Below are 61798 nucleotides of genomic sequence, written 5' to 3' on the forward strand. Positions count from 1 at the left end.
ATGACTGTTATAATTTTATATATATATGTATAACAAAGTGATTTTATATGTATATATATATATATATATATATATATATATACATACATATAAAATTACTTTGTTTAGAGTCCTCAGCTTCTCGCCAAGGAGACTTTAATCCTTCCTTTATTTCCTTATTCTTGTACATTATACCTTACATTTTTAACTTAACCTATAGTACATAACCTATAGTACATAATTTATAGTACATAATACCTACAACGTCATTGGGGTTCGAGCCTGCGTTCCACCATACTAGTCATTTTTAACCGAGCTTCGGCGACGCAGCGCGCACAGCCATCGACGATTTACAATTATTCTTAATCGTACTGAGGTCTAGGTGGACTCGAAACTGCGTTACACCTATTCTTCGCCTCAGGCAAGTTTCGGTGACGCAGCGTGCACGGGCACCTGCCGCCCTAATATATATATATAAACCCCGCCATGCAGGCGGTGATCGACAAGGAAGTCGAAGAAATGGAGGCGGCGGGCGTGATCGAACCGTCGCGGAGTGCTTGGAGCTCCCCGGTCGTGGTCGTAAAGAAGCGAGATGGGAAGTTTCGGTTTTGTATAGATTTTCGGAAGGTGAACGATGTCATTGACAAAGACGCGTACCCCCTACCTCAGGTGACCGCCACCTTTGCTCCGGGGAGCAAAGTATCTCACGACCTTAGATTTAAAGAACGGCTACTGGCCGGTCCCGCTGGCTCTCGAAAGTCGACCGATCACCGCCTTCACGATTCCGGGACGGGGCCTGTATCAGTTCACCGTCATGCCGTTCGACCTACACTTTGCGCCGGCTAACCTTTTAACGCTTTCTAGATTCCGTTATCGGGCCGACCCTCGAGCCAAACGTATTCATCTACCTCGACGACATCATTGTCATTAGCCGGACATTCGAAGAACACCTTAACCTGCTCACCGACGTGTTTCGCCGACTACGCGAAGCAAAGCTCCGTTTAAACGCGAAAAAATGCCGGTTTTGCGTAAGCGAACTAAAATATCTCGGACACGTAATCGACCACCGCGGAATACAAACCGACCCCGATAAGGTCAAGGCCGTCGCCAAGTGGCCAGTACTGACAACCGTCAAACAAGTCCGGCAGTTCCTGGGAATGGCGTCCTGGTATCGCTGTTTTATCGCGAACTTCTCCTCTCTCGCCGCCCTTCTCACCCAATTAACGCGGAAAAACGCCTGATGGTCTTGGGAAACTAAAGCGGAGGCTGTATTCCACGCGCTGAAAAATACACTAATCATGGCAGCTGTGCTGACGTGTCCGGATTTCAACCGCCGTTTCATATTGCAAACCGACGCTAGCACCAGCGGTCTTGAAGCGGTCCTCACTCAATACTTTGACGAAGGAGAGCGCGTGATCTCTTACGCGAGTCGCACGTTAAACCCCGTCGAACGGAATTACAGCGCGACTGAATTAGAGTGCCTAGCTGTTGTATATGGAATTCGCTGTATGAAGTTATCTAGAAGGATACGCGTCTACCGTAATTACCGACTATCAATCCCTCAAGTGGTTGCAGCATTTAGAGATGCCATCCGGCCGTTTAGCTCGATGGCTATTTGAACTGTAACAGTACGACTTCGAGGTGAAGTACCGGCGCGGCACTCTGAATCGCGTCGCCGATGCCCTGTCGCGACAACCAATTACTTGCGTCGTCGTGCCGCCCCGATGCCCGTGGTATCGCCGCTTATACAATACCGTCTCCCGAGACCCGGACACCCGCCCCGACTATCGAATCGAAAACGAGAAATTATGGCGCCACGTCCTGTACAGCCTGAACTTCAAGGACATCCCGGCCGATACGCTATGGAAGGAATGCATACCCAAGGAACACCGCCTGGAGATCCTGCAACGTCATGACGCCCCGACAGCCGAGCACCTGGGCATCGCCAAAACAATTGCCCGGGTAGCCGAGAGATACTACTGGTCAGGAATGTTTCGTGACATTGCCGCCTATGTACAAAACTGCGCAAACTGTCAAGCACACAAAGTTGCCCAAAGAGCCCCGGCTGGCATATTACACGCCACCGCTGTAGAGTGGCCCTGGGCTCAGGCTACCATCGATCTTGTCGAACCATTACCCCGATCGTGTCGGGGGCACACTTGGCTTTTCGTAGCGCAAAATCGGTTCTCAAAGTGGGCAGAAATGGCGCCCCTTTGCAAGGCCACCGGTGGCGTCATCACCGAGGCCACCACTGAACGAATGATTCTGCGTCACGGATGCCCGGAGTTCATGTTATCAGATAACGAGACGCAGTTCACGTCAAGAAAAGATTGGCGGCGTTCAATATCAAACACCGGACTACACCAGCCTACACTCCGCACTGCAATCCGACCGAGCGATCGAATCGTACGCTGAAGATAATGATAAGCCAGTACGTTGACCGCGATCACCGTACGTGGGACGAAAATCCACCGGCGCTGCAATTCGCCTACAACACCGCGATTCACGACGCCACCGGATACACGCCCGCGTTCTTTAATCATGGCCGAGAATTAGCACCGCTAACTACCGCGCCGCCGGAACAATCACTATCCGATCCGGACAGTATAAAAGCCAGCCTGGACACAGCCTACGAACTCGTCCGCATCAATCTGGTTCGCGCATTTCAAAGACAAACAAAATACTACAACTTGAGAAAGTGCCCCTGGAAACCGGAAGTTAGAGAATGGGTGTGGAAACGCGACTACCCTTTATCAAATCGAGTGAACCAATTTAATGCAAAACTCGTGCCTAGTCGGCCCGCTCGAGGTACGCCAAATCATTTCTCCGGTAATCGTAGATTTACGCAGCCGACGAGGAAAGATGCTCCGCTCGATACGGAATCAGAGAACGAGGGAAAAAATAACAATAACACCGAAATCGAGGAAGAAAATCCGGACGACACCGAAAACAATAACGACCTATAACTGTCAAGCGGAAAACAATAACGATCTATAACTGCCAAATCCAAGCAGTAAAGAGGCATTAGTTATCGAGATGGCAACCGAGTCAGACGCGATTCTCCGAGAGATCGAGAAAATCCTGACGGAGGCCGATCAGCCGTTGGTCTCTGTTCCGGCCCCGGAACCGCCGGCCCGACCAACGCGACCGCCACGGCCTCCGAGAATCGGAACAATGATACAGCGTTCCGATCACATTAACCGCCGGAAGCTCGAGGGGCTCATGATGACACCACCACCACCATCGCCACGCCGAAAGCCGCCGCCGACGCCTTGAGAGGAGACTCCAGAGTCCGAGAAGCCGCAGCTGCTAATGCCTTCCGGCCCCTTGCCACCTCCCCCCCCCCCCCACAGTTCGGGTCTGCGTCGCACCGGGCATCATATTCGACGTGCCGCATTTTGCCGTGCATGTGTCACGGAAATATAAAAACCGCTTTCCGCAGGATCGATGGGTGGTGCGATTTAGCACGACGGGCGCATTGGCATACCGACAACGTATCTAGTAAAAGGTATCGTGAAATTTGTTTGTTCGAATAGGCCTCAAAATTCAGGCCTACTTAACTAGGGGGGTGATATAACGATACGGCCCGCGCTGCGAAGTCTGCGTTCAGAATACATCGAGATAGAAAAATTAATGTACAATACAAATATATATATATATATATGTGTGTGTGTGTGTGTGTGACATTCCACGTCAAGTGGCCCGCCCCTCTGTCCAAAAATTGAAGCGACTTTAAATATTGAGTTTGGGCTTAAAATGTTCGTGTAAGCGAGGGTTTTTGAAATTTGAATGGCTTTTTTGAAAAACTCCATAACCCCATGACCCCATAAACAATTACAATATTGAAAAACATTATTAAGAATATGACATATTATTTTATATTATTACATCCATCACATCTCCAAATTCAAATACTTTTTTTTGTTTCTGGCGTAGGTGCCTCTAATCTAATGGACCAATCACGTCTCTCATTCAACTAGTTTTTTTTGTTATAAGATCAAGGGGTCATGGGATAATAGTTTATGAAGGTTTTAGAGCCAAACGGCTTAATTAAAGCGACTATTGAGATGAGACAAGTCGTATAAATCATATTGTAAGATCACTTCATTACGTTTTTGGGTTATTTTGCTTATGGGGTTATGAAGTTTTTTTAAAAAGGCCATTCAAATTTCGAAAGCTCTTGCTTATACAAACATTTTAAGCCCAAACTCAATATTTAAAGTCGCTTCAATTTTTGGACAGAGGGGCGGGCCACTTGACGTGGAATGTCACATATATATATATATATATATATATATATACATTTGTACGGTTATCCGTATATACGCCGCGCTAAAAAGTACCGTTATAATTATCACTTCCCCCACGCACCGCGTAATTAGAACAAAGATCCCCAAAACCGATCGGAAAACGACGGGACCGTATAAAAAGCTCGTGGAAAACCGAGAAGAGACATTCCGCTCCGTACTGTCTTACAACAGCTACCGATCCGGAAAACGCAAAAAAAACAGGCTACGAGTGAAGAGATCGGGGATACCCTGTCTCCTGTGGGTGAGTTCTCACTTGTAAGGCCGCTCCAAGCGTTTCCTAAACTGATCCTTTCCAGATTCTATCCTCCACAGACATCGGCTGTAAAAATCCAGAGATTGGGAATTCTCCGCCTCTGTCAGGGGTTCCCGCAGCCGATTCCAAATTCCTCGGGAAAATTAAACGAAATCCCCGCGACACGAATACCAGAAAATAAACCCTCGTTTTCGAAGACCGCACGCTTTCTCTCGCTCCCTCGCTCCCTCGCTCTCTCGCTCCCTTGAGAAAGAGAAAGCTTCGCACACGGCAATAATACGTAGACCGCACCGCGCCCCATACCGCGCCGCGCCGGGGAAACGACAATAAACACGGCCGTACGGATTTAAAGGCCCGGCCCTTTAAATCTTACATTCCGATCACCGAGATACTTTGATGAGCCGTCGTTACGCGCTACCGATTACATCTTACGCAATTAATAAGTAACTTTGCGCATTATTTTACAGAGCACATAACCGCCGCTGCACTGGCCCGCACACCGCCGTACACGCACACGAAAGTATATACACGCGGCCTACAGTTATATGTACACATTCGCTCTCATACATTTGGCATACATTTATACTTGCATTTACACACGCATCTGCATTTATTTATACGCACACAGTCATACGCATACACATACCCGATTACACATACACTCGCGTGCAGTTGCACCAGCACGCTCGCGTGCGCACACATACTTGCATATCAATATTATACACACTTGCGATACACACACACACACACCACATACATGTACACTTGTATATAGTACACAATAAACATTTGTTAAGTTGCACTGTTTAAACCAAGTCGTACTTTTCTTGGATCGCTTTTTCCCAAATCTTGTGATCCCGACTTAGCGATCCGGCCGTACCAGGAAAGCGGTACGTTATATTAGCCCGTATCGAGGAGTATCTATCAGGTCCGTACGTTATATTACTCTACTGCAACTGTTCTTAAAAATTTTAAGTTTTCCATAGATAGGTTAAGCCTGTCCATCTGTTAATGCTGTTACAGAACTTCTTGAAGCAATCTCTTTTCTTCTTTTTAACCATTTTCTTGGTTAAAGCACAACTCTTCTTACACTCAATGTATAGTAAAGGGACCGGGTTCTTCAGATAAGCTTTTAGTTTTACTTTTTTTTCATTAATGATTCCACATCCCACCATTTGACCGGATTTCTTCTGTAGGTGATTTCTTTGTTATTTGTCTTTTTCAGGTAATTTTCCTTCCTACCTAAGAAGCAATATTCTTTGCTTTGTACATAATGTCTGTAAGATCATTGTATACTAACTGTCTGCCTTCGTTAATACATTGCAACCGCCTTTTTCCTTGGAAATGGGAAAGACGCGCAACTTCGTCGTGTCACCTTCGTGCTAGGCACGCTCCTCACTCTTGATATCTAAAGTTTGGGCGCCGGGTACGGTCAGGTCGCATCACTCGGAAAAAATCACGAAATTCTCGTAATACATGATGACTCAACCTCGGCAGCTCGGTATCTGTATCTTGGTAGAGTGGCGTAGTTCTTTTGTAAAAAGTATTTCAATTTTAAGTCCCGGAAAGAGAGGGGAAATAGGAATATAATCAACACATTAAGATATTAAATAAAAGAGTATAATATATTTCTGAGAAGTGTGTACAAGATCTCGGTACAATAGAATCGAGGAATTAGTCGGAGATCGTCGTTCCTTCCGATGTCATTTCACGATTTTACAAATTATATCGTATTAGCTTGATACTCTCGATATTCTGTTATTTTCATATATTCTCCATAACTTCTTGCAATGGATATTATTTTGCAACTCGATATTATTACTTACAAAGACTCGATATTACTACTTACGAAGACTCGATAAGGGGAAAGGGAACTGATTGTCTCAAACCATAAGACTCAGTTCCCAAGTAATATCCTGAAAATCTGTCAAGTTTCAAAAAATCGACGAAAAGATATTTAATTTTCGTGTGTTTGGCTCTGTGGCCGATTCAGTTATATTATATTTCTATTTTTATGTTTCGTTTACCTTTCATAAATTGACACCGGCGTATACGTACATTTTAATTTAAGTCAGTCAACAGTACAGTTCGTTGTTTTTATATAAATAATACTTTTATGCAAGGACTGAATATAAGAGTTATTTTTAAAACAAATTTATTAGAATTATCAAATCTTAGACCAACTGACAATTTAAACTTTAATTTCGCGGAAAATCTTTATTTTTTCGAGTCAATAAATAAGTTATTTTGTATTAATATTTTTAAAAATCATAGATGATTTTTATTTAAAAGTAAAAATAAATAAAAAAATTATTATAACAACCCAACTGGTTTCAATGCTCTTTATTAATTAACAATTTATAAAAATTATAACTAGACTACGTTTTGACCTTTGGTTTAGGTCCTTTTCAAGTCTAAAATTACAAATTAAATACAAAAATTAAAATTAAAGTTCATGTACAAAAACTTATACCATACAAATTACATCTCTACAGAACAAACATAAAATACAAAATTAAAATTAAAATTAAAATTTATATAAAAAACTTATACTAAAAAAAATATAACTTTATGGAAACATGGCGTAAACCAAGTTAGAGAACAAAAATTATTATAAAATATTACATCTAAAACGCACCTCAAATTCAATAAACTAAAACTTCCACATATAATAATTCTTTGTATACAAAGAAAGTCAACTAACTTTTCGTAAGGGGGGTAAAGAACGAACTAAGTTAAACAACCTTTATTATTCTATTATAAATAGGATTTAAATTCTCAGTGTCTTTCTGTAAGTTAATTGTGTTGTTATATTTTTAAATATAAAACATTTCAGCTATCTCTCTTTTTCTCTCGTGTGTTTCGCGATGTATTCAAGGTTGTCCATTTAAAGTCATGTAAAAATTTATTCCTATGTTTGCTTATAACATTCTGATTACTAGTATGTAATTTTATGTTATTTCTATGTTTTTTTATCCGAGTATTAAAATGTCTCTTAGTCTGCATTATGTATGTGGCGTCACATTCATTACAGTCAATCTTATATACGATCTCATTCATATAATATCAGTCTTGAATAGTTTGTCTTTTCCGCGTTTTATAACTTTATCTAACTTTTTCGGAATATTATAAAGAACAATATAAAATGTGTTAATAAACCGACCACAACTGGCAATGTTATTCTTTAGTTATTTATTCAAAATTCAGAGGTTTCGACTTTAGTTCAGGTCCTTATCAAGTCTACAATCAAAAAGTAATAATTATAAATGTTGATAAATTATTAATAAAAAGCACATTTAAAAAAAAATGATAAATAGCGTAAACCAATGTATATAAATTAATTAAATAAAAATCATATTTGCTAAGAAATAAATTGACACACTTCTACATAATAAAATTCATACTAAAATTCGTCCTACGTTTGTTGAACATTAACGTCGTGATATTAGAAAACGAACTAACTAAGCAGCCTTAATAACCAAATCATATATAGAATTTAAATTCTCTGTGTCTTTCTGAAGGTTGATCGTTGTTCAGAATTAAGGTGACCCCATGTCAAGAACTTTATTACCCGTTCAAAGAGAATGAAGAAATAGGTCGATAATTTCGAGCTTCTATAATTATTGATTTAATCCGGCACGGGGCAGCACGCACTGAACATGCACGCCGCGCTTCAAGCGTTCGATTAGCGAATCGATCGGCGGGCAGAACTGCTTCATCATCGAGCATGTGCGCACGCACTCTCTCTCGGCACGACTTCTCGAGTAGTTACATGTGGCTCTTCCCGTCGCGATTTTAATTGTTTGTAATTCGTACGATTAGTAAAAGGCAATTAAAATGACATCCTGCTGTGAATCAGTGACATATGTGAGATGTGAAATACGTTCACTTTGACATTCATTAATTAACGGTAGTAACAAGGTGCGCCGTTATTCACGCGACATAGAATTCGCGATCAAGACATTATCGACGGCTCGATATTCAGTGATTTTGTGGGAACAGAATTCGCGCGACGGTGAAATATCAAGGTGCCGAAATCCGATCATTTAAACAAATGTAATATTTGTATTAATTCAAAGTACTTGCCCGATGTGGCTCGCGCGTGTTCGCTTGGCACGCGCAGATCACGTGATTTGGCGCGCGCAGATCACGTGATAAGTCACCTGTGACTGATACGTGATGTCATGATTGTGTTTGTTTTTCTTTCTTTCATCCCTTCGAGCCCGTGGTGCTCAACACACTGTAACGTTTTATGTGATCAGTGACTATTTACCAATGTTAATTGAGACAATTCGGTTTGCGACTTAATATCGCATTTGCCGCAAACGGCAACGTGTACGAAATCTTAGTGTGAGATTTCGATAGATTCGATATACAGTCAGTCAAGTAAGAGCGTGGTCGATTTTATTGACAGGTAATAAAAGATTTCGCTCTAAATCCTTCGTGAGACTATAAAGGGAAGTTTTGCCCTTGATGCATTGTCAAAAAATATTCAGTTGTCTTTGATTCTTTGAAAGAGAAACACGATAAGCGTCATGAGTGCTAAGTACGCGTCGCGCTACGAGGCTGTGTTCCTGTGTACCCATCCGAAAGGTCCAAAAATGTCACAATCAGCGGCTGCTAAATACATGAGAAAGTCGAAAACATTTGTACAGAAGTGGATACAGCGATATAAAGTGGCAAAAAATGTCGATGATTTACCAGAACGTGGCTCAATAGGCAAAGTGGACAAAAAAGACGAAAAAAAATAGTGAATCTGTTTTTGCGAAATCCTTCTTTAACACTGCGACAAGGACAGGCAAAATTAAAGTCGAAAGGTTTAGATATATCGCACGAAACTGTCCGAACTCATCTCCGTGCTCATAACCTGAAATTTCGCCCCACAATGAAGAAGCCTTTGTTGACTGAAAAACATGTTACGAATCGACTCGCTTGGGCGCATGAGAATATCGATAGAGATTTTGATAATGTAATTTTTACCGATGAATGTTCTATATGTGTGGGCATATATTAAGCATAAGCTTCGTAGTAAACGTACATACACTTCCAAGCAGTTATCTTGCGAAATTCGTCGTATCTGGAGATCGTTGCCACTAGAATATGCAATTAAATTAGTCGAAAGCATGCCTCGGAGATGCCAGGCAATTATCGACGCCGATGGTGACTGGACACATTATTAATATAATTGCATCATTGTTTATATTCAGTACAATATATATATAAATATAAAAATACCATTTAATAAGTTTTTCCATAAATTTACCCGACCACGCTCTTACTTGACTGACTGTATGAATTTCGAGCGTGTTCATCGTGAACAGCAATTGTCCTTCTACAGACATTCTCTCGGTGGTGTCCATGCAACACATGCTAGATACCATACAGTGACATACTCCGGACTGCTTAGCAAACACGTCGTACGTGTTTTCGCGGTGAATATTTTGGGTTCTAAAAAACAGAGATTTTATGTAGGCTCTCAAGGTCAAGCTGCGTATATGTATATTGTGATTCCCGGACAAATTGAGTTTAATTAATAAATGGATTGTTTTGTGTAATCTGTGCATATAGTTAATTACTCTGTTTCTCGATTCGGCACGCGGCTTAAACCGTTACTTCTCCCGCGCACCAATCGGAGCGCGTCCACCCTCCTTAAGATACAGTCCACTCTGAATTTTCCTTTGCAACCTATACACGAGACGGAGTCAGACGATCGGATTTACAATCCGACTGTCAAGATCCGTAGCTTCGCGCGCGAGCGTTCGACGTCAGCAATCGGGCGCACGCGCAAACAATCGTGTTGTTAAATTTTTTAATGTAGAACATTTCTGCTAACTCTCTTTTTCTCGTATGTATTTCCCGATGTAAATACAAGTTATTAAAGATTGTCCATTTAAAGTCGTATTATAAATAACATTCAAGCCTATTTTCTTAATAGATCTTGCCATAACTTCACTCCAATTTTTATACACGGCATTAAAATGCAGGAAAATATATCAAATTATTTCTTTGTATCTTCTATATCGTGAGGATTTTTTTAAAAAACCTGTTCTCTTGTAAATCTAACGATCAATAATCCTCGGAAAACAGTTGTTAGATAAAATTCTTTTAATCATCTGTGTAAGGTATTCTTATGGAAACGTTTATCAGGTAGTAGAATAGCGTGGTTTATTATAGGTATGTTGATGACATTTTTGCTGTTATACCACGTACTGAAATTGACACTATTTTGACCATCTTCAATAGTTATCATCATATTCAGTGGTTATAATTCACACATGAAATTGAAACTAATAACAGAATTAATTCTTTGGATACAATGGTTATTAGAAATAATGGAAAACTTTTAACTAATTGGTACCTGAAACCTACTTTCTGTGGTAAATATTTAAATTATCATTCTAATCACGCGTTTAAATATAAAGTTAACACCATTAATAATTTAGTTAACTACTAAGGCATTTGCGATCTGAGAGTTGTGATGGTTTAACGTTCTGTTTTGTTCTCTGCAAAAAACCTTGTTTAAAGGGATGTCGGATCTGATACGTGGAACTTTTGTAAAATTATCACCGATTTGTTTGAATCTTGATTTAATGTTTAACAACATTTCATCGGGAGGATTCAATCAAGATATCTCCCGTGACCAATAAATCAGGAAGTCTATTCTCATAGGTGATTGCATGGTGCGTTTTCTCGAACAAAGTATGTATCGGAAACGATGGTTGTCATACACGATGACTTGTTCAACAACATATGTATTGAGACAATAACTGACTTCACATATTTATTATCTTGACTATGTTAACTACCGTCTTTAATGTTTAATATCACGTTCTAATTTATAATTAAAATATTTGTATTGCGCTGAAGAAGGCTTAAAATGTCAGCCGAAACGTTCGCATAATTGTTTTATTTCTTATATATTTATTTTCTCTTTTTAAAATACATTTTATTAATATCATCTACACATAAATGTTTATTGCTTATATATTTATTTTCTCGTTTTAAATGAATTTTATTAAGATTATCTGACAACTGCAATTTGTTTAATATAGCTCTTACAGCCCTTCTTTGTTCACAAACATTAGTTAACTATACTATTAAAAGAATAATATAAAATAACACGGATAAAAGAACATAGGAATAACATAAAATTACATACTAGTAATTAGAATGTTATAAGCAAACATAGAAATGAATTTTTACATGACTTTAAATGGACAACCTTGAATATTTTACATCGCGAAACACGCAAGAGAAAAAGAGAGATAGCTAAAATGTTTTATATTAAAAATATAACAACACAATTAACTTACAGAAAGACATTGAAAATTTAAATCCTATTTATGATAGAATAATAAAGGTTATTTAACTTATTGTTAGTTCGTTCTTTACCACTCTTACGAAAAGTTAGTTGACTTTCTTTATAAAGAATTATTATATGTGGAAGTTTTAGTTTATTGAATTTGAGACACGTTTTAGATATAATATTTTGTATTACACGTGCAGGCAATGTGGCACTTTCGGTGCATGTTTTCTGTGCCGAAAGCGGCCGATTTCCCCCGCCACCATCTAGCGGCGACGCGGTGAGTGAATAAGCCGGTTTCAAAGCCATTATCTACGGCTGAGCCGTGTTAAAAGTCATTGTATACGGCTCAAGCCGTAGGAAATGTATTGAAACCGGCTATTCCCCCACTGTGCCGCGGCAAGATGGCGGCGTGCGATCGGCCGCCTCGCGCACAGAAAACGCACTGAAACAGCTACTTTGCCTGCACTTGCAATACAAAATAGTATGTGTATCAAGTGCGGATTGACAATTGTTCACTCGTGTAAGGTGGTTGCACTCGCCTTTGGCTCGTGCGTCCATCCCCCGCACTCGTGACCAATTGTCAATTTTCCGCACTTGATACACAATATACTATTATAATAATTCTTGTTCTCTCTAACTTGGTTTACGCTATGTTTCCATAAAATTATATTCTTTTTTAGTATAAGTTTTTAATATAAGTTTTTTCTCATATAAATTTTAATTTTAATTTTAATTTTGTATTTTACGCTTGTTTTGTAAAGATATAATTTGTATGGTATAAGATTTGTATATAAACTTCAATTTTAATTTTTGTATTTAATTTGTAATTTTAGACTTGAAAAGGACTTAAACCAAAGGTCAAAACTTAGTCTGATTATAATTTTTATGAATTGTTAATTAATAAAGATCATTGAAGCCAGTTGGGTCGTTATAATAATTTCTTAATTTATTCTTCACTGGCGACACATATAAACTTTAATAAAAATAAATAGTTAATTTTTTTTCTATTTCAATAAAAATTAACTGTTAATCTTCGAACGATTTGTGTTTTAATCAGAAATAAGAGTTATTCTGCGATTTTTATTTTTTGAGAGAAAAAATAAAAATCACGCTTAATTTCTATGTTTACCTATCGAAAGAGAGTCCTTAACAATCCTAATGATTGTTAGGAATAATCCTAATCTAAGTACTTGACTAGTTAATTATCGCAAAATTTCACAATTTTAATATTTTTAACATTTTATATTATAGATCTATTCTAATTATAGAAAACAATTGATCTATTTAAATATTATATATTTCTCCAAATTGCTTAATATTATTTTTCAATTTTACTTGTTTTTGATGCTAATATTTTAAGTTTCTTTTGCGTTAAATATAATAATTTTTCAAAAGATAATAAATTTTAATGGATAAATGTTTTGTTGCGTACAAGTTGCAATATTTTTTATGGACTTAACGTACTGTTTTACCTTTGTGAGTTTTTTTTAATGAGTTTAACATTTTATTTAAAAAAATGCGCGAAATTAAATTGTATTTCAAAAAGTTTGGTTTTCTGAAGGAATCTATCCAAACTGTTTAAGATAGAAACATGTTTAAAGACTCATTTTATCAAAAATTTGTGGTCTACAATTTCTAGTTTGAATAACTTCTCCCATCCATAGCTTTTCAAGTTAATTCTATATCAGCTTGTTTATTTTTGTTTTTTGTTGTCGTCAGTTCGTATGGACTTTGGTCGTGTTTACATACACCTGTAAGACAGGGTGTAGCAGACATGAAATCAAATGCTTCAGCGTATCAGTTACTGTTTAATTTTCTTTCTAAATGATAGTGTGGTGTCGTCGTCTGTATGTTAAGACTCTGTTGTGTGCATTAAAATTCTCTGTTGAACAATATGGGAAGAAAAAAAATGACATTATTCGGGAAGCTTTCGAATTCGACGGAACACAAAGCAAGTGCTAGAATAAGAATAAATCTCTTGCTGGCTCGTATTTAACAAATCTTCAGCGTCATCTTAACAAAGAGCATTCAACTTTTTTCCACAAACTCATGGAAGAGTCTGAACTTGGTGACAATCCTGTCACTTACACCAAGAAAAGGAAAATTGTAATTGAGTTGAGTGAAGAAGAAGTTACAGATGCCTGTATAGCTTTTATAACGGTTGAGGGTCGACCCCTTACCTTTCTTGATTCTTCTGCTTTTAGAACCTTTTCTAAACCAATTTTTAACGGCTTAAAAATGACTATGATCAATTTTCACTCGTTTTTGCCATTAATCGAACAAAAATACGAGTCAATGATCAAAAGAATCACTAGAATTTTTTCAAATAGGGTTTTATCCCTAAAAATTGATGCAGCTATGCGTCATGACCGACAGCTGTGTCAACACGCAAATAGTTGGGTCTAAGTCTAAAAAAATCCAAATCTTTATCCTAGGAGTGGTCACTATAACCGGAGATTGACTGCGAAAAATCTACGCTGTGAAATTGAGAAAATTCTTAATAGATTTGACATAAGTGTTAACCAGATATTTACTATCACGTCCGATAATAGCCAAAATATGATTAAGGCTAACGAAATTCTCCGGAACGGTGAAAGTGAAAACTCTGAAGAAGAGAAGGATTTTTTAGAAGATGCCATTATTAAGTTGAAGTCGGGTACAGTGCAGTCTGTGCGCTGTGCTGCTCATACCTTGCAACTGGCAGTTTATAGTTTTCTCAACAACTCAGAGACCGATTATATAGTGAAGAAAGTGCGAGATAACATGAAAAATCTGAGGACTCCTATCCATCGCTTCGGCATTGCAGCATTAAATTTGAAAAGGCCTGTCATTGACATCCCGACTTGCTGGAACACCACTACCGACATGCTACTTCATTCTTAAAGTTACGCCCATACTGAGCTGAACATTTCGAGATCAACGAAGGATTTGTAACACAAGTGCCTCTCATTGTAAAGATCTTGCAATCACCAAAAACGGCCACGTTGCAATTACAGTAATAGCAAATGTCTCTCGGAGATTTTGTTAAAATATGGTAGGAGCTTCGGTTGACAATTGAAGAGATAAGAAACGAACCTGCGAAACGACTCCTGACTTTTATAAATGAGAGAGAAAAATCTCTTCTGGATAACTTTGTTGTTTTGGCGGTGATATATTTAGATGATATATATTTAGATCCGAGAATTAAGAGGCTATTCCCAAAAAAAAATTGAAGAAATAAAAAATTTTTTAAAAACGTTAGCTTCTCAAATGATAAGTGTCAAGAGCTATGTAGGCTCTGCTGCGATACAAACAGAAGAACATCTTTCGACATTTTCACAGCCAGAAGCTTCGTCACCTGTGGTAAGAATAGATGAAGAATCGAATGACTCCCTGTTGAACAAGTTCCTGAATCACAACGAGAATCAGACGATTTGGATGAAGACCGCAATCCAGGAACCGCTCTTGGTGCGGCAATTAAAGAAATCGAACAATACAAAAATAAGCGAATTGATTTGACGGCAGATATATTTCTTCATTGGTCAAATTTGAAGTATAAATGGCCGTATTTTTTTGAAATAGTATTAATCATACACGCCGTACCTGCAACCAGCTAACGGTTGAAAGAGCCTTTTCTGCTATCAAGTTTATATTGAATGATTTTCGATATAGACTATCTCCTACTCATTTAGAGCAGATTAGAGCATATTTTGAAATTAAATTCTTCTTAAGCTTATTTATTTAGTAACTTAGGTAATTACTTTTTCAAAGTTTGTTTTTTAGTAATCATACAGGTAGTCTATTTTTGTATGCAGAAGAAAACTCAATTAATTTAAACTAAAAATAAATTCTGAACAATTACTTGTCTATATAACACCTTCATTACTAGGTGCCTACTTATTTTTAAGAAAACGGTTTTTCTCAAAAAATGTTTTTTTTTCAATACTGACCTAGTGACTTAATTTTCAATTATATTTCTTGATATCAGTTTCAATTTATAGACTTTTAAATAGCAAGATGTTGAATTTTATTTTTATGAGTTACCTACGTCAATTACAGAGAGCAAGTATGTTTTTGTTATAAACTTATATTTTTATTTAAGTAATATAAAAAATGGTAGTAATTTAATCGACCAATTCTGGCAAATAAGTGTTCTTTATTAAATATTCACAACGTTTCGGCCATGGGTTTCGGCCCTTATCAAGTGCTATAATATATAATAGATAGATATATTTATTGCCGCCCCAATTGGGGATTACAAGGCGCTTTTTTTTTTTTACAGGAGCGTTCCCAAACCTTTCCTTCCTTTACCCTTTTTCCTTAGCCTAAACTTATATCTATAACTTAATCTAATTACATGTTTTTCGCCACGCCTCTCCTCTTCGCCGCCTTTCTCATCTTCTCTCGCATTTCTACCCTACCTACACACACACACACGTCCGCCTTTCCCTAACCTTTCTTATTCTAAATTATCTTAACCTACGCAATCTTACATTCTACTTAGCCTATGTTGGACCTCCGCTTCCGGTTACCGTTATTCTTCCACTCCTTTCCTCTCCCTCCCTCTCTCTCTCTCTCACACTCACTCACACACTCACTCCCTCCCTCTCTCTCTCCCCCTTATCCCTACCCTCTCTCATCCCCCTGTCCTCCTTTTACCTCCTTCTCCTTCTCCCCTTCCCCCTTCCCTCTTGCTTCCTCTAACCTTTTTAACCATATTTCCCCTTCCCCCTCCTCTCCTAATATCTCCTTTACCATTTCCTGCCAGCTCTCTTCCCTTCCCCAATCCATACATTCCTCCCACACATGCTCCCACGTCTCTAACCCTCTCCCACATATCCTGCACTTCCTATCCTCCTCCTTTTCCCAATACCTATTTCCCTTCATTTCATTCCCCAGTCTATACCTTGCCATCCTCCTCCATCTACCTTCCGCCCACCTCTTTCTTCAAATAGCCCGGAATCCCCTCCCCTTTAATCTGTTTGTACCACTTATTATATTCCGATTTTATCATTTTTCCTACCCTCTCCTCCCTCTGTTCCTTTCCTTCCCATTCCTCAACTTCTTCCCATCTGAACTCCCCCTTTTCCCTTCTTTCCTCTATCTCCCTTAATCCCATCCCCTTACCCTCAAAAAATTCCCTTCTTTCTCTCTCCCACCCTGACAATTCCCCTCCTTTTTTTGCCCTTTCTTTAATCTCCCCCAAACATATTCTCGCCAACCATCTTCCCTTACCCTCCTCTAACCTTCTCTCATATCCTCATGCTCTTCTTCCCATCCTTGTCCTTATCTTTTCCCTTTGCAATTCCTCCCTTACCATATATCCAGGCGTTCTCCAATCCACTCCTAACATCCATCTCAGATACCTTTCTTGTATCCTTTCCAATCCCTCTCTCTCTTCCCATCCCCATATCTCCACCCCGTATCCTAAAACCGTCCACACTAACGCATCGAAGAGCCACAACCTCCTCCCCCAGTTATTCCCAAATCTCCTCTTACCTATTCCCCATACCTGTCCCATAATTGCTGCCCCTCTCTTTATTCTGTCCCTTACCTGTCCCTCTTGCCCCCCATTCCTTTGAATCACATATCCTAAATACTTGTACTCCTTTACCTCCTCTAATTTTTTTCCCTTCCAAAACCAACTAGCCTTTTTTAACCTCCCTCCCCCCCTTCTGCATCTCATCACCTTCGACTTCTTCTCATTCAGTTCCAGTCCCTTCCCCTCCAGATATCTCCCTAACCTCTCCATCATACACCTCATCCCCCCCTCATCTTCTGCCAACAGCACCACGTCATCTGCGTACGCTAATGTATAGACCTTGCCCTCTCCTAATCTCACACCCCCCCACCTCCCTTTCTCCATTTCCTCCTCCAAGTCCGCCATCAACATGTTAAACAGGAGCGGGCTCAGTGGGCATCCCTGTCTCACCCCCCTCCCCGTCCAAAACTTCTCCCCCACCTCCTCCCCTATTCTAACTCTGAACCCTATCTCTCCTAGCACTTCCTCGCACCTCCTCACCGTCTCTTCCTTCACCCCCCTCCCTCTTAACGCCGCCATCAACTTCACTCTGTCCACCGAATCAAACGCTGCTCTCAGGTCCACAAACAGTAGTACCATTTGCTTTCCTTTCCTACTTATTTGTCTGTTTATTAAATAATTTAATACATAAATATTGTCCACCGTTCCCATCCCTTTCCTGAACCCCGTTTGATTCGGTGGCAACATCCCTTTTTCCTCTATCTCTCCCCTCAATCTCTCTGCCAACACCGTCGCATATACTTTGTATAAAGACGGTGTCAGAGTTACCCCCCTGAACTCCGAAACCTCCTTTCCCTCACCCCTCTTCAAGATTGGCACCACCAGCCCCTCACTCCACTCCCTTATCCACCCCTCCCCCTTCCATATCCTATTGCACAACTCCCATACCCACTTCTCTATTCCCTCTCCTCCAAATTTCCACACTTCTCCCGGAATCCCGTCCACCCCCACCGCCTTTCTTTCCTTTATCCTACCTATCGCCCTCCTAATTTCTCCCTTTTCTATCTGATCTTCCCCTCTCTCCTTCTCCGTCCTTCTTCCTCCCATTATCACTCTCGACTCTACCCCTCCTAATAGATCTCTAAAATATCTGTTCCATTCTTCCATCTCAATCCCCTCACCCATTCCTCCTTTTCCTTTTCCCCTTTCCCTCCTAACCACCTCCCAAACCTGCCCCTCCGTCCTCGCTTCCATTGCTTTCTTCGTCCACTCCTCATTCTCCTCCTCCTTCTTCTTTCTACATAATCTCTCATACTTCTTTTTTCTTTTCCTGTATTCTTCTCCTTTCCCCCCTATTTCTCCTCCACCTTTTTAACTCCTTTACCACCTCCCCCTTCTCTCTTCTACACTCCCTATCAAACCACCCTCTCTTTCTTTCCTTCTTCTCCTTTCCTTCTCTCTCATTCCCCTTATCTAACACTTCCTGTATCTTCTTTTTCTTCTCCTCCCACTCTCCCTCTACACCCTCCTCTTCTTGTTCATCCCTCTGCTTCCCCCAAATTTCCCCTATCTTCTCCCTAAATTCCTCCTTCCCCTCTTCCGTCCAGTTCCATCTCCTCCTCTTTTTTCCTTTTCTTTCCCCTCCTCCTCCTTTCCCTTCTAACCACACTATTAACGGCATGTGATCCGAGTCCATCCTTTCACCTATCTCTAACTTCCTGATTTCCTCTCTTACCTCCTCATTACCTATTATGTAATCTATTACCGATTTCCCATTCGGCCCCATATATGTCCACCCCCCTTCCTCATCCCCTGCTATTCCTCCATTCATTATCGCCCATCCCTTTTCCTCCAACTTCTTCACCAACCTTCTCCCTTCCCCATTTACTTTTGTATCTCTTGATTTTCTCCCCTTCCCTTCCTCTCCTTCCTCCTCTCCTATCTCCACTCTTCCTCCTAAATTTCCCGTTCTTGCATTAAAGTCCCCCCCTATTATCGTTCTTACTCTGTCTCCCTCCTCCTCCATCCATTCATCCATCTCCCCTAGCTTCTTCTCCATCTCCCCATTTATGTACACTCCCACCACTCTCCATCTCTCCCCTCCTTTTCCTATCACCACCTCCACCATTCCCTCTTTATCCGCCTTACACTTTCCTTCTATTCCTACCCCTTTTCTCACCCCCACTATAATTCCCCCCATAGCCCTTCCTTTTTTACTCTTCCTCCTCGCATATTGCACCTCCCATTTATATCCTCCCGGCATCCTCCCTTTTATCCTCTCCCACCCTTTTTCATCTACCCATGTCTCCAGAAAAAACATTACATCCCATTCTCCCACCGCTTCCCAGAAGTCCGCGTCCTTATTTCTTAATCCCGCCACATTCCAGAATGCCACCTTCCATCCTTCCTTCCCCTTCTCCTTCCTCCTTTCCTTCTTCCCCTTTTCTCCCTTGCCCTTTACCTCCCACTTCCCTCCTCTCTCTCTTTCTCTTTTTCACCCTTCCTTCCCCACTCTTTCCCTCCCCTCCTTTCCCGTCCCCTGTATTGTTTCCATCCCCTTTCCTTCTATTCCCTCCTCTCTCCTCTCTTCCCTCCTCTCATCCCCTGCTCCTTCCTCCTTTAGCTCCTCTTTCACCTCGTCCCATCTCCACCATTTACCTCTCATCCAAATTCTCCCATACCTTACCCATGCCCTCCTTCCCTCTCTTTCTTCCCCTTTCGCCAACTCTCCTAATCTCCACATCATCCTTCTTTCTTTCCACGTTAGATCCTCTTCAATCCTCTCCTCCCTTCCTCTCAACCTCCTTTTCTTTTCCATTATCTCCCTTTTAACCTCCATCTCTCCCACCCTTACTAATGCTATACTTGTCCCGTCCCTTCTCCCCTCCCCTATTCTCCTCACTTCCTCTACCTGCCCCCCTACCCCTATCTCTTTCAATAATTTCTCCACCTCCCCTTTCACCCCCCCTTCTCCTTCCTTAATTCCTTTTATTATCACATTCTTTCTCTTTTCTTCTCTTTCCTTTCTCTCCCATTTCCATTCCATCCTCTTAATCCTATCTTCCATCTCCTCACTCTCCTTTCCCTTCTCCCCTTTCTCTCTCTCCCCCTTTTTTCCTATCTCTAATTCTTCCATTTTCTTCCCCATCTCCTTAATCCTTTCCATAAATTCCTCCCTTTCTCTCTCCCACTTTTTCTCCCTCTCCTCCATTTCCTTTTTTATCCCCCTTACCTCCTCCCTTAACTCCTCCTGCCCTCTTACTCCCTCCTTAATCTCTTCTCTAATTTCTCTTCTTATCTCTCTCATCTCCTGAATTATCTCCTCCTTCCATTCCCTCCCCATCTCTTTCAATATCTCCCCTATCCCTCCTGCCTCTTCCCTCCTTTCAACCTCCGGCGACCTTATTACCTTTTTACTTCTCCTGAACGCCCACTCCAAATCCCCTTTTTCTTCTCTCTCCTTTCTCAACCCTACTTCTTCTAATTCCTCCCTTTTCCTTTTCAAAACCTCCTCTGCCGTCCCTGTGCTCCCTCTTCTCTCCCATTTCTCCGTCTTCTTCAATCTTTCTATCTCCTCTATTTCTTTTCTTTCCATCTATATCTCCTTTACTCTATGTCTAGTGACTTTCCCTATACCCTATTTCAGTTACTTTCTCCTCTGCTAGTGACTTTCCCTATATCCTCGACTGGATCCTCTGTCAATAGAGACTTTCCCCGCACCTACACCTATCCCCTATCTCTCCTCTCCTTTTACACCTGCACTCCTCTTTCCTATTACCTTCCTCTCCCCTCGTGCCCCTGATCTATCTTCCAAACTGCCAACTCACTCTACCTGCATCACTTCTCTTCCTTCTCACCGCTCTATTCCCTTCTCACCCCACTTGCCTGCACTCCCCTTGCATTCGCCACCTCCAGCTTCTCACTCTCTCACTCTCTCTCCCCCTTTCTCTTCCTCACACCTCTAATATTCCACTCAAATACAGACACTGACAGCACCTCAACCTTCTCACACGCAACCGGAAACGGAAGTCGCTATAATATATAATAATGACAATTATTAGAAAATTAAAAAATTAAAAAGTAATAATGTAACTATAATAAAACAATAAATATTTTTACACATTAATATGTAAATCTATCTAAAACACAACTTTTTTAAAAAACCTTAATTTTTTATCTTAAAATGTGACAAGATATAATACAATGATAATGTGAAACAATTAACTATATTATTGTGTCGGTTTCCAGCTCTTTATATAGTCATTATTTTGATCAAACTAAACGACCTTTATTAGTTTTTCGTAAACAATATTTAGATTATCCGTGTCTTTTTGTAAATTGATTGTGTTGTCAAATTTTTTGATAAAAAACATCTCCGCGATTTCTCGTTTTCGTTTAATTTCTCATGATGTAAAATTTCTGGAGCGGACCAATCAAAATCATGACCATTATCCAATTTATAATTACTGATGATTGAATAATTACTATTGTTTGTTTGTAAAAAACAGGCTAAAATTGCTTAAGACACAAAATAATGACGATCGCAATGTTGACAACGATAATTTAGTTAGTGAAAAATTTGACCGCATCATAAATTACCGAACGTCAAAGAACTAAGTGAAGATGTTTCGAGATTATTACAATCTATGAGCATGCAAAGCGTTTATTGTATACCGAAAAAATTGAATACACTAAATAAACGCGTCAAAGATCCTTTACTTTTAAAAGAAAAAACAAGAGTAGTATACAAAATTAACTGCGCAAATTGTTCCTCATCATACATTGGTCAGACTAAACGACAATTAGGCACACGTATAAAAGAACATTTTAATAATATTAAGGTACACAATAGTAATTATTCAGTCATCAGTAATCATAAATTAGATAATGGTCATGATTTTGATTGGTCCGCTCCAGAAATTTTACATCATGAGAAATATGTACGAAAACGAGAAATCGCGGAGATGTTTTTTATCAAAAAATTTGACAACACAATCAATTTACAAAAAGACACGGATAATCTAAATATTGTTTACGAAAAACTAATAAAGGTCGTTTAGTTTGATCAAAATAATGACTATATAAAGAGCTGGAAACCGACACAATAATACAGTTAATTGTTTCACATTATCATTGTATTATATCTTGTCACATTTTAAGATAAAAAATTAAGATTTTTTAAAAAAGTTGTGTTTTAGGTAGGTTTACATATTAATGTGTGAAAATATTTATTGTTTTATTATAGTTACATTATTACTTTTTTAATTTTCTAATAATTGTCATTATTATATATTATAGCACTTGATAAGGGCCGAAACCCATGGTCGAAACGTTGTGAATATTTAATAAAGAGCACTTATTTGCCAGAGTTGATCGATTAAATTACTACCATTTTTTAATTATCTAGTGACTTCACAGTTTTTTACATCTTTTAAGTAATATAGCTGTGATCCAATCTATGTATTATTTGATGTTTATTATGCTTTGTAGAGTTGAAGTTACATTATTCTTAATAGATTTTTCAAATAAAAAAACTTTTATAATCATCATTTCTTCAGTATTTCTCTCGTGTTTTCTGAAATCGATTGTACAATCAACGTTTTCAGTAAATATAAGACTTGAGTGAGATTTTATTTGGAAATAATCCAAATGACTAATTGTCATTTATCGGGCTGAATTTTATTTTTAAGAGGAATATTTTTTGTTTAAAGAATAACGTTTATTTTTGAGTGATTTTTTTCTCTCAAAAAGAACTCTCACGGTGTGATTTTTAAGAGATTGATTAAGAAAAAAAGTTGTATTTTGATGAAAATCAAGAAATAATTTAAAAAAATGGAAAATAAAAATCAAAGTCATGACATGATTTTTCTTCAAAAAAAAAAACTAATTATCGATTTCAATCCCTGCTTTTATGTGTTGTTGCATTGCGAGCATTGGTATGTATGATTCTCACTCCATCTTATATTTTTTGTGTTTGAGCATTATTGTCATTCATGAGTTTCTATTGTTAATAGCGCTGATACTCTTTGGGATGCATACTTCCCAACTTGCAAACTGGACGGTTGCATTCGTTTTAGATGCGTTTGTACTAGTGACGGGGTTGTTGCTGCTTTTGTCGACGACGTGAGACAAAATGCGCAATATGTACTTTGTACGATGATGGAGAATTTGATGCGGATATCATAATGCGTGACGGTTGTACTCTCTTATTATATAAACACGATCTACACTCCATTCCTCTCTTATTATATGTTGATTTTTTAGAATTATTGTGAACTATGTAAATATTTTTGCGTTATAACTTTTATTTTAAGCGTTGAAGATGATCCAAAAAGGGATTAAAACGTCCGCTAGTTATATATATATTTACATTAATTTGAATTAAATTATTTTCAATATATTAGATCGCGCTCTATTTACTGCACTTAGCCCTTACAGCCTTTTATGTCGGTATTTTTGTTGTATATTAAGTTTTAAAAATATTTAATGCTCTGTTATGAATTAACGCTTCTATAAATAATCGTAATTCGTAGAATAATATTCTGAAAAAAATTTTATTTTTATGTTAAAAATACATTAATAAATTGAACGAGAAAATTTTACAAGTAAATTATCATCATGAAATAATAAGATTGTTTATTCCAGCCAATATTGCGAGCTTTGTTCCATGGCGAAATATTCCCGCAAAATGTTTATAACATTCTAAAGACGTTAATGGGCTGCAACCTGAATTTTTATCAAGCGGAGTTGTGCGTCAATAATTTATTATTTAATTACCTCGGTCACGATCCTGAGCAGTTAAATTTAGTAAGTAATAATTCTTCTACAAATTATAATAATAAATTAAGAAAGTTCTAATATACAAATACAAAATTGGATGTGAAAATGACTAATAAGAAGCGAGTGCATATATTAAACACGATTAACTTGTCTCTATATTCTACTCTAATTATTTTACACAAAAATTTTACTATTTTTATTTTTCTTTACATGCTTTGTAATTTTTTTTAAATATTTTATATTAAGATAATTAGAAAAGAATATAGAAATTATTTATTTATTATGTAAGATATGCTAAAATTATATTTTAAAATGAGATTATATTATATAAATGTACAATTTAATATTTGGGTGAAAAAAGCTAAAGAGAGAGAAGGATTTAAAATATTTATTGTTTAATATTACTTATTATTTATTTTTATTTAATGATAATTATACATATATTTCGCGCTTTATTTACTGCACTTAGCCCTTACAGCCTTTTATGTCGGTATTTTTGTTGTGTATTAAGTTTTATAGTATATTAGCTAACAAGTGTGGGGGATCGTAAATCGGCCGAGAGTGCGCAAGTTTGGCGCACGAGGCGAAGCCGAGTGTGACAATCCGCATGATCGGCCGATTTATGACCCACACATGTTGGCTACGATATTTTGTGTGACCGATGCATGGAAAGGGAGCCCTTTCTAAAAACCCATCATGTGCGTAAAGGGCGACCGTAAAGGACTTTTCGCGCGCCAGTTGCACAAAAAATATTTAATGCTCTGTTATGAATTAACGTTTCTATAAATCATCTTAATTCGATATAATAATATTCTGATTATATATAATAATATTTGGTATAATAATATTCTGAAAAAATCTTTATATATGTATTTATGTAAACTGGTCAAAAAAATTATCGCAACACGTAATTAATATCAAAATTTCGCGTAAATTCAAAGAAGCGCATCTCCGCAAAAAATGATCGTATTTGAAAAAAAATTTGTTTTTGTTTTAAAGGATGAAGTCTCTACTTTAAAAAACTTTTATTTGATTTTGCTTTTATCCTCTTCCCCTCTCTCCACTTCTTTAAAAAGTAAGGTTTATTTTTTTATCAAAAATATTGCAAAATTTGCCGAACTCTACGGGATGAAATAAATTTTTTTCGGAAATCTTATCCAAATTTTCATAAAATGTGGGCTTATTCCTACAAATTAAAAATTAAACAAAATTTGTACGATTTTTTTCGCGGAGTTACGGCATATCAAAGCTACCCATACATTTTTTCTATTTACCACCAGCATTAACGATACCCGACGCACACCAATGATGAATGCGCGACAAATTGCTAAGGAAGATCTTTCTCACAGAATCAGTGATCAAACAATTAGAAGACGTTTACGTGAACATGGTTTAAGATCGCAAGTTCAACATTTTTCTTTCCAAATGTATGGATTATACATTTTTTTCATACATTAGAAGAGGAAATTGTCGAACTCACGATCTTAAACGACGTTCACGTAAACGTCTTCTAATTGTTTGATCACTGATTCTGTGAGGAAGATCTTCATTAGCAATTTGTCGCGCAATCTTCCATATGCGCCTGCAATTTATCCGTCGCTCCGAAATAGTGTAAACATCTGTAAAAATAAAAATTTTATTTAAAATTTTATTTAAAATTATTAATATAATTTAAGTTTTAATAAATATATATACTTACCAATCGCATATAAATTTTTTACATTTCTTTTTGTTCAGTTGTGAGCCCACGAGGTGAGACAGATTTTTTATACACGCGAAATGCCCCACTCCGTGTTCGTCCTCTACATACAGCAGATTGACATGTCTGTCTTTCTTTTTCCCCGAAAGACGTAGCGGGACGATGTTCTCGTTCTCGATGATGTACACGTTTACGGAGATGTCGTTTGCAAATTCGAATTTTTTAATTTGATTCACAGTCACTGGAAGCTCAATGTTTTGGAGATTCAGCACTGTAGTGTAATGCGGATAGGAGGATTTTCGTTTCACATGTATATCAGCGGTATAGAGCGGCCACCACTGACCATGCGATACACGCATTGTCCGCTGATAGCACATTAACAACTGCTCTTTTTGCCATAATTTTTCGCGGTAATTTGACATGGCATCCTGCGCGCATTGGATTATACTTGTTGATATTCACTGTCAAATCTATTATCCGCGACAATGCCCAGCCGCTATCGCATTCCTGGAACTCTTCTAGCAATGCTAGCGTGGGCTCGATTACGCGGCGATCGTACCACTCGCGTACATCAGATGTGCGAAAGAGTTCAAAGTTTCTCGTGTTGATACTTCTATTGGCGCGCTTGTCACCGGACACAAATTCATCGTTGAAAACAGTGTTCACTTTTACACTGATGTGTCTCTGCAACACATTCTCCACGTTCTCGACTACAATGTCTGCGGCATTTTCCAAAAATTGACGCGGTTCGATATAGTCTGCGTTAATTACCGCACCGGTCAGTATACGGCTATCGAACGCTGTATCGATCTCGCGCCAAACGAGTCTTTGTACGTTATTGCCGCCGCCACTAAATCCACCGCCGCCACTAGGCATGGATTCACCGACATACCGTCTCTGCAGACGCACCTTTGCACCCTCGAGTCGCGTTATTCTAGCCACCAGAGATTGTCTATGTCCAATCGAAAGACGCGGACGCTTGACACGGTTGCGTTCTTCCAGCTCTTCGATAAACTCTTCGCACTCTTGCAGCCATCCGAAATATTCGCCCAAGATAGTGACTTGGCGGGAACGCTTCAACAGGTCGCGCTTAACGTTCTCCATTTTTTTGTAAAAATTCACTTGTACTGCACAGAAATAACTACTTGTGATCACTAAACTTTTTTTCGTGCACCCCGAATGAAGAGAGCGTGCGCTCGCCAGTGGTCCGGCAGCTGCATCGGTCCTCATTATATATCCCGATCATCCCTTTGTTCTTCAACGTGCGATGATGCAATTGTTAATTCGCAAGAAATATTTGCGATATCTACCCGCCGATAGAAATACATAGACACGTCACAACCTGCGAAGATATGTGGCAACGCGTTCGCCCCCGCTGATATTTCTTAGAAATATACGTATCAATCCCTTGATCGTCGGCGCTCACCAAAGAATCGGTGGCAGCTATTCGCAGAATTTTTATCTTATCTTCAGAGAAAATTTAGATGAAGAAACGCAACCCCCTTAGTAATAGATATCTGAATGTCGGCGCTCAAGCCTGGATTAAGCGGCAGCCATTCGCAGAATTTTTACCTTATCATGGGTAATAAATATCGCTGTAATAAATATCTAATTGTCGGCGTTCAGCCTGGATTCTGCGGCAGCCCTTTGCACAATTTGATTAACCAGAATTTTTTACCTTATCTTATCTTGTAATAAATAAACTTATCTTGGATTTTCTACGAAAACTTAGATAGCGCTGGAATGTTTACCTTATTTTGGGTATTAGATATCGCTGTAATAGATATCGCTGGAATGTTTATCTTATCTTGTAATAGATATCGCTGGAATGTTTATCTTTTGTTTATAAACATATCAGGTAACATGATCCCCTTATCAGGTAACCTGAGCTGATAAGATAAGCTTATCTGCTGATAAGACCCTCTCCCCGCGTGACGTCACCCCCCTCACCCCCGATTCCCCCCCGCCCCTCACCACCCCTCATTGCCCCTGGGTTAGAACCCCCCTAGTATTACCACTTGTATATACATAATTTTTAACCAATCTACTTTGTTTTTCTTGTCCTAAATAAATTTTTAATTAAAAATAACAATACAAGATATCTACTATTAAATTTTTAATGATTCCCAAGATCTAATTCGTGAAAATGCAACATAAAGTTGTCCGCGACTAAAAACATATTTTTTTAAATCGATTGCAATTTTATTAAATGTTTGTCCTTGTAATTTATTTATGGTCATAGCAAAAGCTAATGTAATTGGAAATTGTCTTCTTTTAAATACAAATGAGTAAACATCTTCACAGTATAAAGTTATATGATTTAAAAAGATAATTTCTCTTCTTTTATCACCAGTCAGAATTTCATATTTTAACAAATTATTTCCTACCCACACAGCAAAATTGATCCCGGGATCATCTTAATATTGTCCAATTTCTGTCTCGGCAGGACAAGACGTCTTATGACTGTCCATAAGAGCTATCAGTAAGACTTTGATCTACTCAAGATTAATATAGGATGATTTGAGGATGTCCTGTTATTACAGTGCATAGACGAGCAAAGCGCACTCTCTATAAGACATCCCATAGATATCTCCATCGACAAATTCGGAAGTAAAATTATATCTTATAGACGTCTTGTTACTTCTTTCTTTTCGCATATTTTTCAGAGACGTCTTATGGCTGACCATAAGAGAAACCAGTAAGACTTCGATCTATCCAAGGTTAATGTAGGATGATTTGAAGATATCCTGTCATAACAGTGCATAGACGAGCAAAGCGCATTCTCTATAAGACATACTATAGATATCTCCATTGACAATTTCGGAAGTAAAATCATATCTTTTAGACGTCTTGTTACTCCTTTCTTTTCACATATTTTTCTGACGTCTTATGGCTGTCCATAAGAGAAACCAGTAAGACTTCGATCTATCCAAGGTTAATGTAGAATGATTTGAGGATATCCTGTCATAACAGTGCATAGACGAGCAAAGCGCACTCTCTACAAGACATCCTATAGATATCTCCATCGACAATTTCGGAAGTAAAATCATATCTTTTAGACGTCTTGTTACTCCTTTCTTTTCACATATTTTTCAGACGTCTTATGGCTGTCCATAAGAGAAACCAGTAAGACTTCGATCTATCTAAGGTTAATGTAGGATGATTTGAGGATATCCTGTCATAACAGTGCATAGACGAGCAAAGCGCACTCTCTATAAGACATCCTATAGATATCTCTATCGACAATTTTGGAAGTAAAATCATATCTTTTAGACGTCTTGTTACTCCTTTCTTTTCACATATTTTTCAGACGTCTTATGGCTGTCCATAAGAGAAACCAGTAAGACTTCGATCTATCCAAGGTTAATGTAGGATGATTTGAAGATATTCTGTCATAACAGTGCATAGACGAGCAAAGCGCACTCTCTATAAGACATCCCATAGATATCTCCATCGACAAATTCGGAAGTAAAATCATATCTTATAGACGTCTTGTTACTCCTTTTTTTCACATATTTTTCTGACGTCTAATGGCTGTCCATAAGAGAAACCAATAAGACTTCGATTTATCCAAGGTTAATGTAGGATGATTTGAGGATATCCTGTCATAACAGTGCATAGACGAGCAAAGCGCACTCTCTATAAGACATCCTATAGATATCTCCATTGACAATTTCGGAAGTAAAACCATATCTTTTAGACGTCTTGTTACTCCTTTCTTTTCACATATTTTTCAGACGTCTAATGGCTGTCCATAAGAGAAACCAATAAGACTTCGATCTATCCAAGGTTAATGTAGGATGATTTGAGGATATCCTGTCATAACAGTGCATAGACGAGCAAAGCGCACTCTCTATAAGACATCCCATAGATATCTCCATCGACAAATTCGGAAGTAAAACCATATCTTTTAGACGTCTTGTTACTCCTTTTTTTCACATATTTTTCAGACGTCTAATGGCTGTCCATAAGAGAAACCAATAAGACTTCGATCTATCCAAGGTTAATGTAGGATGATTTGAGGATATCCTGTCATAACAGTGCATAGACGAGCAAAGCGCACTCTCTATAAGAGATCCCATAGATATCTCCATCGACAATTTTGGAAGTAAAATCATATCTTATTGACGTCTCGTTACTCCTTTTTTTCACATATTTTTTTCGACGTCTTATGGCTGTCCATAAGAGATACCAGTAATACTTTAATCTATCTAAGGTTAATGTAAAATGATTTGAGGATATTCTGTCATAACAATGCATAGACGAGTAAAGCGCATTCTTTAAAAAGCGTCCCATAGATGTACCAATCGACAAATTCAAAAGCAAAATCATCTCTCTTATAGACGTCTCGTTACTTTTTCCCTTTCACATATTTTTTAGACGTCTTATAGCTGTCCATAAGAGATACCAGTAAGACTTTGATCTATTCAACGTTAATATAAGACGACTTATGATTTAAGAATATTCTGTCATAATAGTGCATAGACGATCAAATCGCTTTCTATAAGATATTTTATAGATATATTAATGAACAAGTTTGAAAAGAAAATTATATTTTAAGGAGGTTCTACAATGCGTTGCCAATGTTCAGTTGCCAGTTGCAATAGCCGCGAAACCTAATTATGGACGTCGACTTAACTTGATGCTAATTAGATCATACGATAAAGTCATAAGACGTCTAAGAAATATGTGAACAAGAAAAAGTAAGAGTATCATTACATACGGCATAACTTGCGCTGACCAATCGCATCGTATCATTTTAATATAAGCGGAAAGTAATATTTAAATGAGACGATGTGATTAAATTGGTCGGCGCAAGTTACGCTTACGCAAATTACGCCGCATGTGACGGCACCCTAACGAGACGTTTATGAAAGATAATATTGCTTTCAAATTTGTCCATTAATATATCTATAAAATATATTAAGTTATTTTTACAATGGCAGTAAGCGGTATAGAGTAATAAGTAAGAAATAAGTAAGAATCATATATCTTATTACTTCTTATATTCCTTACCTGTATTGCTTATATTGTTATTGTAAAATGGGCTTATTATAGAAAGTGCGATTTGATCGCCTATGCATTTTTGACAAGATATTCTCAATGACAAGATACTCATCATCCTGTATTAACTTTTGGGTAGATCAAGGTGTCTTACTGATATATCTTGTAGACAGCCATAAGACGTCTAAACCATATAATAAGTATTAAATATAATATTTTATAATATTTTATAAAAGAAACATTTTTAGTAATATCATCTTTTTGACTCGACTCAGTTATCGAATTTAAATCCTTGTCCTCTCACCTCTCACCTATTTTTATTTGTTATTATTTATATTATTTTGAAGTGAATGGGATGAAATTGGTACGACTAATATTACGAATATATATATTTAAGAAAAAAATTCTATTCATATAAGTCTATGGCTAGCACCGAGATAACACGGACACGGGCGCTTGCCGTAGGCTGCGTTCGGGGAGACGCTATTAGCGCTGATAGCATCATTTTATCTTTGTCACTCCCTAAAAGTTAAATGAAGATAGACCGACGCTGTTTAGCGTCTTCGAAAGCATTCGTAGTATGCGCTGGCGTCGGCGCTGACGCTGACGCTGACGCAGGCGCCGGCGCCAGCGCGGTCGCGCCATTTCTTCTAGCAGTGTGTTGTTCATCTTCCGATCTCGTGTTCACTTGTTTTTACGAATACATGGTGGACGGTTCGTACAGATTTTGTAAGTGATCGACGATATTATTTGTGCATAGTGGAGAGTGGAGAAGAAAAAACTTGGCTATTATTATAATAGCTTATTCACGTTGAATTGAGGTAAGTCATTGTGAAAAAAATACGTATTTTCTCTTACCATGTTTACGTTCCACAACAAAGAAAATTTTATGCAATAATATACGTTATTTGCATTGCATTGAAAAAAATTATCTTGGAGAGTACGTTTTGGAACGTAACCCCAAATAATACATATAATTATCTATCAGGAGACGCGGTAGTGTCTCCGGCCATGTTCAAACCCTAAAAGACCTTAAAAGACACTACAAGTCTCCTTATCCTGCACCATCAAAGTCCATTTTTTGGGGGTGTAGAACTACTAAAATATAAAAAATTTTGAATTGCACGTAACATAACCTGAAAGGCGGCATCGCCACGAGTAATTTGAGCCAAGAAAAAATAAAATCGGTCAAGCCGTTCCGGAGATACAAGCGGTCAAAAAGTGACGTTTTTCATGAAAAATTAAGAAACGTCGTCTTCTTCTTCTTCTTCTTCTTCTTCTTCTCTGTCCGCGTCCGCTGACGTCATCAGGATTATATATATATATAAATCTCTTCTCACCTTTCACTCACACCTCCCTCAACTTCCACCCACCCCTTTCCCTCCCACATCCCGCCCCCACCCCCACCCCCACTCCCACCCCTCTTTCGCCCTAACTCACCCTCTTTCGTCCTATTTTTTCAGTCTTTTTGTTCTCTCTCACCCTCTGTTGTCCTCTTTCACCCTCTTTCACCCTCTTTCGTCCTCTTTCACCATCTTTCGCCTCTTTCACCCTCTTTCGTCCTCTTTCGTCCTCTTTCGTCCTTTTTCACCATCTGTCGCCTCTTTCACCCTCTTTCGTCCTCTCTCACCCTCTTTCATTCTCTCTCACTCTTTCATCCTCTTTCACTCTCTTTCGTCCTCTTTCACCCTCTTTCGCCCTCTTTCACCCTCTTTCGTCCTCTTTCACCCTCTTTCGTCCTCTCTCACCCTCTTTCGTCCTCTTTCACCCTCTTTCGTCCTTTTTCACCATCTTTCGCCTCTTTCACCCTCTTTCGTCCTCTCTCACCCTCTTTCATTCTCTCTCACTCTTTCATCCTCTTTCACTCTCTTTCGTCCTCTTTCACCCTCTTTCGCCCTCTTTCACCCTCTTTCGTCCTCTTTCGTCCTCTCACCCTCTTTCACCCTCTTTCGTCCTCTCTCACCCTCTTTCGTCCTCTTTTACCCTATTTCGCCCTCTTTCACCCTCTTTCGTCCTCTTTCGTCCTCTTTCACCCTCTTTCGTCCTCTCTCACCCTTTTTCGACCTCTTTCACCCTCTTTCGTCCTCTTTCACTCTCCTTTGTCTTCTCTCACTCTCTTTCATTTTTTTTCACCCTATTTCATTCTCTTTCACCCTCTTTCGTCCTCTTTCACTCTCCTTCGTCCTCTCACCCTCTTTTATTCTCTTTCACCCTCTTTCGTCCTCTCTCACTCTCTCTCACCTCTTTCACCCTCGTACGTCCTTTCTCACCCTCTTTCGTCCTCTTTCACCCTTTTTCGTCCTCTTTCACCCTCTTTCGCCCTCTTTCGTCCTCTTTCACCCTCTTTCGTCCTCTCTCACCCTTTTTCATTCCCTCTCACCCTCTTTCACCCTGTTTCGTCGTCTTTCACCCTCTTTCATTCCCTCTCACCCTCTTTCGTCCTCTTTCACTTTCTTTCGTCCTCTCTAACCCTCTTTCATTCTTTCTCCCCCCTTTTAATTGCAATGAGTTTAAAAGTAACAATTTAATTTTAATATCATTAGAATATTATTTAGCAGCGCGCCCAGTTTTTTTAACTAAAATTTTATTCAGAAATAAATATTTTTATCGGCTCTCAATATAAATAATATAAGTATGCTGTCTTCTAAGCTGGGCAATAGAGCCAAGGAAACGAAACGAAAAATTAATTAAACGGAACTGTATCTCAATTTGAGATCCCAAAGTTCCACATATAAATATCTTTTTCTGAGTTTATTCACGCCTTGGGCTAATCACGGCGGTATTTACTAACATCTACTAAAAAGGCAAATGAAAAATATAGGATCGAAAGGGTCTGAATAGCTTAGTTGGTAAGAGCAGTCGCCCGGAAAGTGAAAGACGCGGGTTCGATTCCCGCTTCAGCGACTTTTCGGACCTATATTTTTCTCGCTTATTTCTCCATATGTAAGTTTCGAAATTAATTTATATGTGGAACTTTGGGATCTCAAATTGAGATACAGTTCCGTTTAATTAATTTTTCGTTTCGTTTCCTTGGCTCTATTGCCCAGCTTAGAAGACAGCATACTTATATTAAAATTTTATTATTTCTTTTTATTTTATATTAATTTTAAATTTGCATAAGTTTTTAAATTTTAATTTTTGACTTGGCATCTTGCATTTTAGAGCAGATAAATTTTCCAATTTTTGCTGTATCAAATAATTTTACTTTTTTTTTTAACTTTATCGGTGTGTACACACAAAACATTTCTTTGAGTAACATAATTTTATATTATTTAATTTTCTTTCTAAAATATTTATAGCTGATTTCATAAAAATTTTAGATCAGCTTTGACATAGCTTATACATCTTTTTTCGGACAATGATTTATAAATCGCTTTTTTTATTTACTCTTATTAAAAGTACATTTATTTTAGTAGTAATAAGAAACTACAAATTAAGTAGAATATAAAAGTGGCCTCCTCTGATATTATTAATGAAGAATAATCATGTTTCTCTTGTTACATAACATGTCAAAATATCAAAATTGATAATTTATATATGCCTCCTTAAATGTGTAATAGAGCATATTATAACTTCTACATACATTTCTAAATATAAGAATTAATATTTCAATGAGAAAAACTGCTGGTCAAAAATAAACTCTTCAAGTTTTTTTGCTTTACTCTAAATATAAGAATTAATATTTCAATGAGAAAAACTGCTGGTCAAAAATAAACTCTTCAAGTTTTTTTGCATTACTTACAATAAATTGATATACATCTCGTTCAAAGTCAACATTTGGTAAATCTGACATCATGTGAACTATCATCACTTTGAAGACTTTAAATATTCTGATGTATTCGTATATTATGTGATATATTTTTTTATATTATATATAATTACATATATGCAGTATTGCATATCACATGTTTAGTATATCATAAACATATTCTTTTATAAATATATATTTATATAATGATATTTGCAACTTTTTGATATTTATTAAATACTTTTATTATGTTACGTTATCATTTTATTTATACTATTTTTTCATAATAATTTTCTGCAACGCTATCCACATGTGGATAGTCCGCGACACGGGGACTAAGTTAAAACATTTAATGAAATTAAAGCTCTCGATGAAAATTCTACGAATATTTACTGTTCGTCACTCATCGATGATTACTATCCAAATAGACCTCAGGAATTAGAATCATTAAATTTGTACGATTTTGCCAAATTCTGGGAAATTACGAAACAGATGTCAAATAATGACGAAGTCAAGTGTTACAAACTGGCATCGGGTTTATTTTAAAAAAAACGAAAAAAGGGTTATTTAATTAACCATTATCGATTTAATATAAAAACTGAGCCCGAAAAATACTTTTACTCGCTGCTTCTTCTGTTCAAACCATGGAGAGATTTGAGTGAACTCAAAGGTACATTCGAGACTTACACGGATGCCTTTAAGAATTCAGAGTCTGTTTTAACGAAGGCAATGAAATATCACGAAAGGCTCGAAGAAATACAGAAAGCTTTTGAGAACGTTGCTGAATTAATCGAGAAGCGCGAAAATGATCTGAAAACAGCAGACAGAGACAAATCCGATGACGATGAACTGGATTGTAATCCGATAGAAGCTGACGACGCGATGAAAGATCTGGAAGATTTTGGTAAGATTGACGACCCGATTGATTTATCGCAAATGATGTCGCAATTGAACAAAGACCAGAAAAGAGTCTTTGATGGAGTATGCCAAGTTTTACAAGATAAGAATCAGATTCTGCGACTGTACGTAAGTGGCGAGGGTGGTACAGGGAAAAGTTTTCTAATTGAAACGATTAAACATTGGATCAGAATAAATTTGGAAAAAACGACTGCCATATCTGCTCCCACGGGTATCGCAGCATTCAATATCGATGGCTTGACAATCCATAGAATGTTTCAACTACCCGTTAGTCATGAATCTACACCAAAATATACGCAATTGTCAGACATGGTCTTGAAAACTTTGAGAGACAAGTTAAAGAATGTCGAATTATTTATAATCGATGAAGTATCCATGATTTCAAATGTGACACTTATGTTTATCAATCTACGATTATGTGAAATCTTTGATACGACAGATACAGATGATGGTTTCTTTGGCAGAAAACACATTCTCCTGTTTGGGGACTTGTTGCAGCTTCCTCCTGTAAAAGGACAATTTTCGTTTGTTAAAATGTCTCGATCAGAGATTCAGAAGTATTTAGGTACCATGGGTGGATGTGATTTGTGGAGATTGTTCGAGTACGACGAACTTTTGATTAATATGCGACAAAGATGCGATAATACATATCGTGATATACTTTCTAGAATACGAATAGGTTTAGTAACGGATTCTGACATCAATGTTCTTCAGTCTAGAAGAATCAATTTTAAAGAAAGTAGTTGCGACGAAAGATTGAATGAACTTTGCACTTATATGAATCAATTACCGATTGATACAATTTGTTTATTGCCCACGTGTTATTTGTGCAAGGTTTTGAACACAGCAATGCTCGATAAAATCGACAGCGATGAAATTCTACTGATAGCAGAAGATGATGTCGACTGTGCTCCAGCAATGAAAAAAAAGGTGCATAAAATTTTAGAAGACAAAGATGATAAAGTGTCTGAAACAGCTGGCATTGAAAGAGTAATAGCGATTAAAATTGGCGCTAAAGTGATGATTCGACGAAACATTGACGTAACTTTGGGACTTGTCAATGGAACGATAGGCAATGTAGTTGCAGTTAATCGCTCTGCTGACGGCAATCGTATTGATTCCATCAAAATAGTTATTTCGGGTAACAAAGAAATCGCAATAACGAAAGTAGATATTAAATTTGAAGTATTCCACAAATTAGTGGTACATCGGAAACAATTTCCATTGTCTCTCAGTTATGGAATAACTATACACAAAAGTCAAGGAATTACATGTAACAATGCAATGATGGATTTAGGAACGACTGTATTCAGTGATGGTCAAGCCTATGTAGGTTTGTCACGAGTAAGTAAATTGGAAGGCCTACATTTGATAAATTTCAATCCAGCATCAGTTAAAGCAAACTCGAGAGCCATTGTGGAATATAATCGACTGAGATCTATATTCAAATCTGAACTGCCACAAATCAATCGGTCCGAGAAAAAGGTTGTGAAAATGTACGATCGTCGATGGGCTATCCCTAATATCATTGATGATGTGCAGAATTATGATTGTGAGGAACCAGAAAGTATAGTTACGTGGAAAATATATGGCCTTTGCAATAACGATGCTGTTTCGTGTTACGCTAATGTAATATTACAATGTGCGTTTCATTGCGTACGTATTAGGCAACAAATACTGAAAAATAAAGCATCGAATGCATTGACTGATGCTATCTGCGCGTATGGTGAACGTAAATATTGCAACATTCAAGCGGTTAGAAGATCTGTCGGAAAACGCTTCGAAGAACGAACACAACAAGATGTTTCGGAATTTTTTACGGCTCTAATGTCGACGTATTCCGACATCAATGATGTATTAGAACTCGAATTAAAGCACGTAACATGTTGCTCGAATGTCAAATGTAATTACAATGTAACTAAGCTGGAAAGCAGTAGTTTGCTAATATTACCTATACATTCGACATTAAAAAGGAAAAAAGGTGTCACTCTACAAAGTTTGATTAATGTAGAATTTTCTAAATGGGAAACGATAAACGGCAATTGTAACGAATGTAAGGGTACCGTGTTGAAAAGGAAAACCGTAATCGAATCAACTTTATCCGTCGTAGTAATACAGCTCAATTTATATACTTTTGTAAACGGTGCTTCTAAAAAAATTATCAACAATCGGATTAACGCCGTGCCGACGAGTAATATCACGATTAATGAAAAAAAGTACAAGGTAATAAGCGCTATATTTCACGAAGGTGAAGAAATGAATCGTGGTCACTACACGTGTATGTTGAGAGCTGACACAAAATCGGAATGGTATTATTCTAATGATATGGAAGTGTTCAAGAAAAAATGGCCCAAAGGAGCACAAGGGGCATACATATTGTTCTTAGAACAGATTAAATAATGGCGCTGTATAAAGGCTGCCGTAAGCGCCGAAATGAAACATCGGCTGCTCTGGCGCTGTATAAAGGCTGCCGTAAGCGCCGAAATAAAACATCGGCTGCTCTGGCGCTGTATAAAGGCTGCCGTAAACGCTACATTAAAACATCAACTGTTCTAGCGCTGTATAAAAGTTGCCGTAAGCGCCAAAATAAAATATCGGCTGCTCTGGCGCTTTATAAAAGCTGCTGTAAGCGCTGCGTTAAAACGAGTGCAATAAGTTTCTAATTTGACCTAGGCTTCATGACATTTCAAAAAGTATCATCAAGAAAAAAATTATCAGACATAAATATGTATGTCGTGTTAAAATCGGAGAGACGAAGAAAAATATATGGTTGCGTTCTCACGAGAATGGGCGATGGAGGGGCCCATTCTTTATTTTCAATATTCATACAAGAATATAAATTCATTCTGTTGCAATTGAAATAAATGTGCAATGTATCGTTAAAAGTTATTACAATTATACAAACATTTACATATATGATTAAATAAAATATATATGTATACTATAATATAATTATATATTTTATATATGTACATATATACCATATATTTCAATTATTTTGAACTGTATTGCATAAATTGTTACTTATACAAAGTTATGTGATAAGAATCGAAAATACATATATTTGTGATACTTGAATTACTATTAATTTATACATGAATTACTATTATAGAAAGCTGCTCTATATATCTGTACTTTAAAAAGTAAGTGATATCCTAAAAAAATCATAAAAATGAAAAGGTCAGGCCATGTTCAAAAGAAGGCACTCAAAAATTTAAACGATCTAATAATAAATTATAACGAAAAGTAACTGATATGTTATTCAAGGTGCCAGTTCAAAGTGAACATACGTAAAGTGTATATTATCTAAATTTAGTAATAATATATTACCATGAAAAATAACTGTGATATTTTATTCAAGGTGCAAGTTCACATTGAACATACATACATATAAGTAAAACTGATTACAATTTGATTCTAGAAAATAAGTGCGATATGTTATTCTTAGTGCACAAAATATAATAGTCGTTTATAGAGATTTGATTTGAAATTCATACTAGCCCGTACAATGAAAAATAATTGCTCGTAATTCCAGAGTACCAATTTGTTAATTACTCAGAAAAATAACATGGCGGCCTGCTCTCAAAAAACTATGATGTTTCTCGATGTCCATTTAGAAATAATGTCGAAGCTCTTACAGAATAATTACTACAACATTTGAAGTACGAAAAGTATTACATTAGAAGAAGATTAGATTAGAATAAGGATTCAACGTATTTTTAAAAGCTCTACACACAACGAAGTGAATATACAAAACTATATACAAATACCTTTTTCTTCTGTGTTTCTGAAGAAAATCTTTTAAATAGAAAATAGTGTCTTGCGATCATGAAGAATAGGTTTTAAATAGCAAGGTTTCATTTGACTTATAATTTTCGATATTATTCACTTAATTAATATGTAAATTTTTATTGTATATTACGACAAATAATCAGTAAACTTTTTAAGCGTATAGCTTTATTGTACTTGACCTGAGAACTGTACATTTATAAATTTTACTTAATATACACCCGTTTCGAGCAACAAGGCAAAGTTTTCTGATCAATAACTTACTCCCTGAAAATACGGTATAACACAAATCGGAAGTTGATACGAAAATTCGAAATTTTACTAAAGAAAGATTGGAGGTTTTTAATTTATACAATTTTCACAACTCTTATTTCAATTATTTATTCTACCCATCGAAAGTTTTTTGAGAGCAGGCCGCCATGTTATTTTTCTGAGTAATTAACAAATTGGTACTCTGGAATTACGAGCAATTATTTTTCATTGTACGGGCTAGTATGAATTTCAAATCAAATCTCTATAAACGACTATTATATTTTGTGCACTAAGAATAACATATCGCACTTATTTTCTAGAATCAAATTGTAATCAGTTTTACTTATATGTATGTATGTTCAATGTGAACTTGCACCTTGAATAAAATATCACAGTTATTTTTCATGGTAATATATTATTACTAAATTTAGATAATATACACTTTACGTATGTTCACTTTGAACTGGCACTTTGAATAACATATCAGTTACTTTTCGTGATAATTTATTATTAGATCGTTTAAATTTTTGAGTGCCTTCTTTTGAACATGGCCTGACCTTTTCATTTTTATGATTTTTTTAGGATTATATTATACATGTATAAAAATATTTTTGTGGTATATTAAATGCGTAACTCTAATCGAAAACCGTGGAAATATTTTATGCCACGTGTTATGCATGTCTTCAAGACGTATTAAAGACGGCTCTAATACGTCTGTAAGACATGCATAACACGTGGCAAATATTTTCACGGTTTTCGATTAGAGTTACGCATGTTGTGTGGATTGGTATTATGGAAGAAATGCGTTTTTATGGATCAGTCAATCGCTAAATTAATTAATTTTTGTGCGGCCGACGAAAATCCAGTTTTTTTATTTATTTAATTATATTATTCTTTTATAGGAATAATCCTCGTGCCACGTGTCTACATAACCTTTATTTTAACCGCGGAATATTGGATTTTTCCCGGTTTAATACCACGATTAGTGAGAAAGAGGATAAATATAAAAAGTCTCTGCTCATCAATATCAGCGATAGTTATATAGAAAATCGAGGTATGTACAATTAAAGAAAACTTAAATCTATTTTCTATCTCCACACTATATACAGAGAAAAATTACACTATTTGCCAAGAAATGTGATTACTCAGTTTAATATCATTCTTATAAATAATTCTTTTAAATAATAGTTTTCTTTAACTCTTTATTAGCAATATTTGTCCTTTATTATCAATTTTTTCCCATTTTCCTTAACGTTATTAGCTAACCTTAGCATAAAAGTATATAAAAAATAGCAAAAAACAAATTAATAAATATTATAATAAATAAAAATAGAAGTATTCCCAGATAGCACTGGATGTATTATGGACGTACATTTTAAATCCAATTTATGTCCATATGTCCATGGACATAAATAGGGCATAAATTGGATGTCCTTTTTTGGATATGAATCAAATGTCCTAAACAGTACATCCTATGGACATTCAATATATGTTCAAATTTAAATACTGATTTTTTTTTATATTAACGTTTAAAAAATATTTGCCTTTTGTTCCTATAAAATGTTTTAAAATATTTTTCAAAAATTCCTTTAATTTTTATTGAATATATGTCATTATATATTAAAAATATGTTATTAATAAATATATCACAACAAATATTTTTTAACATTTACTTATATATAAAAAAATGTTTGAAAATGTTTTTATAGTATCATTTAATGTTATAACTAAACTTATATATTTGAGAAATAATTTTTAATATTACAAAATCTGTTCTTTTAATGCCACGATCAAAATATATGTATATTATTATTATTATTATTAAATAATTATTGTATTTTATTATTAAATATTTATTTTAGTATCGCAATATTTTTTTACTATAATTATTTTTACACTAATGTTTAGTTTAATTATTTTTATATTAAAATTATTATTTTTTTATATACCAATTAAATATAATTTATTAATAATAACTTATTTTATTTAAATCTATAAATTTACTTTTATTTATTATCGGGGCACATGTCCCCGTCAGAATTAACGGTACTGCGTCTCGTCCTTGACGTCGCGGTACTCGCACGCGGTGATGCGCAAGACCAAAACAACCGCGAATCCTTATTATAGGATAGTGTAATGTTTGGGTCAGTGAACCTTTCCTTATTCGGTCGACGATTGTAAGCACGTATACATACACGTAGTGTAGTGCTGTGAGGTTGCGACCATTGCACAATCTATTGGACATTTGCTAGAAATTTATCAAGATAAGACGTTTTACTATAATTATATAATAATAATTTTGTCACATTCACGCACACATCACATACGCACGCACACACGCACGCATAATTTCCTTCATTCATTATATAATTGATTGAACGTTTTCGTTTTCATATTCGTTTCCTATGTTCTATAATCTTTAATGATAATAATCTATACACAAAATGTTTTAGAAATAGATCACTAAACTTTAAGAGCATATTCTACTCACTATAATGATAAAAAGTATATAAACATTCGGAACAGCTTTCTTTTCAAGTTATAAACATTTTTTATTTACATCGGGCAACATATATCTCGCTTCGTTTCATGAATTGTCCTATTCACTTTTTATTAGAAATAAACAAAAAGTTATTAGATGGATCTGTAATAATATTATAGAATCATTTATGATATTTGTATTATTACTGTGAAAGTACTCCGAAATCGTATTATCATTTCGTGTGACAAAATAAATATTTCGAGAATTTTTGGACGTCTTCGATAATATCTATGCGATGTCGATGCGACACGTGCATTAATGTGGAAAAAAATTATTTTCAACAATTTCTGTAATGAAATGTTACAGTTTCAAATGTTCTTAAAATCTGTTATAAAAGATTTATTAAAATCTGTTATTGTTTTCATCTTTACAGTAAATAAAATATGCTTTTTAAGTTTGGCGATTTATTTCTGAAACACCCTGTATACATGGGACATTCGTTACTAAATCAACGCTTTTTTCCGATTATTGTTTATTTGTTTTATTTTTTAAATGTTTTTGTACTGATTGCTAATAGCGTTATTTATAAATTTTTTAGATTATTATTTCTATCGATTCTCGAATTTTCAACGGATTTTCATCAATTAATTAAAGGTAGAAAAATATTAATAAATTTTAAATTTTAATATTAATTTTAAAAATGCCAAAAATAAGAAGAAAATATTATCAAAGAGCACAAGAGATAACTAATTTAGTAATTAATAATGTTCAAAATAAGAATTTAATGCCATTATTAGAAAGTACACCTTCAGTTTCAAATAATAATTTAGAGGATTGCAATAATTTTTATATCAATAATGATTTAGAAACCGTGAATAATTATAATTCGGACCGTGATCCCGATGATACAGAACATAATTTTGATAACTTTGAATCTACAAATTTTGTGAATAACTTTAAATCTATAAATTCCACTACTGATTTTCCAAATTCTATATCTTGGTTGCAAGAATGGGCAATTAAAAATAATATAACTCATACTGCGTTAAATGAATTAATATCTAATATGAAACTTAAATATCCGGAATTGCCTAAAAATGCTCGCAGTTTATTAGGAACTCCCAGAAAAATCAATGTAGACGTCGTTGCACCAGGGCATTACTATCATTTCGGTTTAAGTAATTGCATCGAAAGACTTTTATCGCGATGTTCTTTTCAAAATTTACACTGTATTGAAGTTAACATTAACATCGATGGCCTGCCATTATTCAAAAGTTCAAGTAGTCAAGTTTATCCCATTTTATGTAATTTAGTTGAAAATTACAATGAAGTTGATGTCATTGGAATTTATCATGGACATGAAAAACCCACAGATGCCAATGTATTTTTACAATCTTTCACAGAAGAAGCAAAAAATTTAACTATTCATGGTATAAAAATTAAAGATCACACTTATTCTTTTAAAATTAAATCTTTTATATGCGATGTTCCTGCTAGATGTTTTATTACTTATACAAAGGGTCATTCGGGTTATTACGCATGTTTTAAATGTACAGCTAAGGGCAAATATTATCTCAATAGAATGACTTATCCATATTTAAATAGTTGTCAATTAAGAACAGATAACGATTTCCGATTAAAATTACAAGAAAACCATCATATAGGTACATCAATACTTGAATCGATTCCTAATATAAATATGGTGAATGATTTTCCATCTGATCCGATGCATTTAATATTCTTGGGAGTTGTTAAAAAACTGATTTCTTTATGGTGTTACGGAAAACCTAAAACAAAGTTATCCTTTTGTCAAATATCTGAAATATCAAAGTTATTAGAACATCAAAAAAAATATATACCTTCCGAATTTAATAGAAAATCAAGATCTTTGTTTGAAAGTAAAAGATGGAAGGCAACCGAATTTAGAACTTTTTTATTATATACGGGATCTGTTGTTTTAAAATCTATTCTAAATCATGATCAATATTTAAGTTTTTTAACTTTACATGTAGCTATCACTATTTTGTCTAATTCAAAACATATGGAACAATATTTAGATTATTCCAACTCCTTATTGCAATATTTTGTAGAAACATTTATTAATTTATATGGTAAAGAAAATGCATCGCACAACCTGCATCATTTATTACATATTTGTGATGACGCGAAAAAATTTGGAATTCTTCAAGAATTCAGTGCTTTTCCGTTTGAAAATTACTTACAATCTATATTAAAAATGATTCGTAAAAATAATAAAGAATTAGAGCAAATTGTTTGTCGTATAACTGAAAGAAACTATTGTATAAATTCTAATGTCAGAGTGAAATGTAACGAGCCTCAATTTTTAAAACCACATTTTAATGGTCCACTTATTATTAATTTTCATAATTGTAATCAATTTGGCAAAGCGGTGTTTAAACAATTTATTTTAAAAATAAATGAACCCGATAATTGCTGTAGCTTAAAAGACGAAAACATTATTGTTATTAGAAATTTTGTTGTAAATAATGAGGGCTTTTTCGTAATCGGAAATAAATATAAAACGCTTACAGATTTTTACACCGTACCATGTAAGTCGTCAAAATTAGGGATATATGTAATCAATGATATTGGAAATTTAGAATCCTGGGATTTAGGGCAAATTGCAAATAAATGTATGAAATTAAAATATAAAAATAAGTATGTAGTTTTTCCCTTATTACATTCAGAATATTTTTAAAAATTTTTCTTTTCTTGTGCTCTTCGCTAAAAAAATGTTAATTTTTTATATAATTTATAATAATATATAGATAAATATAATATATATATAATATACAATATAATATATAGAGGAAATAGGTTTGCAATTTTTGTGATAAGTTACTGAGTGTTTGCGCCTTTTCATATATAAATTGTAAATAGAATTTTTTGTTGGAATAAAATGCTCCTTAAATTTTTTGTTGAAATGTTTGAAGAAATGGAGAGATCATGGACTATAGTAAGGTTTATAGATGAAGATACAGTTGAAGCTGTCCCATCTACCTGGATTATCAATAAAAAATGTTATTGGCCACCGTTTCACATGGAAAAAATTGTAGCGGCTATCAAAAAACATGCCGAACCAAATACATGTTGGCCTTCATATAATGTTATGACTTTCAGAAACAGCAGTTATGGTTAATATAAAATATTTAAATATTATACATTCCACATATACTTTTGTGATCAATAATATATGTACATAATCGTTATTTTTGTTATAATAATATAAATATATTTACTTGTATTTTCAGATAACTATAAAACAGCCAGGGAAAAAGCCAAAAAGGCTGAATTAACATCTGAATTAAACTCCGAGACTGATAATGATAACATTTCGAAAAGAAAAATTATCCCAAAGAAATTTTTTTCGTCATCAGATGAATCTACCGAAGAGTGCACTAAATTACGGACGCCTCCAATTATGAACACACAAAGTTCGTTTTAATATTAAATATTAATATATAATATACATAATATATATAATATAATATAAAAAATATATAATATATTATTATATTATATTTTAATGTATTATAAAATATATTTATGATATATTATTTATTTAAAACTTACTTCCTCCGATTTTACGAAATTTGTTTTACATAATTTAGTAATTGCATTAATAATATAAATTTTAATCGACTAATCTTAATATTCGAAAAACTTAATAAAACTTTGCTCGAAAATAAATAGAAAAATCAATATTTTAACATTTCACAATTGACATATCAGATCTTTCATGTCGTGTAGGGAAATATAATATCCTAATGACAGCAGCTAGTCATTCAATATCTTGAATTAAATCTATAATACAGAAGAACTTAACAGAAGTATTTACATAGAAAAACTGCAGTTGCAAAATTATGTAAAACAAATTTTGTAAAATCCGAGAAAATAGATTTTAAATAATTAACATATTATAAATATATTATAATACATTAAAATATAATATAATAATATATAATAATATATATATATATTATACATATAATTTTTTTAAATTGGCGAAGTCAATATTGTTAAATACAATTTTAATGAATCTTCAAGATTTAAAGAAATTGTATTTAACAATATAGTTAAAATGGGTCAATAAAAAAACTAATATAGGACAATACTTGATATGCTTTTCCAAAAAAATAGAAATAATGAAATTTAATTCTAAAACAGTTAGAAGAGCCAATATTTTTATTATTTCAGAATTAGCATTGAATTTCCTATGTTATTATGTTCATTCATGCAGTATTCTATATATTTTATTATATATAAAACTAAAATACTAATAAAATTATTAAATTAATATAATAATAAAAGCTACTAAATTAAAATTATTATAAAATAAGTATATACTGATATTATTAAATATGTTTAGTTTGTGTATTACAAAGATTATATATGTAACTACTATTATTATTTTTTTTATACATAGAATCATTGAAAAGTACAAATTACGAAAATGCGAAGAGCAACAAATGTCAATCAAGATCAGTGGATCAATCATCCAATGAAGTTCCGAATAAACGGACGAAGCACTTACAAGATGGATTTTTGAATATTTCAAATATTTTGCAGGACAATGAGCACAACATACAAAATAATAAGACAGAAGATGTTGTCGACAATAAAATTGGTACATAATTTATATTGTTTAAAACTAACTTTATAATTTTTCATAGGTTTTGTCTGTGCTATCAGTAAATAACTGTAAAGAAATAATTATTAATTATTATTATACTGTTTATTCTATTTTTTGATATTATTATTATATTAACATTATTTTATCATTATCATCATTGTATCACCATCTTCTTTATTATATTTCATTATCTTAATATAAAAAAACTGTTAATCTCGGCTCGAATTATTGTGTTACAATAAAAATAAAATATCGACGGCAATCGGAGCCTATGCGGATGACATGCACAAAATTAATAAATTAAAATGAGATCTCAAATCAAACTCATTTATTAAGTTCTAAACGTTTCGACCCACTTCGGGTCTTCTTCAGTAGCTGCAAAATACAACGAAACAAAAGTAGAAGATAATCGGTACAATCAGAAAATTATAAAACTCGTATACATACAATCCGCAAATAAATTAAATATAATTCTCCTCCCTATTCAAACCGTCCGGCCGTCGGAGTGTCTCCCTAACGGTGACCATCGTCAGGAAGGAAGCAGAGCCGTGACTCCCTTACCAACACTAATCAACATGGTATAAATTAAACGTAGAACAATTCACAAGAATTAAAAATTAAAAACCGGGAAGAACACTCACCCCGACAGTAAAAACAGAGAGAAGACGATGCTACACGTGACACATCACTCTAACGACTGTGCGGTATTCTACCACGACACAGTCGATACATATATACGCAAAAACAAATATAAAAATAAAATATGAAAATAAAAATAAAAATAAAAACAACTAAACTAATCGGCACTCATGTCAAAAGTCTAACAAAAAAACCCGGCTATGTAAAATCACAAAGCTAGATTTTGGTAAATTTTTCTATTAACAAATCAAGATTCTCATTTAATTTATCAGTGTCGCTATGTAAATTTAAACTATTCTTCTGACGTTTTATGTGGATCATTTCGGATATCAAACGTTTACCTAAAAAAGGCTCCTCGTCTAAGACTTTTACATCCTCCCAATTAAATTCATGGTTCAATAATCTATGTTCCGATATGACTGATAATTGTGACGCGTTTCTTTTTATGTTGTTGCGATGTTCTTTCATCCTAGTTTTCAACAATCTACCTGTCTGCCCTACGTACGACGCATCACAATCCATACAATCAATTTTATAAACTACATTATTATGGAGTTCCCTTGGTAACTTATCCTTGTGTACTTTAATGAATTTACGGAGACTGTTAATTGCTGTATATGATGGAGTGACATCCAAATCACGTGTAATGTCCTCGATTCTCTTCGATACATTATTAATATACGGAATATTAAAGTACGAAACTTTTTTCTGCGTTGGAATCTTGTTATTGCATATATTTGCTCTATTGTTATGCAACTTATTATTATAGCGGAAGAACAACTTTTTTAACCGCGCTTGCAAAGTATGAAATATCAAATTGAGAGGATAATTATTAGACAAAAGAACTCCAATCATAGACTCAAAGTTACCTTTATGGAATTTCGGATGAGATAGCCAAAAAACTCTATCTATGAGGCTGATAATGGTGCCCTTTTTATGACAGAGAGGATGCTGCGATTCAAAATTTAAATATCTACCTGAATACGTCGGCTTATGAAACAAATCGAACTCAATGCTCCCATTATTTATAATAATGGTGACATCTAAAAAATTCAATCGGTTGTCAACCCCCTCCTCCATGGTGAACTGCAATCTAGGATGGAAAGAATTGAAAGTGTTTAAAACTATTTTAAGCATGGAGGGTGGGGCCGCCAACGCGATATCGTCAACATATCTAAAATAAAATGGAAATAACAATGGAATCGCAGCAATCGCTCTACTCTCCAAATCTTACAACGTGATATCCGCAATGATCGGTGAGAGGGGGGAACCCATAGGTGTGCCAAAAGTCTGTTGATAACATACATTATTAAACATAAAATAAGTCGAGTTCATAATAAAACGAATTGCCAATAAAAATTCATCTCGTGGAATAATACACTCTTTTTCAATATACCCCCATCTGTTAATTAAACTATCAATAGCCATATCCAATGGTACATTGGTGAACAATGATGCAACATCTAGTGAAACTAGCTTCACATCACTATCCACACATAAACCATTTAATTTGTTCACTAATTGAAAACTATCAGAAATAGCCGAATCAGGTTTCGGAATTGCCTTATATATTATCTTATGTAAAAATTTTGCCAAGTAATAAAGAGGTGTATTCCTATGATAAATTTAAAAACCCTTTACGTGTCATCGTGTCATCTAGGAATACACCTCTTTATTACTTGGCAAAATTTTTACATAAGATAATATATAAGGCAATTCCGAAACCTGATTCGGCTATTTCTGATAGTTTTCAATTAGTGAACAAATTAAATGGTTTATGTGTGGATAGTGATGTGAAGCTAGTTTCACTAGATGTTGCATCATTGTTCACCAATGTACCATTGGATATGGCTATTGATAGTTTAATTAACAGATGGGGGTATATTGAAAAAGAGTGTATTATTCCACGAGATGAATTTTTATTGGCAATTCGTTTTATTATGAACTCGACTTATTTTATGTTTAATAATGTATGTTATCAACAGACTTTTGGCACACCTATGGGTTCCCCCCTCTCACCGATCATTGCGGATATCACGTTGCAAGATTTGGAGAGTAGAGCGATTGCTGCGATTCCATTGTTATTTCCATTTTATTTTAGATATGTTGACGATATCGCGTTGGCGGCCCCACCCTCCATGCTTAAAATAGTTTTAAACACTTTCAATTCTTTCCATCCTAGATTGCAGTTCACCATGGAGGAGGGGGTTGACAACCGATTGAATTTTTTAGATGTCACCATTATTATAAATAATGGGAGCATTGAGTTCGATTTGTTTCATAAGCCGACGTATTCAGGTAGATATTTAAATTTTGAATCGCAGCATCCTCTCTGTCATAAAAAGGGCACCATTATCAGCCTCATAGATAGAGTTTTTTGGCTATCTCATCCGAAATTCCATAAAGGTAACTTTGAGTCTATGATTGGAGTTCTTTTGTCTAATAATTATCCTCTCAATTTGATATTTCATACTTTGCAAGCGCGGTTAAAAAAGTTGTTCTTCCGCTATAATAATAAGTTGCATAACAATAGAGCAAATATATGCAATGACAAGATTCCAACGCAGAAAAAAGTTTCGTACTTTAATATTCCGTATATTAATAATGTATCGAAGAGAATCGAGGACATTACACGTGATTTGGATGTCACTCCATCATATACAGCAATTAACAGTCTCCGTAAATTCATTAAAGTACACAAGGATAAGTTACCAAGGGAACTCCATAATAATGTAGTTTATAAAATTGATTGTATGGATTGTGATGCGTCGTACGTAGGGCAGACAGGTAGATTGTTGAAAACTAGGATGAAAGAACATCGCAACAACATAAAAAGAAACGCGTCACAATTATCAGTCATATCGGAACATAGATTATTGAACCATGAATTTAATTGGGAGGATGTAAAAGTCTTAGACGAGGAGCCTTTTTTAGGTAAACGTTTGATATCCGAAATGATCCACATAAAACGTCAGAAGAATAGTTTAAATTTACATAGCGACACTGATAAATTAAATGAGAATCTTGATTTGTTAATAGAAAAATTTACCAAAATCTAGCTTTGTGATTTTACATAGCCGGGTTTTTTTGTTAGACTTTTGACATGAGTGCCGATTAGTTTAGTTGTTTTTATTTTTATTTTTATTTTCATATTTTATTTTTATATTTGTTTTTGCGTATATATGTATCGACTGTGTCGTGGTAGAATACCGCACAGTCGTTAGAGTGATGTGTCACGTGTAGCATCGTCTTCTCTCTGTTTTTACTGTCGGGGTGAGTGTTCTTCCCGGTTTTTAATTTTTAATTCTTGTGAATTGTTCTACGTTTAATTTATACCATGTTGATTAGTGTTGGTAAGGGAGTCACGGCTCTGCTTCCTTTCTGACGATGGTCACCGTTAGGGAGACACTCCGACGGCCGGACGGTTTGAATAGGGAGGAGAATTATATTTAATTTATTTGCGGATTGTATGTATACGAGTTTTATAATTTTCTGATTGTACCGATTATCTTCTACTTTTGTTTCGTTGTTTTTTGCAGCTACTGAAGAAGACCCGAAGTGGGTCGAAACGTTTAGAACTTAATAAATGAGTTTGATTTGAGATCTCATTTTAATTTATTAATTTTGTGCATGTCATCCGCATAGGCTCCGATTGCCGTCGATATTTTATTTTCATTATCTTAATCATTATTTTAATCAATAATTATATTTATATTAATCATGTTTATATTTAATCATATTTATATTTTATTATTTATATTTATTATTTTGTTATACAAAGAAATATTAAAAATGTTTTTGTGATTGCTTTCTTTGTCTGTGCACTTTATAAATAAAATGTCATAACTATACGTTAATAGCACGGACAAAAATCTATTCAATATACATATATTCTGAAATTACTTTTTTATATATACATATATAATCTCAATGGAATCTTTAAAAAATTGGAATTTAGTAAGTAAAAAATAATCTTTACATTATTTTTGTTTTAATTTACAGTGCTTCAGTATTTTAAAGAAATTATCCGTCAGCAATCATACTTTAAGACCAAGTTATGGCAAATAGCAGATGATTTAAAAGATATGAAAAATGAATTGTTGCAACAAGTTCATCAACGGCCCAATGTAACTGAAAGAGAAGAGTCTATTTTTTCTTTTCCTCATCTTCCTTTTAATTCGGTGGAAGATTTAGAAGAGCACGTGGAACAATTTTTAAATCAACCGAATAAGTTCGAAATATCGGTAATAATAATTTATTAATTATTAATTTTTTTTAATGAGTTTTATTGGATTTTTAAAATTAATAACTAATTGTTTAACTTTTAAAATGTTAATTATTTACAATAGATCTTTATAAATATTTTAAAAACAATTACAGTTAATCTAAAATTCTAAATCACAAAATAAAAATTAACTTAGTAAATAAGTTAAAATTAAAAATAAAAATTTATTAAATTAAATTAATATATAAATTTCAAAAAAAATAAAATAGATTCTTTCAATTCCTTTTAATTCTATATTATTTATTACATTTTAAATCTAATTTGTGGTTATTAGAGCGATATATTATTAAAATTTATAATATAAAATTATATAGTAATATTAATAACATGTAAATTATTAAATTAATTGTTAAACATATTGTTATATATTTGTAATTTTCAAAATAATGTTTTTTAAAAAATATTTATTGTAGGTTAAAGAAGTATCTAGAGTAGGGGGAAAAAATCCTTACGAATTTATTAAGCGCAATTGTACTCGTTTGTTGACCAACGAGCTGGCTGAAAAATATAGTTGGCTAGGAGCAAAACAGAAAAGGAAATTTTGTCATTTAAAACTCGCTGACTTGCTAATTGGTAAGTATGTCTATAAGTAGATAATGTTATTTGTTTAATTTATTAATGTTATCTTATTTAAATAATTAATCTTAATGAAATCACATAAATAAAAAAATAAATTATTGCTTACAAGATGCTGATTTTTTTATTACAGTTTCCAGTCAAGATAGTAATTCCGAATATAACAAGAAAGTTTTAGAAGAAGCAGTTCAGAAATGGCTGCGAAGAGCTAAAGAAAGATTAAATGGTGAAAAGAAGAAGCAAGATAAACAAAGAACTGAAGAAGACTCATCATAACTATAAGAAGACTAATAACAACAAGATTAATAATATTAATAAATTTTTGATATATTTTATCATATATATTTATATGATACATATGCGTAATAATTAACATTGTAAGCGTTCAAAGTTTTTTAAGTTAGATTTATTTCAAGATAAAGTTAAGATTTATTTTATAATATGTACGTATGTGATACTAATGTTTCCGTAACAAAATGTTCAATTTAATTTCTAGTTTTTAAATAAGATTTTTAATATTTCCAGTCATGAAAAATAATATTTCTATGATATATCTTATACATATAAATAATAAGCCATACATATGTTAGATTTCCATATTATATATTATCTTTTATAATTAATATATATTATATTATAATTATTCTCAAATATACAAATTGTCGGATGTCAACGCTCGTGAGTAGATAAAACATTGTAGTAAACTAAACATAAAAATCTTATATCATTTTGCTTTTGCAAAATAATGTGATTAATTTGAATATGTAAGCCAATGGGCGCATGGAAAGCGATAGTATGGAATCTGTAGGCATAACATAGACAATAAAATAAATCGACCCCTACTATCTTTTTAGCCGATCTATTCTATTGTATATGATACCTACCAATTCCAAACTTTCGTTTTTCATTTGCTCATTGGCTTAAATATTTTAATAATATAACAATTATTGCGAATTTAGCAAAATGATATAAAACTTTTCTGTTCAGTTTACTGTATTCTACTTGCTCGCGAGTATAATTGGCACAATCTTTACCCTGACATCTTGTATGTAATATTGATCATTTTTGTATATTATATTATATATTTTTTTACATGTATATGTATAAAAATAAATATATAATATATAATAATTATTATATATTATTATATATATTGACAAAACAATATTTTCGGTACCAAACTCAAAAGTCAATAAATGTTTATATTTGAATAAATCAATTGTTTTAGTATTTTATTAGATTCGCGAGTATGTATCCCAAAATTACGTCCGTAATATGTCCGAAATGAGACCGTTTTCGACCTATTTTGGATTTATTATGGATATCGTTAATACGTCCAAGATGATCCAAAATAAGTCCAAAATAGGTTCAACAACAGTCTTATTTCAGATATTTTATGGATGTCCGAAGTTGTGTCAAGCGTATGTGATATGGATGTCCATCAGACGTCCGACGAATCTTATTTGGACCAAAAATAGATGTCCGACGTCCAGAAAGTAGACGTTCAATGCACATCCATTGAATGTCCATGTGCTATCTGGGTGTAGAATCCTATGAAAAATTAATCATTGCAAACCCATGTAGAATCCTAGGCAAAATTAACCATTGCAAACCCATGTAGAATCGTACCCATTGCAAACCTATGTAGAATCCTATAAAAAATTAACCATTGCAAACTCATGTAGAATCCTATGAAAAATTAACCATTGCAAACCCATGTAGAATTGTATTAAAAATTATCCATTGCAAACTTATGTAGAATCCTACATTGCAAACCCATGTACAATAGAATTGTATGAAAAATTATCGATTATAAACCCATGTACAATCGTAACAAAAGTAAGGAAATAAAAAAAAAATTGCGCCAAGTGAAAGTAGAAACTTGTACCAGTGGAAAATTAAAGTTGCAGACATATATAGAGTCGTATAATGAATCAGTAAAAATTTAAATTTGTAAATGTAGAATCGTACCATAAAAAAACTTATCTTTTAAAAAAAAAGATAAACAAGATGCCAAGTCCATGCGCCATGTGAAAAAGAAATAAAAAAATTTTAGTTAAAAAAACTGGGAGCGCTGCTAAATAATATTCTAACAATATTAAAATTAAATTGTTACTTTTAAACTCATTACAATTAAAAATATGTTTTGTGTTTAAATTAATTAATGTTACTTTAAGGTGCATTATAATTTTGAAACTTAGCAGCGCGCCCAGTTTTTTTAACTAAAATTTTTTTATTTCTTTTTCACATGGCGCATGGACTTGGCATCTTGTTTATCTTTTTTTTTAAAAGATAAGTTTTTTTATGGTACGATTCTACATTTACAAATTTAAATTTTTACTGATTCATTATACGACTCTATATATGTCTGCAACTTTAATTTTCCACTGGTACAAGTTTCTACTTTCACTTGGCGCAATTTTTTTTTTATTTCATTACTTTTGTTACGATTGTACATGGGTTTATAATCGATAATTTTTCATACAATTCTATTGTACATGGATTTGCAATGTAGGATTCTACATAAGTTTGCAATGGATAATTTTTAATACAATTCTACATGGGTTTGCAATGGTTAATTTTTCATAGGATTCTACATAAGTTTGCAATGGTTAATTTTTTATAGGATTCTACATAGGTTTGCAATGGGTACGATTCTACATGGGTTTGCAATGGTTAATTTTGCCTAGGATTCTACATGGGTTTGCAATGATTAATTTTTCATAGGATTCTACATGGGTTTGCAATAAGATAGAATTCTACATGGGTTTGCAATGGATAATTTTTGTTAATGGCGTGCCCTTAACTGGTCGCCTTTTTTTACCTTTTTTTAAAGGTGAGTTTTTAGAGATTATAATTATATTTAGTATCAATAGGAATATCATAATGCGGTTTTCGCAAAAGATAGAATTCAATGGGTATGTTCACCAGGTAATTTTTTAATTTTAAATCATGTCGCTTTTTTATACTTTTATTGTAAAGTGTATTATTTAAGAATTTTTGAATAGAAGTTCTATCAATTAGTAATCAATGCAATCAATCATATCGTTTTACGGCAACAGCCAGTTACTCGTTCACTCACTCATTCATTCTTTTAAAATATGTCCATTTTATACATAATTATGTAAATTTATATATAAAAAAATAAGGGTTGCATATATAATCATGTCAAATTGTATATAAAACTATATATTATATACAATATATAAAGAAATACTTATTTATTACACTTGATATATATATATATAATATATATATATAAATTTATATAATTATATATAACAAGCACTTTTACTTAATTATGTATAGACATATTTCATAATATAATTCTGCGATTATACGTATACTTTTATATATTTCTATATAATGTTATATTATTATAAATTATTAAATTTCGTTCGCCAGGAATGAAATACTAAGGTAGTAGATATTAAACTGACTACACTGGCTGTCTATTAGATTTGTTAAACTATATTTATTGACGTTTCGACCATACGGGTTGTGGTCCTTTTCAAAATTACAATAGAAGCATTCTAGAAATTAATGTACATGCAATCAGAATCAACATTTAAATTGAAAACGTGAAATGTAACAAATGAGACTTACAATGAGTTACTGCATATCGTTATTGACATTTAAAAGTACGCTCCGGTGAGACTTAACTTAAGATAGCCGAAATGTACTTTATCAAGAAATTGAATTCCACGATCAATTTACAGAAAGACACTGAAAGCTTTAGTACGATATATGACAGTTTGTTTAGAAATTGAAGTAAAAAAATTTTCAACATACATTGTTGGGAGCTATTATTAGTAGTTTATTATTGGTATGTTAAGGCAGGATGACATAAGCGAACCGAATATATCTATTTATTTATTTATTTATCTTTTTATTATCTTATACTTTTTATATTTTATTTTTTATTTTTTATATTTTATTTTAGTAATTTGTCCATATGGTACATCACAATTTAGCGAGAATGTAAATATTGTTAACTTTTAACTTTAACATAATTTTCGGCGTGTTTATTCGTTAGTACAGTGTGCTCAGTCGTGGCAAGATGACACAAGTGAAACGCAGTTAATTTACCATCCGATCTTAAGTTAAGTCTCACCGGAGCGTACTTTTAAATGTCAATAACGATATGCAGTAACTCATTGTAAGTCTCATTTGTTACATTTCACGTTTTCAATTTAAATGTTGATTCTGATTGCATGTACATTAATTTCTAGAATGCTTCTATTGTAATTTTGAAAAGGACCACAACCCGTATGGTCGAAACGTCAATAAATATAGTTTAACAAATCTAATAGACAGCCAGTGTAGTCAGTTTAATATCTACTACCTTATATTATTATATACACAAATTTTTGTCTCGGGGTATTTTAAACTTTTATTTTCTTTTTCTTTCCCCATTCTTGTCTATCTTTACATGCATGTTATTATGTTGTATGTGTATCATGTATAATTTGGATTTGTATGTATGTTGAGAAGATTGGAATAGATAAAATTTTATTACTTCATGTTTTTATATTATAAATGCAGCTTTTTGTAAATATCCGAAATAAATAATTTTTCTACAAATATTTTAAATTTATCAAAATATTTTTTACTGCACAATTAGACTAATATATTTTGCATTATTCTATCTTTATTAATTTATTTCATAATAAAATAGATTTTATTGAACAAATAATAAATAGTAAATAGAGAAAATATAAAATATCGAAAAGAATATATTCATATAAACATATATTTGTGAAATCGAAATTTTGTTAAAATTGACTTTCATAGAAATTGTATTTTATAAATTTAATTAAAAAAAGCTGCATTTATCAGATAGAAACATAAAGTAATAAAATAATATATTCCAATCTTCTCAACACACACACACACACACACACACACACACACACACACACGCGCGCACACAACTTCTTATAACAAATGTTATATAAATTATACATATACAGGATGTAACAACGATCATATATCAGGAGTTTTTAGAAGAAAATACGTATTTTATTGAAAAATGTTTTATTACCAAAGTTATAAGGGTTACTTATCATTACATAGTAGTATTAGTATTATGTTGAATAGCATTATCAAAGTCACATAAAGATTATTTGGAAATAATGGAAACCCTCATTTTTTATTGCATGTACATACATGTAGCTTACTTTGAGAGCTTTTCTAAATAAATTTTTCATTCTGTGCAAAACTATATACAAATACCTTTTTCTTCTGTGTTTCTGAAGAAAATTGTAAGTCAAATGAAACCTTGCACTTTGAGAATCATGTCACTTACTTTTCAGAGTCAAATTGATAAATTTTTTTTGTATATTTTAATGATATTTATTTCTCACTTGTATCTTGAATAATTAATATGTAATTTTTTATTGTATATTACGACAAATAATCAGTAAACTTTTTAAGCGTATAGCTTTATTGTAGTTGACCTGAGAACTGTACATTTATAAATTTTACTTAATATACACCCGTTTCGAGCAACAAGGCAAAGTTTTCTGATCAATAACTTACTCCCTGAAAATACGGTATAACACAAATCGGAAGTTGATACGAAAATTCGAAATTTTACTAAAGAAAGATTGGAGGTTTTTAATTTATACAATTTTCACAACTCTTATTTCAATTATTTATTCTACTCATCGAAAGTTTTTTGAGAGCAGGCCGCCATGTTATTTTTCTGAGTCATTAACAAATTGGTACTCTGGAATTACAAGCAATTATTTTTCATTGTACGGGCTAGTATGAATTTCAAATCAAATCTCTATAAACGACTATTATATTTTGTGCACTAAGAATAACATATCGCACTTATTTTCTGGAATCAAATTGTAATCAGTTTTACTTATATGTATGTATATTCAATGTGAACTTGCACCTTGAATAAAATATCACAGTTACTTTTCATGGTAATATATTATTACTAAATTTAGATAATATACACTTTACGTATGTTCACTTTGAACTGGCACCTTGAATAACATATCAGTTACTTTTCGTGATAATTTATTATTAGATCGTTTAAATTTTTGAGTACCTTCTTTTGAACATGGCCTGACCTTTTCATTTTTATGATTTTTTTAGGATATCAGTTACTTTTTAAAGTACAGATATATAGAACAGCTTTCTAGTAATTCAAGTATCACAAATATATGTATTTTCGATTCTTATCACATAACTTTGTATAAGTAACAATTTATGCAATATAGTTCAAAATAATTGAAATATATGGTATAAATGTACATATATAAAATATATAATTATATTATAGTATACATATATATATATTTTATTTAATCATATATGTAAATGTTTGTATAATTGTAATAACTTTTAACGATACATTGCACATTTATTTCAATTGCAACAGAATGAATTTATATTTTTGTATGAATATTGAAAATAAAGAATGGGCCCCTCCATCGCCCATTCTCGTGAGAACGCAACCATATATTTTTCTTCGTCTCTCCGATTTTAACACGACATACATATTTCTGTCTGATAATTTTTTTCTGGATGATACTTTTTGAAATGTCATGAAGCCTAGGTCAAATTAGAAACTTATTGCACTTGTTTTAATGCAGCGCTTACAGCAGCTTTTATAAAGCGCCAGAGCAGCCGATATTTTATTTTGGCGCTTACGGCAACTTTTATACAGCGCCATTATTTAATCTGTTCTAAGAACAATATGTATGCCCCTTGTGCTTCTTTGGGCCATTTTTTCTTGAACACTTCCATATCATTAGAGTAATACCATTCCGATTTTGTGTCAGCTCTTAACATACATGTGTAGTGACCACGATTCATTTCTTCACCTTCGTGAAATATAGCGCTTATTACCTTGTACTTTTTTTTATTAATCGTGATATTACTCGTCGGCACGGTGTTAATCCGATTGTTGATAATTTTTTTAGAAGCACCGTTTATCGTTTCCCATTTAGAAAATTCTACATTAATCAAACTTTGTAGAGTGACACCTTTTTTCCTTTTTAATGTCGAATGTATAGGTAATATTAGCAAACTACTGCTTTCCTGCTTAGTTACATTGTAATTACATTTGACATTCGAGCAACATGTTACGTGCTTTAATTCGAGTTCTAATACATCATTGATGTCGGAATACGTCGACATTAGAGCCGTAAAAAATTCCGAAACATCTTGTTGTGTTCGTTCTTCGAAGCGTTTTCCGACAGATCTTCTAACCGCTTGAATGTTGCAATATTTACGTTCACCATACGCGCAGATAGCATCAGTCAATGCATTCGATGCTTTATTTTTCAGTATTTGTTGCCTAATACGTACGCAATGAAACGCACATTGTAATATTACATTAGCGTAACACGAAACAGCATCGTTATTGCAAAGGCCATATATTTTCCACGTAACTATACTTTCTGGTTCCTCACAATCATAATTCTGCACATCATCAATGATATTAGGGATAGCCCATCGACGATCGTACATTTTCACAACCTTTTTCTCGGACGGATTGATTTGTGGCAGTTCAGATTTGAATATAGATCTCAGTCAATTATATTCTACAATGGCTCTCGAGTTTGCTTTAACTGATGCTGGATTGAAATTTATCAAATGTAGGCCTTCCAATTTACTTACTCGTGACAAACCTACATAGGCTTGACCATCACTGAATACAGTCATTCCTAAATCCATCATTGCATTGTTACATGTAATTCCTTGACTTTTGTGTATAGTTATTCCATAACTGAGAGACAATGGAAATTGTTTCCGATGTACCACTAATTTGTGGAATACTTCAAATTTAATATCTACTTTCGTTATTGCGATTTCTTTGTTATCCGAAATAACTATTTTGATGGAATCAATACGATTGCCGTCAGCAGAGCGATTAACCTAACGCGAAAATCATTTAATTATTTTTTTCGTTCAAGTACATTTAACAGCAAAAACTGCATATACGTAGGTATGTATTTAACTCTACTGCCATTACTTGAAACAAATACATTATTCGATATTAACAAATTGGAACTCTGGAATTACGAGTAATTATTTTTCATTGTACAGACTAGGTTTAAATTTTTGAAGACCTTCTTTTGAACATGGCTTGACCTTTTCATTTTTATGATTTTTTGGAGATAGGGTGAGAGAGGACGAATGAGGGTAAGAGAAGACGAGATAGGCGAAAGAGGGTGAAAGAGGACGAAATTGGGTGAAAGAGGGCGAAAGAGGACGAAAGAGGACGAAAGAGGACGAAAGAGGGTGAAAGAGGGTGAGAGAGAATGAAAGAGAGTGAAAGAGGACGAAAGAGGGTGAGAGAGGGCGAAAGAGGGTGAGAAGAATAAAAGAGGGTTAGAGAGGACGAAAGAGAGTGAAAGAGGACGAAAGAGGGTGAGAGGGAATGAAAGAGAGTGAAAGAAGACGAAACAGGGTGAAAGAGGGTGAGAGGGAATTAAAGAGGGTGAGAGAGAATGAAAGAGGGTGAAAGAAGACGAAAGAGGGTGTGAAAGAGGACGAAAGAGGGTTGAAAGAGGACGAAAGAGGGTGAAAGAGGGTGAAAGAGGGTGAGAGAGGACGAAAGAGGGTGAGGGTAGGACGAAAGAGGGTGAAAGAGGACGAAAGAGGGGTGAGAGGACGAAGAGGGTGAAAGAGGACGCAAGAGGTGAAAGAGGACGAAAGAAGAGTGAAAGAGGACGAAAGGGGGGTAAGAGGGATGAAAGAGGTGTGAAAGAGGGTGAGAGGGAATGAAAAGAGAGTGAGGAGAGAGGACGAAAGAGGGTGAAAGAGGCGAAAAATGGTGGAAAAGAGGACGAAAGAGGGTGAAAAGGACGAAAAGGGTGAAAGAGGACGAAAGAAGATGAAAGAGGGCGAAAGAGGGTGAAAGAGGACGAAAGAGGGTGAAAGAGGGTGAAAGAGGACGAAAGAGAGTGAAAGAGGGTGAGAGAGGACGAAAGAGGGTGAAAGAGGCGAAAAAGGGGTGGAAGTAGGGGTGGGAGTGGGGGTGGGGTGGGGGTGGGGTGGGGGTGGGGGCGGGATGTGGGAGGGAACGGGGTGGGTGGAAGTTGAGGGAGGTGTGAGTGAAAGGTGAGAAGAGATTTATATATATATATAATCCTGATGACGTCAGCGGACGCGGACAGAGAAGAAGAAGAAGACGACGTTACTTCATTTTTCATGAAAAACGTCACTTTTTGACCGCTTGTATCTCCAGAACGGCTTGACCGATTTTATTTTTTCTTGGCTCAAATTACTCGTGGCGATGCCGCCTTTCAGGTTATATTACGTGCAATTCAAAATTTTTTATATTTTAGTAGTTCTACACCCCCAAAAAATGGACTTTGATGGTGCAGAATAAGGAGACTTGTAGTGTCTTTTAAAGTCTTTTAGGGTTTGAACATGGCCGGAGACACTACCGCGTCTCCTAATATAACATTATATAGAAATATATAAAAGTATACGTATAATCGCAGAATTATATTATGAAATATGTCTATACATAATTAAGTAAAAGTGCTTGTTATATATAATTATATAAATTTATATATATACATATATATATATATATATATATATATATACAAATGTAATAAATAAGTATTTCTTTATATATATAAATATATATGTTTTATATACAAATTTGACATGATTATATATGCACCC

General features: G+C 34.4%; 1 protein-coding gene and 1 long non-coding RNA gene across 2 annotated transcripts; one reads left to right on the forward strand and one right to left on the reverse strand.

Annotated features, from left to right (window-relative positions):
* Positions 1–42554: 42554 nt before the first annotated feature.
* On the forward strand, positions 42555–46637 carry LOC114931008 (uncharacterized). Its single transcript, XM_085485404.1, has 4 exons — positions 42555–42635; positions 44936–45136; positions 45254–45436; positions 46429–46637. Exons 2-4 carry the CDS (start codon positions 44938–44940, stop codon positions 46635–46637), a joined length of 591 nt encoding a protein of 196 aa, XP_085341530.1. The 5' UTR covers positions 42555–42635; positions 44936–44937.
* Positions 46638–46948: 311 nt separating this feature from the next.
* Positions 46949–47324, reverse strand: LOC146722120 (uncharacterized). The gene is made up of 2 exons (XR_014925332.1): positions 47277–47324; positions 46949–47201 (listed from the first exon to the last, which is right to left on the reverse strand). It is a non-coding gene; the product is annotated as an uncharacterized LOC146722120 (long non-coding RNA).
* Positions 47325–61798: the final 14474 nt, after the last annotated feature.

Source organism: Nylanderia fulva, unplaced genomic scaffold (genome assembly GCF_048542155.1).
Source record: "Nylanderia fulva isolate GAGA-0341 unplaced genomic scaffold, ASM4854215v1 Scaffold367, whole genome shotgun sequence".
NCBI lineage: Eukaryota > Metazoa > Arthropoda > Insecta > Hymenoptera > Formicidae > Nylanderia > Nylanderia fulva.

Excerpts from the sequence above, each read along its gene's own strand:
- LOC114931008 (XM_085485404.1), top strand. The coding sequence starts at position 44,938 with ATGGAGAGATCATGGACTATAGTAAGGTTTATAGATGAAGATACAGTT. Across the intron at positions 45,137-45,253 it reads TTTCAGAAACAGCAGTTATG|ATAACTATAAAACAGCCAGG; the intron begins GTTAATATAAAA and ends TTGTATTTTCAG. Across the intron at positions 45,437-46,428 it reads TCCAATTATGAACACACAAA|AATCATTGAAAAGTACAAAT; the intron begins GTTCGTTTTAAT and ends TTTTATACATAG.